At 37.7% G+C, this 72,089-nt stretch overlaps 5 protein-coding genes and 1 non-coding gene across 8 annotated transcripts; 4 read left to right on the top strand and 2 right to left on the bottom strand.

The window, feature by feature from the left end:
* Positions 1-19,921: 19,921 nt before the first annotated feature.
* On the bottom strand, positions 19,922-26,480 carry LOC122307825. 3 transcript variants are annotated; one of them, XM_043120928.1, is made up of 4 exons: positions 26,123-26,480; positions 25,459-25,617; positions 23,777-23,995; positions 19,922-20,299 (listed from the first exon to the last, which is right to left on the bottom strand). In XM_043120928.1, exons 1-4 carry the CDS (start codon positions 26,315-26,317, stop codon positions 19,958-19,960), a joined length of 915 nt encoding a protein of 304 aa, XP_042976862.1. In that variant the 5' UTR covers positions 26,318-26,480; the 3' UTR covers positions 19,922-19,957. The 3 variants fall into 3 exon arrangements, with proteins under 3 accessions (XP_042976862.1, XP_042976863.1, XP_042976864.1); XM_043120929.1 differs by having other exon boundaries at positions 23,777-23,935; XM_043120930.1 differs by lacking the exon at positions 19,922-20,299 and adding an exon at positions 23,401-23,692.
* Positions 26,481-39,046: 12,566 nt separating this feature from the next.
* Positions 39,047-39,119, bottom strand: TRNAV-UAC. The gene has a single exon. It is a non-coding gene; the product is annotated as a tRNA-Val (tRNA).
* A 5,430-nt stretch (positions 39,120-44,549) lies between these two features.
* LOC122308299 (tetraspanin-19) lies at positions 44,550-48,144 on the top strand. Its single transcript, XM_043121546.1, has 6 exons — positions 44,550-45,169; positions 45,871-45,970; positions 46,806-46,886; positions 46,996-47,100; positions 47,367-47,558; positions 47,782-48,144. The coding sequence occupies exons 1-6, from the start codon at positions 45,003-45,005 to the stop codon at positions 47,791-47,793; spliced, it is 657 nt and encodes a 218-aa protein (XP_042977480.1). The 5' UTR covers positions 44,550-45,002; the 3' UTR covers positions 47,794-48,144.
* A 7,829-nt stretch (positions 48,145-55,973) lies between these two features.
* LOC122306320 lies at positions 55,974-56,585 on the top strand. The gene has a single exon (XM_043118753.1). The coding sequence runs from the start codon at positions 55,974-55,976 to the stop codon at positions 56,583-56,585; it is 612 nt and encodes a 203-aa protein (XP_042974687.1).
* Positions 56,586-57,915: 1,330 nt separating this feature from the next.
* LOC122306319 lies at positions 57,916-58,500 on the top strand. The gene has a single exon (XM_043118752.1). It carries the CDS (start codon positions 57,916-57,918, stop codon positions 58,498-58,500), a length of 585 nt encoding a protein of 194 aa, XP_042974686.1.
* A 183-nt stretch (positions 58,501-58,683) lies between these two features.
* LOC122306318 lies at positions 58,684-61,354 on the top strand. Its single transcript, XM_043118751.1, has 5 exons — positions 58,684-58,906; positions 59,101-59,604; positions 59,665-60,488; positions 60,624-60,761; positions 60,998-61,354. Exons 1-5 carry the CDS (start codon positions 58,684-58,686, stop codon positions 61,352-61,354), a joined length of 2,046 nt encoding a protein of 681 aa, XP_042974685.1.
* The last annotated feature ends 10,735 nt before the right edge of the window (positions 61,355-72,089 follow it).

Raw genomic sequence — 72,089 nt, 5'->3', positions numbered from 1 at the left:
GAATGAGGCCCTTAAAGCAAAGAACGGCCCTTTAAGGAAAGATACAGTGCCCAACCAAGATGATATGGTTGAGATGGAAGCACATAGTGTTGAGACAAGCAAGCCCCCTCAGGAGAATGAGAAAATGAAGAAAATGCATCATAATTTGTGTAGTGTAATCGACAAATATGAGGAGATGGCCAAGAGGATAGAGACGTCTTCCTCGGTTGATCAAATGTTATCTAACACCAATTTGACATTCTGTACAGAAATCATGGCAGTACCATTACCGCCAAAGTTCAAAGTCCCTTCAATAGATTTTTATGATGGGTCTAAAGACCTAGTGGTGCATTTGGAAACTTTCAAAGCTCACATGACATTTCATGGGTTCCCCGGAGAGATCATGTGTCTAGCTTTCGCAATGACTTTGAAGGGATTGGCTTAAGGATAGTTTGGGACGTTATAGCTGGAGTACATAGACAGTTTTGAAGTGTTGGTTCGACAGTTCTTAACCTAATTTATGGCGAGTCGAAGGTGTAGAAGGCCGGTTGCGTACTTGTTGATGGTGAAGCAAAGAGAAGTAGAGAGTTTGAAAGCATATCTCGCGTGGTTCAATAAAGAAAGAATGACGGCTGGCAACCAAGATGAGAAGATCATGTTGGTTGCTCTCCTCAAGGGTATATGGTCGAGTCATCCTTTCATGGTCGAATTGGCAAGGATTATACGCAAATCATCTTAACAGCTTAATTAGAGACTTCGTTAACCCCGAAGATACGCAAATCATCTTAACAGCTCAATTAGAGAGAAAGAAGGAGCATATGTTGAAGGCAAGCCATAAAATAGATTGGGAATGAGGATAGAAGGCGAGGAGGGGCCAACATGAAGGAAGGTGGGACGCACATCTGGGACGACATAATGGTGGCAATTATTTACATTATTCTAGTGTGCATGGCCACGATAAGTAAAGGAAACTAGGTGTGGTGAGGATCATGGGTGACAGTCCCAAAAGTATTGCACGTATCATAATGCGAGCAAGCATAGAACTGAAGATTGCCATACCTTAAAACAAAAAATTGAGGATATGAGGGGTAATGGCGAGCTGGAGCGCATGGTCACCCAGAACGTTACTCCACCACGATGTTTAGGGGACCGAAAGTCAGAGTGTAAGCCCAAAGGAGCAAGAGCCCAAGAAAGAGGGGTTTCACCAAAAAGAAGAAGGAGGTCACAGGAAGTGAGAGATCGACGTCCTAGGTAGAACACAAATCGAAGAAATCTGCTCCTAAAAGAGATACAAAGTATTGCTAGAGGATATGTCGGAGGTGGCCCAACTTCTTCCAGGAAGAAGGCGTATGTTAGGTGTGCGAGATATGAAGAATGTACAATGTGGAAAGACCTATCAAGCAGCCTCGGATGCAAGTTTACCTATGAAATCTTTTGGCGATGAGGATTGTCAGGGAGTCGTCTACTTGCATGATGACGTGTTGGTAGTAACGATATTGGTGGTGAATTATACCACACGAAGAATATTGATCGACAATGGGAGTTCAGCAAATGACATGAACCTGTAGGAATTTCATTCCTTAAACCTACAATCAATTTGAAAACTCATCCAAGAAAACCAAAATCAAGCTAATGGAAAATCTAAACCTGTTGAAAAACTCATTTCAAGAACCTAGATTATAGGAAATCTAAACCCATGGAAGAACTTGTCTTAAGAACCTAGATTATAGGGCATAATGCCACAAATGTTGTGATTTGCCTTTGATAAATTCAAAAGTTCATTCAAGAACAAGGAGAGATAAACTCAACTCACAATGGAAAATATTCATTAAATTTCGTAAACTGTGTAAAATGTGGCTACAAGGGGTTTAAATACCCAATCCCCAATTAAAACCCTAGGCCAAATAAAGCCCTTTTTCCCAAAATGCCCTAGCCAAATTATACTTGCCCAATTTACCCTATATGGCTGGCGCCCTTATTTCTTCTAATAACTAAACTCTAGTTCATAAAATAACTTTTCCAAAATGCCCTTGGCTGAAAATACTAGGCCCTCCCAAAACCCTAATTTATTAAAATAAAACATATGTGGACCAAGCATCCTCAAACCCTATTATTCTAGACTACTTCCTATAACTAATAACATAAGCCATTTAAATTAATTAAACAAGTCCAAAACCTTCAATCCCATATACATAATAACAGCCCAAATAATAAACCCTAAGACATGTTGCCATCTTCCATAGCTTATATCAAATGGATCAACATTGATTCTTCTTCTTTTAAACTATCTTGGATGTTTGAGTCTTGCTAGTTTCATTCCAAGCAGATTGCATCAATCTTTACATTGCTTCATTGATCTTCTTAGCTTTGACCTTGTGATTGGCCCATCTGGAACTTGCAAAAGATCTTTAAGACTCGATCCACCTTGGTGTCCATCAGTAGGTGTCCTATTCTGGGACACTTTCGCCAAGATGGAAATTAGTGTAGATCAACTATGCCCAGCACTGACCACGTTGAGAGGATTCATTGAGGAAGCAGTATAACCTGTGAGATCCATTACATTGCCGATATCAGTAGTCACAAATCCTCACATCGCCACTACCATGACAGAGTTCTTGGTAATTGGTTAAGTGGAAATAATGTAGTCAATGAGTATTTGAATTAAGGCTTTTTGACCTAAGTTTCTCTTCAAATACTCATTTAATCAGCATTTTTGTACAAGGGACATTCTACAGTCAAGGAAAAGAATAAAGGGGCAAATCAGACTTTATACTCTTAAAACACCCACTACACCTCCACACCAACACTTAGAGCATTTTGGTTTCCTCCAGCACTCGAAATTTGATCCCTCACTCTATGCTTACAGATCCTACCCTCTAGAAGGAACCGGATGGAATTGAAGAGGAATCGGTTGGATGCAAAGAAAAGGATGGAAAGAGAGAGGATAAAAGGAAGAGAAAGCAGAAGGAGAAGGAGCAGTCTTTACGGAATGCGAAAAAGGATTATAGGGTTTTTGTTGTTTCTGGTTATTCCTTTCTTTTTTGCTGGAGTGAAGGATTTTGTTCTGTTTTATTTTTATACAGGAATCTTGAGATGAAGGGGGAGTAATTTTTCTAAACCCTAAGTCAAAGGAAACCATCGAGCAGTGTTTATTCTTCAAGGGTTTCAGTTTTTAGACTGTGTTTAATTGCATTTCTTTGAGTCTCTTCACCCCCGTATTCAATAAACTAAATGGTTTTGTTTCACTATGTTTAATCTATTGTAGATTGACAGCACATTAGATGCTTGAAGTATGGAAAATTTCATTGCTCTGAACTTGTTAGTTAAAGTTGGGTTGATAGGAAACTTACTGGATTTATCTTTTCAATTTCTTGGTTGGGCGTATATGAGATTTATCATCCAAATGTTCTAACCTAGACTAGTATGACATTTGAAGTAAATCCTAAGATAAGGAAATTCATAGACTACTCACTGCAAAAAGGTTGTCCAAGACTTAGGTTAATTTACATTTTATTTAGCAATTCACTATATTAATCAGCATTGAATCTGTGGTGGTCTGTTCTAGTATTAGTGTTTTTGGGTCTCTTTAGAAACTTGTGTTGATTTGTCAAACTCTAGTTAAATTTTAGAATCAGAGGAAGACAAAAAGGGTCAATCGGCCTCTCTAGTGATTGAACCTTTGTTATTTAAAAAGAGGAAGATTGAATCTCAGTCAAGGAACCACCCCTTAGTCAACTCAGTGGCTAAAGAGGTGTTCTCTAAGAGAAACATCACCTCCTATCTATTTGAAAAGTTCTGAACTTAAGTTGCCTTAATCCTTGTGAAATCGACCTTGGGAAATCCATTGCACACCAACATAACACCTCTTGCACTTGGGAGGTAATAAAATTGGAGAACCAGTAATAAAGACATGATTAGCATATAATGTCATCATTGGTCAACCCATGTTAAATGCTTTAAGGCCAATCATCTCAACTTATCATCTGAAAATGAAACTCCTGAAAAAAGGCAGGGGTCAGTGAGGTACACAGCGAGCAGGTGCTTATTCTTATGTTCAGGAGCTCAGGCAAGGAGAAAGGGAGGTGAAGGTAGTCGAGCCGCAAGAAGATGTAGATGTAGCTCCCCCGCCACCGCCAGAGATATTTATAACTGAGGCAAAAAGAAGAGACGAAGATGCCTTGAGGCAATGAGAAGCATATGAGCCCTTGGAACTTTTCAATTTAGATTTGGCCCATTTGGAAAGCTATTTAAAGATTGGAACCAAAATAACAAAAGAGGAAAGGCAGCAACTGACAGAGCTCCTCCTCGAGCATAAGTTGTCTTCGCATGGAGTCATAAGGATATGCCCGAAATTGGTGAGTACGTCATTGAGTACAGGCTGAGCATCAACCCAAGAGTGTAGTCAATCAAACAAAAGAAAATAAATTTTAGTACCAAGAAGTATGAGGCGATTGTAGAAGAGGTAGATCGACTATTAGTATCTAGGTTCATTAGAGAGACTCAGTACCTAGAGTGACTATCAAATGTGGTGTTGGTGAATAAGTTCAATGGAAAGTCCAACGTGTGGAGGGGTCATCCTCTCAACAAAGAGGATTAAAACTCCATTCTTTTCAAGGGTGTGGTTCCATTAATCCACTTACCAATTATAACTCATACAATGGACCCAAATAATTATAACCATAAGTATAAGATTATATACTTTTCTTAATTTCTCTCTTTCCAAAATTATTCATAACTTTCAAAATAAATTTTAAAATATTATTAATAATACATATAATATATATTATTTTGAAAATATTTCCAACATCATATAAAAATATATCACTTTGTAAATTTATTTTTATGAGATATCTTTGTAGTTATAACACTTCTTTTTTCACAATAAACCAAAATAAGACTCGAACCAAAAAAATTGAGGAAAAAGAAAGAAAAAGATGAAAATGGGGAAAGAAAGAAAAAGAAATGAATTCGACATGAGGACATCAAGAAGTTTATGGAAACGCTTAGAAAGTCTAGTTTTAAACTACGATTTAAATAACATACGTACATGTAAAGCTTGGATTATCCACATTTTGAGAGGCCCAAACAGTTTTGGACAGCTAGTCAGGCTCCTGGCCCACCTTTCCATAAGAACTCAGCCTGACCTTAGGGACTCAATCCATCTCTAATACTGATAAAATAATTATTTAAAAATTATAGTGGATAAGGATGGTTACCATTTGAATTAAATATCATATAAATTCCTCATGGTTTGAATTTTAAATGATAAATGAATGTTATAGATAATAATGGACATTTTATTGGTTCTATATAAACAGAGAATCTAGATATGTAATGGGCGTCTGATTTATTAATATTTAGAAAAGTTTTCTTATTTTAATCACTGACTTAGACATTAGAAGAGTTTCCGCGAACCCCCAAACTATTTTATTCTTTAGTTATAGGTGATCGCACGTCAATGGCGGTAAAACCCGTCCATAACAGTAAACTTATTTTTATGAGATATTTTTATAATTATAGTACTTCTTTTTACACAATAAACCAAAATAAAACTCGAACCAAAGAAAAGGAGGGGGAACGAAAGAAAAAGACGAGAACGGGTGAGAAAGAAAAAGAAATGAGTTCGACGTGAGACATCAAGAAAGTATAGAAAGTCTAGCTTCAATATACGACTTAAATAACACAAGTACGTGTAAAGCTTGGATTATCCACTTCCAGATAATGATGAGTAAATATACATTTCCAGATATTGATGAGTAAATGATAATCCTTAGCAGCCAAGCAAACGATAAAATCGTGGTATATTTAATTTTCCCAACCACTCCTTTCTCTTGAGAAGAAGACAAGAGTCTAGAAACTGTGATAGCTCTATATATACTTGTTCCTATTATTTATATTGTGCATAAAAATAGGGGGGAAAACTGTTGAACCCAAAGGGCATACAAGTCGGAAGCCACTTGCAAGTTGCAACCTCTGCTTACCATGTGGCACTTGATTTTCTCACTATCAATTGCCTCAAAAGTCCTTTGTTTATACTCTTTAAGCAACCTCCTGGATCCAAAGGAAAACCATTAAACTATGGCACCTTGTTTTCCTTGAGCTAAGATATTACAAAAGAGCTGACCTAAACTTTCAGCAACATCATCTCACACACTGGAGTACAAAGAAGAAGAATCGTGTCAATATGTGTGTTTGTTTCTGATCTATACTTTCTGTTTAACTTCAACAAAGAGTTGATTAAGGATCATGATTATCATGAATTCAACCATCATAAGTTGGACTCTCTTAAGCACTGACCCTTCAAAGAAAAAAAGAAATCAAGTGAGTTGGAGTTGGGTTTAGTTTGGATCAGTTTTAGGCAATTAGGGATGCTCTCTCCAGATCTAGATCCCAATAAACTGGATCCAGATCAAATTGTATCATGAACAATAAACTCTCACTAGTTTGCATGACTATATATAGAGATTCATTCATTCCTGGCTAGTCTTCTGCTTTCTGCATTCAAATGATTTGTGAAATTGGATGCCAAAACTAACAATTCGCAACCAGTTGTTTCCATCACAGAAGGAAAATATTATTTTTCACATTAATAAACACAATACAAACCAATAAGATCTAATAATTCACATCAGGCCAAAAATTGAAGTTCATAACCCAAATATATGTAGTATCGAAAAATAAAAACCCAAGCTCGACCCATTTAACAAAACACCCAGAATCTCCAGACTTCAAAACTAACCGAGAAAATAAAAGAAAAGCAAAGGAAAAAACATACCAAAACACAAAGCTAGAAAAAAAAAGGGAAGTAAGGGATGGACTTAGATCTTTACAATACAAGCATAGGAAATTGGGTATTGAACAACGGACTGAGAACAGCCATGAATACTAATCAGCCTTTCATATGCTTGACCCTGTTCCACCCTTTTTTGCATGAGTCCCCAACAATCTTCACCCCCTTCTTGAAATAGATCTTGAGCACCTTGGCCTTCTCCTTCACCTGCAGCTCGAATCCAGCCATCTCAAGTTTTCAACCGGGAGAGAGAGAGAGAGGGAGGGACAGAGAGAGAGAGAGAGAGAGAGTATTTATTAAGGATTTGTAAGGTTTTATTTCTAGCTCGGAAGCAGCTAGAAGAGAGGTACAAGTAGAACAGTCCAGTGGTTGTGTTGCGCTGGGAATCAAACTTCTAATACGGTAATCTCGTGGGATCCAACTCAGCATGACACGTGGCATAATCAAGCATCTGATTCGACGCTAATCCTGGGCTTTTGATGTTTTCTTGGTAATTAATTAGCTACGTTGATTGCGGGATTAGCACGGGCAGAGTGTCCACGTGTGGATGGGGGTTTCCGTCTGATGTTTTAATTTAAATTAATGGGTAGGACTCCTTTAACCCCACATGGACAACTGTAGCTTTTTCTTTATTTAGATTTTTTCTAATATATATGTTTTTTTTTTCTCTAATTATGAAGCCAACGTAACCACAGCTCATAGCAAAACGGTAATTGATTTCACCAGCTGGAATATACTTTAAATGGTCAAAAGGTGAGAGACTCTTTCCATATTTTGAGCTTGAGGTCATTAAAATGGTAAACAAATGAGTTTGAAAGTAAATTAAAGTTATGAGAGAGAGAGAGAGAGAGAGAGAGAGAGTTTTGAAGTTCAAATAAATATAATCCACAGCTAAATCTGGCTGTCAATTTTTAAGATATTGGGAGAACAATGTTTTTAGAGTTGTTATGAGGTGGACCATTTGGATTTCTTGCCAAGTTTCTAAAGCATTATTGAAAGTTGGTATATAAAAGTAGAAAATAAATGATTACAAAAGGAGTAATTGAGAAAGAAAGAGGAGAGATTTCTCCAGAAGAATGATGACATGAAGCAGACTCACCATGGCCATGTGAAAAAGATGATCCATGGACACCACTAGGGTTGTGTATTAAAGTGTCAAGTTATGAACCCAATTCTTCATGAATCGTTTGAACTCCATCGAGCTAAGCAACGACGGAGGCCTGATCCCAAAAACCGATTAAAAAAATTCCCAATAAATTATTTTGATTCTCAAAACATATAAAGTAACCTCTAACCCTTAAAATAAAATTTAAAAAAAAAAAAACAAAACAAAACAAAAGTTCCTCTCTGACTCCCTATAAATTTCAGAAAATATATTTTTCCAAATGAAACAACCTATTCCATTGAAGGACCCCATGTGGGTTGTAATGATCTGGTTTGTTTTTACCATACATATAATAAATATATATATATATATATATATGTATATATATATATATGTATACACACATATAGGGCTAACACACTGAAAGGGAATTAAGGCGTTGTGTTGGGGACAACAGAGGAAGAGGGGATGCTTTGTAAGGGTTTGTGTTGGACTTATGAGTCAAGGGCCCAGTTGCCAACTTTGTTTTATTTTAATAGTATTAGTAGTTGCTTCTTGTTTTATTCTGGTTGTAATCGGGGGGCCCATTATCTTGTTAAGGGCATTCTAGTATTTTCAATTCATTTTTGTTTTGCAAGCGGTATGGGTTTGGGTCTTGAGAAATGTTAAGAAGAGTTATGAATAGTAATAAAAAGTAGGTAAAAAGTAATAATAAAGTAATGAATAGTAATAAACAGTAGGTAAAAAGTAATGAATAGTAGTAAAAGTAGGTGAAAAGTAATAATAGTAGTGAGAAGTGTTGAGGAGAGTTGAGATACTCTCAGTACCCAAACCGTAGCGCTTTTACCAATTTGGAAATACTAATTTCGAAAAATCAAGATTGTTCTTACTCTTATTATTATTATTATTATTATTATTATTATTATTATTATTTTGTATCTGCGACTTGGGTTCTTAACAAATTGGCATTAGAGCTATCGATTCTGGTGGAAGAAGACAAACAGATATGGCAGAAGGGACCAAGTTTAAGGAAATTGGAGAAGTTGGTAACAAGACCTACAAGAACAAATGGTGGAGATTCCTCTACTTGAAACATTGAATGGAGTAAGTAATCAGCAAAGGCAAACCCACAATAAACAAAATGAGGAAGAAATACACATAGATTGTTCACAAAATTTTATGGGTAATGCAATTTTGTTCTATAAAGTTAGATTTTCCTAGATTTGAAGGTGAAAACCTAACTAGGTGAGTTTATAAGGTGAACCACTATGCACTAAACCCAATGCCGGATCAAAAGAAGATCTTGATGTCCTCTTTCTACATGGAGGGTGATGCCCTTATGTGGTTCTAGGATGCTAAGGAGGTTGGCAGCTTTAATACATTGGACTCCTTTATTCAAGCCTTGCAGATCCAGCTTGGTCGTGCCTCTTATGATGACCTCATGGAGGCTATTAAAATATTCAAACAAATCTCTACTGTGGCAGCCTACATGACACAAGTTTAGCTACTTTCTAATTGCCTAAGGGGGGTTTTAGAGGGTAATAAACTCAACTGTTTTTAAAGTGAGCTTAAAGATCAAATTAGACTTCCTATGAGGATGCTCAAGCCACAAAACTTAAACGTTGCCTTTGGGTTAGCAAAGATACAAGAGGAATACACTAACAGCACAAGTAGAGGGAATAAACTAATGAACTATTACAATACCTCTTCCTAGGGAAATATAATTGCGGGGGAGGTTCAGCCTCTTTCCCTTCTGGACCAAAGAAGGAACACCCAATCTCAAAGGGGGTAATGCTAGTGGTACTATACCTATTCATAAAGTGAGTGTAGATGAGATGAAGGAGAGAAGGGAGAAGGGTTTTTGTTATCATTGTGATAAAAAAATGTAACCCTGATCATAAGTGTAAAAAGGCTAGGTTGTTCATTACGGAAGGGATGGAGTTCTTTCAGAAAAGAGAGGAAGAGGAAGATATAGGTGTGGAACAAGAATTCGAAGAAGGGAAACTACTAGTGCATGGTCCAGTAGGAGAGGCCTGGAATTTCTTTACATGCCATTACTGGTTCTATCAATTCAAGAATTGAGTTGTCAGAAAAATTAAACGAGCATTCAGTGGTAATTCTGATTGACACAGGAAGTACCCACGACTTCCTTGATCCAACACTTCTTCAAAAGGGTCAGGTGTCAGTTAATGCTAGAGAGCAAATAGAAGTAAGAGTGGCGAATGAGGAAAAGTTAGAAGGGGCAGAATTAGGTGCAGTGCAAAATTCACCATAGATGTTTTCTTTTTACCCTTAGGAGGGTGTGATATAGTGTTTGGAATGCATTGGCTAAGAATAATAGGACCTATGCATTGACTATGACTTTCACCTTGGGTAAAAAATCTGCCACTCTCAAGGGATTAAGTCCTATACAGTCTGAATGGGTAGGAGAATGAGATTTATCACAATTAACTAAAGTAGAAAGGAGGGAAATATTATTGCAAATTATTGAAGTTTGGCCAGAACAGAAAGAGTCCTCTACCTCACCTGAATTAGAGGAGGTGCTGCACAAGTATAAAAGGGCTTTTGATGACCCAAAAGGGCTACCATCAAAGAGAAGTCATGATCACCATATCACCCTTAAGGAGAGTACTGGTTCCATTAGTGTGAGTCCTTATAGGTACCCATTTTATCATAAATTTGAAATTGAAAAAATTTTCCAAGAACTATTAGTTGTTGGCACCATTAGACTCAGTTAGTCCCCCTTTTCATTCCTTATGTTGTTGATCATGAAGGCTTACAGTAGTTGGCAAATGTGTGTGAAATACCGTGCACTTAACAAGGAGATAGTGAATGACAAATTCTCCATCACAGCTATCAATGAGTTGCTGAATGAGCTTCATGGGGCTACAATTTTCTCTAAAATAGACTTGAGGTAGGGTACCATAAGATATGTGTAAGGGAGAACAATATCCCAAAGACAGCTTTCAAAACCACTAAGGCCACTATGAATTTATGGTGATACCTTTTGGCTTGACCATTGCACCAGTTACCTTTCAAGGATTAATGAACGAAGTGTTCCAACCCTACTTTAGAAGGTTTGTCATCGTTTTCTTGGATGATATTATGGTCTAGAGTAAATCTAAGGAAGGACATCTAGTGCACCTAGCCTTGGTGCTGGAAATATTGGCTAAACACTCCTTATTTGCAAAAAGGAGTAAGTGTAAGTCTAGCTGCCCATAAATTGAATACTTGGGGCACTTGGGCTTGGCTAAGAGAGTTAAGGCAGACCCCTCTAAAATTATGTCCATGGTGGAGTGGCCCAAACTAAAATCTCTTAAATCCTTGAGAGGACTTTTAAGGCTAATAGGGTTATTATAGAAGTTTTACACAATATTATAGCTTATTGGCTGTCCCCCTTACTGCCCTATTGAGAAATAATTGTTTCCGATATGAGGCAACATCACAAGCCTTTGAAAAATTGAAGACAACCATGACTAAACCACTTGTCCTAGCCTTACCTAATTTTTCTAAACCTTTCTTCATCGAATGTGATGTCTCTGGGGTGGGAATAGGAGTTGTATCGATGTAAGAGGGCAAACCCTTAGTCTACCTAAGTCATGCACTAAAGGGAAAGACTTTATACTTGCTCACATATGAAAAGGAATTGATGGCCTTAGTATTTGCAGTTAAGAAATGAAGGTCTTATCTCCTAGGGAAGCCTTTCATCATAAGGACAAACCAACAAAATTTAAAATTTCTATTGGAGCAGAATATAGGATTATTAGCAAACACGGATTAGTAAGGTAATGGGATACAATTTTGTGATTGAATATAAAAAGGGGAGAGAAAATAAGGTCGTAGATGGACTATCCAAACAGCCTGAAACTAGTGAGAAAGGTTCACTAGTTGACATTAGAGTTATGGATCCGATGTGGTTACAACAACTCAGGGACTCATACCGGATTGATCCAGAGTTCTTGAAATTGTGCCAAGGGTTGCAACAAGGGTAGTTTTCTAGCAAGGCGTTTACCCTTGAAAATGGATTGTTACTTAAAATTAGAAGGATTTATTTGCCTAAAAAACCATCATTTAAGGCCCAAGTCCTTCATTACATTCATGATAGTCCTTATGGAGGACATGCCGAGTACCATAATCCTTACATAAGGCCAAGGCAGATCTTTTTTGGCCAAGCATAAAGAAAGATTTAAAAATCTACATTAAGAAGTGTGCTATGTGTCAAAGGTGCAAATCTGAAAATTTACATCCTGCAGGGCTACTACAGCCTCTACCTATTCCTTCTCGAAATTGGACAGATATTTCTATGATCTTCATTGAAGCACTGCCCTTGTTTAAAGGATTTTATGTAATCTTAGTGGTGGTGGATCGCCTAACCAAATATGCTCACTTCCTCCCCCTCTCCCCCCTACACAGCCTCTACTGTTGCTCACATTTTCATATCCCAAGTATTTAGGCTCCCGTTTGGAACTTGAACTGAACTAAGATTAATTCAGTTCAGTCTTATTTTAAGTTGAGTTTAACACCTGGCCAAACACTCAACTCTCAAATCATTTACCTCATCTCAACTCATAACATCTTTATACGTGAGACCCACAACTTTTTTCAACTCAACACCTCTTTACATGCAGGACTCACAATATTTTTTAATTTTTTATAAATACATCTAAACTCATCTTAACATCCAAACACATCTAAACTCATTTTAGGTGGGTCCCACAAAACTTACTCCACCATCTTAATTTACTACTATTCATAAAGAATTCAACTCATCTGAATTTAGCTCAACATTCAAGCGAGGCCTTAAGCTCCATGAGATGCCATCCACCATAGTGACGGACAGAGACGTAATCTTCACCAGCTCCTTCTGGAAGGAGTTATTCAAATTACAAGGAACCAAACTTGCATACAACTCGACATACACCCCACAGTCTGATGACCATACTGAAGTAGTAAATCATTACATACAACAACTTTTGAGGTGCTTTATGCAACTGAGACCTAAGGCATGGGTGAATTGGCTTCCTTTTTAGAGGGGGGAGGGTACTTGACCAATCTACACTCCACCAAAATCAACCCATTCGAGGCCTTATACAAGGTTCCTCTACCAACCCTGCTGTAGTATGTGTTTGGTACCACCCAAAATGCAGTAGTGGCCTCCCATCTCAGATCATGAGAAGAAATCCTAATTCTACTAAAGAAAAACTTGCTAGCAGCCCAAAAATCCATGAAACAACAATATAATAAGAATCACATCATGAGGGAATTTGAGATTGGGATTAAGTGTACCTCAAAATTCAAAAATACTAACAACAGAGTGTTGGTAGGCGACAAAGTTTCAAGCTTTGTACTCAGTATTATTGCCCTTTGACTATTTTGCAGCGGATTGGAGAGGTGGCATTCAAATTGGAGCTTCCCCTAACCTCAATGGTCCACCCTGTCTTCCATGTGTCACCCCTCAAGAAGCATGTGGGCCCTTTGGTGGTGCCATCACCATATCAACCACCCCTCAATGCACATAGTGATTTCTAAACATAGTTGGAACATATACCATAGAGCAGGATGATGCAATTCCAGAACCAACCATTGATCGAGCTCCTGGTTAAGTGGGACGACGCTCTTGAGGAGGACTACACCTGAGTTCCAGTGGAGTAGCTTTGTTGGCAGTTCCTAACCTTGTGGGCAAGGTCTTTTGAGAAGGGGGGCTATTGCTAAGGGCTAACATTGCAAGGGAAGTAAGGTGTTGTGTCGGAGACAACAGAGGAAAAGGAGATGCTTTATAGGACTGTTCAATCGAGTTCCAACCTGGAAATCCGGGTATATCCAAACCGGAACCCGGGTTTCAAATCCGGGCTGGAATCCAGACCAGGTTATCCCGGGTCAGACCACGGCCGAAACCCGGATGAATCCGGTTATTTAAAAACCCGAATTCCAAATTCCGAGTTAAACCCATGTTTTTTTTCCCCAGTCTGCAGCTTTTATAAATAAGGAATTAAGAGATACATGCTCCGATCTTTCAAATTTTACTCTCTTGAACAAATCAGGCTCACTCAAACTTTCTTAATTGGGTACAGGTTTTATGCTTAATTGGTATTAGTACTCCTTCATAAAACAGTGGAAGAATCCTTTTAAAATTGACTTTTTTTAAATGGTCTGAACCAAAGAAATGGGGAAATATTAATATTTTTCCACCACTTCAATGATTTTATCTTGTCAACCCTGTTTTAAATGAACGATTTCGAGTACCAACTCTTAAAAATAAAATCTAGCATACTAATTGATCAGAAAAGCTACATTTAAATGCAAACAAATCCCCAATAAAAAGAAAGAAAGATTGAAGTAAGAAAATTCAGCAGCACTATGGACTTCAATTATCTTCCCCATCAGTTTCAGCTTATATAGAATATACTCAGCAGCACTATGGAAAAAGAAAGATGCAATATGTGAGCAAATAAATAAATGGTATCTTAGCTATGCACACAAAATTAGTCCAACAAAGACCTATTTGAAAACTGAAAAATAAAAACAGATTCTGATACAGATTTTATACAGACAAGAAAACAGATGCAAGCAGTAGAAAGCACATTATACATGCAGTGTTCATTTCCAAAAATAGATCATATCATCCTCTGTTTTGATAAAATCCACTCGGCATATCCAAATACATAGCACATTGTTTTGAATTCAATTTCCCATAAAATATTGACATTTGTACATATCCAAATATCATCTTAAACCCTACAAAACCAACATCTTCAAATTAGTTATTTGCGTGTTGATTTCATCGAAGGCTACATCTTATATTATGCATATTTTGAGAAAATAGAAAAGCAAACTAATCCAGTTCTATCTAAACCCAAAGTCTTAAAGCTATCGATTCCAAACACCCTCTAAATAAGCAGCAGCATGACCTTCCTCTTTTGCTTTTTTCATAAACTTTTCATTCTCTCCTATACCATACTAAGCATTTTCATTGTGTAAAACCTGAGAAGCTTATGATTTAATATATCCAAAGACTTTAAAGAAACCCCAAAAAAGTCACAAATGACATTATCAGAAAAGAAAGCATAAAGCAATGAGTACCAAGGAGACTTCTGAGTTTATTAGACCATAAAGCAATGAGTTTCAAGCATAAAGCATACAACACCATGCTCATCTAGACCCACAAGCATAAAATCTCATTGACCCAAGCAACCAATCGAAATCATTTTAGTTTTCAAAATAAGCATTGCCTTCCATCCATGCAATGAATCAAGACTTGGTAACATCTAATAGAAAAATAATAATTTTTGATTTATTTAAAATAGATAATATTCATTTACCTATTCTTAAAACTAGAAAGGGTCTATTTTTTATAAGAAAGAATAGGTATTTATATAATTTGAACAGTCAAAATTAGCCCCAATACAAAGACATTCACATGTGGACACCACGACACCACCTTATAAAGAATTATGCATATAGACAAGTATCGAAGTCTCTGTTTGTAAGATGTGAACATAAACAACAAATTCATCAATGCAATCACCAGCTCCATTCCATGTGATCTTTAAAGAATATTTGAATCTTCTCTAAAACAATATTTGACCAAAATAGAGCATTTGAATCTATAAAGAAATAAGACTAGTACCTACTTTTTAATCTTACAGAGCAGCATTCCAAAAGCTAAACAAACCCAAATCGAAAAAAAGGACCCAAATCGAAAAAAAGGACCCAAATCGCAGAGAAAAAACCTTTCCATCAAAACAGAGGGATCATCTTCTTCCCAAATCTGCTTTCCTTTCCATCAAGTAATCATCGAGATAGTGAAAAACCCGTGAGACACGGTGATGCCTAGGGTTTCAAAGCTAGGTTTCATGTGAGAGAGAGAGAGAGAGAGAGAGAGAGAGAGAGAGAGAGAGAGAGAGGAAGAGGGAGAGTGAGAAAGGGGTGGTCAGGACTTGAGGGGGGAGACGGGCCACATGAGACACTACGGCGGCGGCTAGGGTTTCGAAGCTTCTTTCGCTTGAGAGAGAGAGAGAGAGAGAGAGAGAGAGAAGGGGGTTGGGACGGTCGACTGGGTGGGATATTTTGTTTTATACAAACCTAGTTGTACTGGGTATTGAATACGGAACCCGGGTTTCATACCCGGGTCCAGACCGGCTGTTCCGGTTATTATAATTGCAGGTTTCGGCCCAGATTTGACCCTGGCCGAAACCCATAACCGGAACCCGGTTATCCGGTTAAAACACCCCTAATGCTTTATGTTGGCTTGTGTAGGAATTATCGGTCATGGGCTCAGTTGCCAACTATGTTTTATTTTAATAGTATTAGTAGTTACTTGTCATTTTATTCTGGTTGTAATCGGGGGCCCATTATCTCGTTAAGGGCATTCTAGTCTTTTTATTTCATTTATGTTTTGCAAGAGGTTACTTATGGGTGTTGAGACTATATTGTTAGGGGGAATGAGATTCAGGCTTTTTGCCAATTTGGAGTTGCCAATTTCCTCGAAAAATCAGGATTGTTTTTACTCTTTCTATTTTTTTTTTTTTTTTTTTTTTTTTGCATCTGCAACTTGGGTTCTTAGCAAATTATATATATATATATGCATATATATTGTTGGGATAGAGTTGACTAAGTCAAACCCATTGAAAACCTATCACTAATAATAAAGAAAAAGATAAAATCAAAAAATAAGGTAAAGAATAGAGTAAAATGAAGAAGTTGACTCATACTTCTCAAAGAAAAGGTCGTCATAAGGTGAGTTTGAGTTAATCACTCTAAGGAAGCAAATAAACCTCTATAAAAAGAGGAGATCTCTACAAAGGAAGTGGGCTCTCGACGTCTTCTCTACGCATAGATTCCAACACACCCAGTGAATCCATAGGATCTCTTTCAACGGGCTCTCTACAACTTCTCAACGAGCATACTCCATCACGCATAGTGACTCCAAAGAATCTTCTCTCGATAGAGGTATTGTCGTCAACCTCCCAAAACCCTAAATTCTTTCATCATAATATGAGATATGTGAGGCTATGAGAGAATGTAGAATCACCCATTACAGCGGATATCACCCCCAAACAACCGGTGGATGTAGGCTTTTATGCCGAACCATGTAAAACTGGTGTCGCTCATTATTTATTTTTATTTACTTATTTATTATTTATTGTATGGATGAATGTGAAGAGTACCCTATCGATGCTCAAATAATCATCATGGCCCAGTATAATTCTCTTCTCCCTTTTGGTCTGTTATGAAAATTATGCATTAACAGTTGACGTCGTCTGTGGGATCGACTTATTCTCTACATCGAAAGGAGGAGGAGGAGGAGTCCTCAACCTTTAAAATTGTCTCTGAAGAAGCAGATAAGATCCCTCTCATTATTATTATTATTATTATTATTATTATTATTATTATTATTATTATTATTATTATTATTATTATTATTATTATTATTATTTTGGATTACATTGTTACAACAAAAAAAAAATTTGAGATACATGGTGTGCACTGTGCACGTGAGGGGAAGACACATGCACTTAAGGCACCCACCATGCATGCCATGCACAGTGGGCGTGACGGGTGCACATAACCATGCACTCAGGGGCTCACACTATCAAGCATGAGGGCCTATGCCCCCCCTTTGCCTAGCACAGGTCAGGGCTGGCTACCCTGCTGGACGTTTATTGGAACAATAGCTCTTTCTGTTGGCCCTTTGCTGCAGCATCGCACTATGCATGTTGTGCACCGTGTGAGCACGTCGCCAAGCACCCCAAAGGTCCAGCCACCATGTAGCTCACTAGCATCTTATGTCGCCAACAGAGTGATTCTTGACTACAACGGCACTCCTCACCACCATTCCTCACCCCAATAGCACACCGTGCGAGCACCGGGAGCACATAGTTGTGCACCTTGAAGGGGGCTCTCAACGACTTCTCTACGCATAGACTCCAACACGCCTAGTGAATCCACAAGATCTCTCTCAAGGGGCTCTCTACAACTTCTTGACAGGTAGACTCCATTATGCACAGTGATTCCAAAGAATTTTCTCTCAAGGAAGACATCATTTTCAACCTTCCGAAATCCTAAATTTCTCTATTATATTGTGAGATATGTGAGATATGTGAGATAATGAGATATTGTAAAATCACATATTATAGTGGATTATGCCCCCGAACAACCCATGGACGTAAGCTTTTATGCCAAACCACGTAAATATTTATGTCCCTCTTTATTTATTTTTATTTGCTTATTTATTTATTTATTTTATATATGGATGAACACAAAGAACACCATATCAACACTCGAATCATCCTCGGCCCAATCATCATCACGGGCTAGGGATGATTCTCTCCTTCCTTCTTGCCTGATGTGCAAATTTACAAATTAACATATATATATATATATATATATAATTTGTTAGTTTATCATACCAACATTATATGCATAGCGGAATACTGGTAATTATTTGAATCATTTTGTAATAGGATACATGCTACAATAAAAATTTCAAAGGAACGTGAATAAATTAGTGTATCTTGTTATTACTCCACAAAACAAACTTGTATTTTTCCTCCTTTGAGTTTAAGCCACCACGATAAAAATTAACAAAATTTAAGATTAGGCAAGAATAACGTTAGGATCTTCTTTCCAGGTCTAATTAAACAGTTGGATTTTGAGTTTGCGGGCACCCAAATATAACACTATTTGTAGAGTTGCTATGTTTGCTCACTAATTTAGCACAAAAACCCTAGGGTGGCCGAAAATTTCCCTTACCCTACAGATAAACACTTTTCATCTTATCTTTCATGTAGAATAATACCAAATCAAGGGCAAGTATTGGAGATTAAGCAAATGGCATATTTACCTAATAGGTTCCAAATTCTGGCCAACCCAAGTCCACCAATTGACTCGAAATGCTTATTACAATCTAATGCAATTAACTTAGGGAGGGACCAAAAAGAAAAACAAACAACTACTCCAAATAATCTTTCATCTCATGACATATTGTAAATTATCATCAAGGAAACTGCTCAATTGCCCCTTGGTTTTGTCCCCTCAATTTGATTGCTCATGCATTGTTTTTATTTCTTAATGGTTAAGGAATTGACTGATAGTGAATTTATATATTTTTTAAAATATTTAAAAAATGTTTGAAAGAAAATTAAAAAAAAAAAATGCAATTGCACTAGGAACATACACAGCGGTACATGCTGGACGGTAGAGTGGCATTGTCCTATCATTAATATGTCAAAACAAACACATTTGGCATGCGAGATCACAACTATCTGAAGATTAAGAACTAATTCCTATGAATAGTTGTAAGTTCTAGTTATTTAGTATGAGTTTAATATTAAATAACAGCTTAAGTTGTCCGTTCAAATTAAATACTTAATTTAATTTCTCAAAAATAAATAATTTTCTTTAATAAAAAAAAAGTCAAAATTCCAGATTCCTTTTGGGACATATTCCTAACCATTTTGAATTTTGCCATGATTTGGATTTTGAAGTCAAGTACACCTTTAGCAGGCACGCTGGTAAACATAAGAGAGCAGAAGACGGCTTAGACAAATGATCAGATTTGATGGTTTTAATATATATGAATGCATTCTATGCGGGCCGATTCGTAATTACCCCCAGGAAAATTCCATAGTGTTATGATCACTTTCACTCAGTTGCTTTTGGAGTGGTTGTCAGGTATCATAGAGGAAGACTTATGAATTGCAATGAACATAAGATCGTGCAAAATGCTGTTTTTAGGTTGAAATTCTAGTGGGGTTCAAGTGTGATCTTGGAATCCCATTTTTCAAAATCATGCACAAGGCAGTAGATCAGGACCAATCAGCTCCAACGTTCTTGAAGCTCTTGGGAACTTGGCTTCTTTCAAGCACAGTAGTGTCATAGATTATTCAGACACAAATATTGATTTTCTATCGAACTTCAAGCAGCATACTTCTTGTCATCCACTGCAAATTAACCTGGCTTAAGAAAAATTACTTCTTGTCATAGAAAAATTAACCTTTCTACTTTCATATCGGCTTGCAAGTAGAAAAACTCTTCTAGAGATCATCTGGCGAAACTCTATCAAAATGGATTAAATTTTATAATCATGACAGCAATGTTAACATGAGAGTCAAGGCATTGTACAGAGAATGTATGACAATGGAGGAACTTAAGTTTCCAGTCCAGCAATAAGAGCATCCTAGGACACACCCGATGATGGACAACTGTAAAAAGTTATCGCCAGAGAAGTGTGCAGCGCTAAAGATGACTGAACTTACGAAGATTGCTTTCTGCCATTTCATTCTTGATGAAATTGATGTCAAAAGAAAACCTCTATAAACAGTTTCTTCCAAAAGAGGTGTCACAATACAGTAAACAAGCACACAAGTTGCTCTTGAGATGTCACTGCTCAGGAGGATCTCCTTCACTATGGGGTTGTTAACAGCCTGCATGCGTATGGCATAAGAGTTGTAGCTTGATAAGGGAAAATAGAAAAGAAAAACTCCAAAATCAAAGCACCAAAATTTTCAAAACTAGGCCCCGCCAATAAACATATCCTGAAGACATTTATATACACTGTATTTAGAGATGTAGAAAAATATTAAAGACGAGGATAATGAAAAACTAGAATCAGAATCTGATAAGTCATGTAAGTCCCTTAAGCCAAAATTCCAAATACTGGGATAACGTTGGACATAACAAGCTATGCGGCATGCTGATAGGAAGGTGGGACGTAGTGGAAGAAGTTATGGCCACGTGAAGAATGAGGAGTACACTGGATGGACTGGGTCGTGGCTTAATGTGCAGAAGTGGAATGGATAGTTGAGAGTTTTACGTGTTTTACATTACTTTTATTTCCGTTAGTTTTATTCTGTTTTTATGTATTTGCATGCTCTGTTTTATACTCTGTTTTACGTGCTTTGTAGTTCAGTTATTAGTTAGCAAGCTTTCCTTTTATTTCGGTTTCCTTGTACATGGCTTGGCTTATTTAAAGCAGCGAAGGATATCAATTGGGGAGGTAATCAATTGTTTTCCAGAACATTGCGGTACTTTCTCACCTGAAGAGAAACCCATTTATTTATTTGCATATTACGTGAGTTTGGAACCTATCATTGGCATCAGAGCAGGTTTCCTATGGGCACTAACAAGGAGCGAATTGAGCACCTGGAGTTGGGACTCGGGACAGTTCAAGAAGGTCTACAGCGGATGGAGGAAGCTCTCCATCGTCTTTCGAGTGTGCTGATCACAAATCAGGAGAACCCCAACCACGGCAACCCTCATCGAGAAGGCAACGATGGAGGTCGGCAGATCGTCTCGTCCAAATCAGCCAAGCTCGAATTTCCACGCTTCTCTGGAGACAATCCAACAGAGTGGTTAAATCGGGTGGAACAATTCTTTGAATACCAGGGCACTGCAAAGAACCAAAAGATTCCAATGTCTGCTTACCATCTTGAAGGGGAGGCCAACCAGTGGTGGCAATGGCTTCGCAAGACACTACAGGAAGAAGGTCAAGTGATTTCATGGGAAATATTTGAAGAAGAATTATGGGCTCGCTTCGGACCATCAGGCTGCGAAAATTTTGATGAAGCCCTCTCAAGAATCAAGCAGCTGGGAACGTTGAGAGAATACCAATGGGAGTTTGAGAAGCTTGGTAACAAGGTACGTGGATGGACACAAAGAGCGTTGGTAGGGACGTTCATGGGCGGCTTAAAAGCTGAAATTGCTGATGGAATTCAAATGTTTACACCTCAGTCCCTCAAGGATGCCATTAACTTGGCACAGATGCGAGACGATCAACTTACACGGCAGCCGGAGTTCTTACTGTAACCCCCACCTACACGAGCAACTCTAACTCTTCCACCAGCAGCTAGTGTAGCTTCCGCAGCACCTGTTGTTCCAATCAGGCGCTTAACATGGGAGCAAATGCAAAGGAGAATGGCTCAAGGTCTCTGTTTCAACTGCAATGAACGATTCACGGCAAGACATAAATGCCAAAAAGCACAATTGTTGCTCTTGGAAGGATATGCGGGAGCTGGCAACGTGATACTAGAGGAAATCACTGATCAACAGGCATTGGAGGCTAACCAAGTTGGAGGTGCAGTGAAATAAATTTGGTCCAATGGAAGCATTGTTAGGCAGATGAGGCGACCTGGGAGCCTACAAGTAAGCTGCTGGACATGTTTCCAAGTGTGGACCTTGAGGACAAGGTCCACTTAATGGGGGAAGTATTGATAAGTCATGTAAGTCCCTTAAGCCAAAATTCCAAATACAGGGATAACGTTGGACGTAACAAACTATGCGGCATGCAAATAGGAAGGTGGGACGTAGTGGAAGAAGTTATGGCCACGTGAAGAATGAGGAGTACACTTGATGGACTGGGTCGTGGCTTAACGTGCAAAAGTGGAATGGATAGTTGAGAGTTTTACGTGTTTTATGTTACTTTTATTTCCGTTAGTTTTATTCTGTTTTTATGTATTTGCATGCTCTGTTTTATACTCTGTTTTACGTGCTTTGTAGTTCAATTATTAGTTAGCAAGCTTTCCTTTTATTTCGGTTTCCTTGTACATGGCTTGGCTTATTTAAAGCAGCCAAAGGATATCAATTGGGGAGGTAATCAATTGTTTTCCAGAACCTTGCGGTACTTTCTCACCCGAAGAGAAACCCATTTATTTATTTGCATATTACGGGAGTTTGGGACCTATCAGAATCCACATTAGAAACTTGTCGAATGGTATGAAGTTCCTTCTATGGCAATGAAGTATTGCATGCTTGCTTGCTTATGATAATGCCATGATGCACACCTATATTTATGACATATATAACTTACAAACACAAATTTTTGCTCCTATTGAGCCACCCATCGATTCTTACATTCAATAGCCATAAATTTGGCCATTTAAGTTTAGAATAATTTAAAAGGCCATATCAATAAATATTATACAATTTGGAATTTGAAAATCTGGAACACTGCATCCTTTTCCCTATACAACACTTTGCCTTCTTTCATTTATAGCTAATTTATTTCAATTAGTAATCAAAACGACTCCAAGTCATGTTATGAGTATAATTAAAATATAAAATAAAATAAAAAATTAACCTTTTTTCCAGTACATCACAAGGATACACGACTGGTTACTATATCATTTTCAAAACATGAAGCTTTTGTTAATATGAAGTTCTGGATCCCTCTCTTCCCTCAAACATATTTTGTGAGGTTTCTCATAATTAACATAGAAACAAATAAGTGAAAGAAAATAGAAGATCAAATAGCTCAACCAAAAATGTTGGAGATCAAACGTTAATATTGCACTCATTTAAAGGTTTCTATCCATTCCATAATGCTTCAAGGCATGCTAACTTAATCACAAAAGTTTTCATTTAATAAATTTAACCATTCTTGTGCATCATGCATGCTTAAGACTAGTTATTCAGCAATGACAGATGAAGTTCATTCTATTCCATTCCATTATCCAATTTTTTTTCAACCACCACAATATACTGATTCCAATTTCAAGTACATTAAACATACATATCAAAAAACTTCTAGTACACTAAACATGCATGTATTAGGTAAATGGAGAGTAAATCCTCAAATTTATTTTTGACATACTCCACTTAATTTTATTTTTGACACGCACAGCCCCTACGCCTATCCTTAAATGGCACAAATATACAGGTCCATTCATTTAAGATATAATCTTACTTTGCTTTCTGAAAACTCAACAACAAAAGGGAAAAAATTGTCTCAATTGTTGGTGTTGGATCAAAGTGTCAAATAAGAGTCTTCCATGATTTTCTTGTTTTGCTATGTAGGTATCCTTCTTGTATCATCCTGTATACTTAGATTGTGCATTTTCAACTCTTTAATGAAATTTATATCAAAGAAAAAAGAAAAGCAAAAGGAGAAACCTTATTGCACCAACCTTGGGTCCAATCAATCTGTCAGCTAGGATTGATGTAAGAAACACCAACAGAAATAGAAACCCAAATCCTAGTACTGATGCCAACAACCAGTTCCGCTCTCTTGATAATGTGTTGGCTCTAAGTAAGTTCAAAAAATTGTATCTAGGCTTAGCAGTCCACTGTAGAAGCAACAGAGTAGCAATGAGCTCTAGAATCTGAGCTATAAGAAGTGATATTGCCTGTAATGGTTAAGAAAGTTATAAAAAAAAAAAAAAAAAAAAAACGAAACATTATTGCTCAACTTTATGCTTCAAAAACTCAGACAAATTGAGAATTTGAACAAAGAAATTGTTACCTTCTAGCGAGATTGAGTGTGTAACTGGCCTACTGACAACAAAAAAACAAGATACTTTGCATTTTTTTTTAGATTGACTTATGTTGGAAACAAAACTGGTCTATAAAGGAAATAGACATAAAAGCTAAATTCGTTGGAGGCCAAACAAGAATATTTTCCAAAAAGCTATTTTTGGGGCCGGGACTGTAAGCGCTATACCCTTTATAAAGAAGGGACCAAGTTCACCGCAGCACAGAGGGAAAACAGTCTAAAAATGATTGCACTTCATTTCTAACGCTTTCTTTTCCATTCACTAATAAAACTCCTCACTTTTGGCAGTGTAGGATACCTGGATCTACTCAGCAGCCACTTGATTGTCCATGGTATTCAAGGACAAAACCATGTCATTTCAATAGGTTAAGGTCACTGAAAATATCTTCGAATTGCACAAGGCAGTCTCTTAGGATCTCCCAAGAGACGTCCTCTATGTTTTCCTAGTAAAATTGAATCCATAATTGCGCTTCACCTTCCAAGTGATTAGTGCAAGCATCACAATTTGTCATCTATCACATATCAAGTCTTATTAAGACTCCTCAACCTAAAAGACTTGGTTCCTTAACAATTCCAGCACTACCCAATATCATGAGATCCATGACACAAGCCTATCAAATCCCCAACTTCAGAGTCTTGATTTGATTTGTTCAAGGAAGTCACGTGACTGAATTAGGCCCATGATAAAGAGTTAAATATAATGCAAATAATTTTTTAAAACAGCGCAACATGATTTTCTATTATACTGCAACAATTTTTTTTTTTTAAAAAAAATAAAAAGAGTATCACATCATATTTAATATCTCCATGCTCATGGAAACAAGAGTAACTGGCTTCAAGTCCAAATCCTCGTTCTAAGTAGATAGTGAATATTATGGGAAAATCAATTATATGGTATATCTATCAAAATAAATAAACTATATGGTTTTATTAGCCTCACTTTATGGCCGATGTCTATCCAAACTATTTTCCCAAAATAAACGTATCAGATCCCCACAGACACACCCCCCCCCCCCCCCCCCCCCCCAAAAAAAATATATATATATATATACATAGATAAGGAAAGAAACTCAGACTAAGGTCAGATAGACTACTCCTACACCACTCTATAATGCGAGCGTTGATTATGGACAGCATCATTTTGATTACATCTTCTTGGGAAAAAAAAAAAAGGTGAAAAAATCATATAATATCAAAACAGAAAAGAAACAAGAAGAATAGGATAGATCTTTAATGATCAGGACAACATTCCTGCTTCATTACTCAAACAGAATGTGATAAATGCAATTATTGATCTTATAGATCCACTGCACTCACCTCAGTCTCTGGATCAAGAAGAGGTTCATGCAATATCGCAGCAACCACAGATAAGCCTCCGAAACTCAAAGGAATATGCAGACAAAACATGTAAAAGGCCATTGTGCTCCATATACTGCCTCTATCCCAAGGAATATCTCCTGCCAGCACTGAGAACCCCTATAATCCAGAATCACAAAAAACCCTATTCACGTATTTGAATCAACATACAGAGAACTCGAAAGGTATATAGTTAAAACTCGCTAATTATCTAACCAATACATTTCAATTACATTACGTTTCTAAAATAATCAAGAAAATCTAAACTTGTTCACATTTACAATAGAAAATAACCGAAATCGAATATGGAGGAAAGTAAGAAATGACCATAAATCCATTATGAAAACGAGAACCTTTTTTGGTATATTTTTTAAAACCCATTTGTAAGTAGACATTCCCCAAAATGTTTCCTTTGTTCACTGGAAGAGAACCTCTATGTAAACGTAATCGTAAAAGCCTATTATCTTAAACCTTCAAAAAGTCCTTTTTCACTAATTACTAGCAGGAAAAAAAGAAAAAAAGAAAAAAAAAAAAGGAAGAAGTCTCCACTAACAACAGAGAGAGTGAAAACAGACATGAATTAAGATTTGAAAACAAAAAAGTGTAGCAGCAGAAGTGAATCTACCTGAATAGAGGCTTCGTGGGCGTCTTCATTTTGCGCGCAAGAACGCTTGAAAGAAGCTTTCGAGCTTGGGTTAGATTTGAATACGGAGGAACGGAGGAGAGAATTTGGAGATAGAAAGGAATCTGGCAGTTTCCTAGATTCTGTGCTAAATTTGGGTGGTGTAAGATAAACAGAAGCGCACTGTAACAATATCATTTCCGATCAAGCTCTCCAGTCTCCTTCCCGACAAGAGCTAAACCTTTTATCTCCAAACGTCCCCACTGGTCTCACCGAGTCACCAGTGAGGTGAATCGGTGATGGAGCGAGCCACTTTTACCTTCTCCTTCTCGTCAAAACTAAAGTTTTGAATACCGCATCAAAGGCTGGAACTAAAATAAAATATTTCGATATTAATATTATTTTATAAATTTTATTATATATAAATAAAGTCACATATTAATTTAGGGGTGTTCTTCTGACCCGAGCCGACCCGGATTTTGCATTTCCGACCCTACCCGGAGATGCCACTTCCGAATTGAGCTTCCGCTTCCGATTTTCCGTAACCCGATTTGTCGAAATAAAATGGAATCCGATTGGGATCGGTTATTCCGATCATAATTAGAATAGTAGAAGCCAAAAAAGGTAAAGAATTACATAATTAGAATTGCTTGTAAAATTAGACCAACCAAAGAAAAAAGCACAAAATTGGAAAAGCAAGAACTTCAACCAAACTTGCAGGATCCGAAGAAAATATTCATGATTGGAGGGGTTGGTGTCAGCAGCTGTGCCAAAAATTCCTCACTTCAGCCAAACTCACAGAAGAAGGCCTCTGAGATAAATTGTCAATACTCATCGACCGTATATTACAGTACCAAAATTACCCAAAAAATTATAACAGTTTTTCCATCAAAACAATCGACAATTGAGAAATAAATGGAAATAACAGATCAAAACTTGCCTTTGAAGAACAACAACTTATTAACAGAAGCTCTCTCTCTCTCTCTCTCCCCCTTCTTGCTTTAGATCAGATATATAGAAAGAGGTGAAACCGAGACAAACAAATCCTTAGAGCAAGCGAGCTGCGGTCTGCGAGGGAGATGCGAGAGAAAACGAGCTGCGAGCTGGAGCCTGTGAGATAGAGAAACTTAAGCAAGTTGTGACGGGCCGACGGCGAGGGTGAGGTTAGAGAAAAGTGTCTACGAGCTGCGAGGGATGGTGGGAGAGGTCAGAGACTCCGATGGGGAAAAAAAAATTTATTAACATCACTTTAGGGGAAGTAGGTGATTTATTATTCGGTAATCGATTATTAACCGATCCGAACCAAAAAAATCTGGAACAAAGCGGAAGTCTTCCGTTTCCGTTCTTTCTCAATACGGGTCGGTTAAATCGGGTTGATTATTTCGGAAATTTCGGGTCGGGTCGGCTGACCGGTTAAAATGAACAGTCCTATATTAATTTACATATCATATTAATTTTTTCATATTTAAAATTTAAATTAATACTATTTTTAATAAGATTTACTTTTTAATCAATCAAAATAAATTAATACACATATTAATGCACAAGTATACTTGCAACTAAATTTTTCCTTATTTTATATACTGTTTTAAAATATTTAATATATAAATATATATATTGGAGGGCCTATTTAAACCGAGAGTCCATTCTATCATAAAAGCTCAAGATGAAAAAAGCCCATAGAAGAGGTTCTTGGCTGATTGAAGGGAATAAAAGAATCCAAAGTGTATCGAAATTGTATATGCACCACGCCATCTTTCACAAAAAGATAGAGATCTCATGTAATTACATGATCATTCAAGGTATTTAATTATTCAACGTGGTTCTCACATGCCAACTATAACACGTTCCGTAGCAAGTCGAGTGGTGGATACATTGTCATCATCTATGGAGGCACAATTAGCAACGGCGGAGGAGAGACTGAGGAAGGTGTTGGAAGCCATGGAAATCTTGTAGAAGGAAAACGACGACCTGCAGTGGAAGAACGCTGAATCTGGTGATACCGTTATGCCTGCTCACAATGAGTAGAGCGAGGTGGAGGCACAATGCAATACTGAGGCAAATATGGGGCGAACAGAGAAGGAAAAGATGCATGATGAATTGAAGGAACTGGCAAGAAAGCACGAGGAGATGGCGAAGAGGATGGGGGGATCTTCCTAAGTGGAATGCCTGCTACACCAGAAAAATCTGCCATATAGCCCACGGATTATGGCCATGCCGCTCCCACCAAAATTCAGAGTTCCTCAAACAGACATGTATGATGGATCCAAAGATCCAGTAAATCATTTGAAAAACTTCAAAGCCCACATCATGCTCCACGATTTTTCGAACGAGATTGCATGCCGGGGTTTCCCTTTGACCTTAAAGGGGATGGCAAAAGGATGCTCGGAACCCTTAAACCAAAGTCGATAGATAGCTTCGAAGAATTGGAAAAGCAGTTTCTAACTCAGTTTATGCCTAGCAGGAGGCGTCGGCACCCAACTGCCTACCTGCTAAAAGTCAAGCAAAAAGAGGACGAGAACTGAAGGCTTATTTTACCCGCTTCAACAAAGAGCGGTCGACAATGCATGACCAGGATGAAAAGATTATCCTTGCCACCCTTCTGGGAGGAGTATGGCCACGCAGTCCCTTTATGGCAGAGTTTTCCCGAAAGACTCCTTCCACCCTTAAGAAATTCATAGATAGGTCGAATGACTTTGTTAATGCAAATAATACACTGCAATCTTTGGTGGATCCTTGTAAGGAGGATAAGAAGATAGAGCGGAGGAGTGGACAGGTTGACATGAAGGCCAAGGCGAGTAGGTAAGAAAGAGCACGGGAAAGGCGGCCAGATCACCATCCTAGACTTATACATAGCAATTCAAATGTACGAGAAGAAGAGAATGAGAGGGAAGACCACCGCCCGCTCAAGACAGGTAGTCGCTACTGCAAATATCATCAGACAAGTTCACATTAGACTAAGGACTATACAACCATAAAGAAGAGAGTAGCTGAACTAGCAAGAACAAACGAATTGTAACGAATGGTGGCAGAGCGATCTAAACCAAGAAGGCACCAGGAATCTAGGCAGGAGACCAGACGGAGCAGTAGCCTAGAGCAAAGGCACCGAGTTGGTGGCCGCTAGAACGATGGAAACAGGGCACCCCTAAGAGGCGACAGGAACAGAGCACCCATAGGGGAAATAAGGACCATAGTGGAAGGTTTTGCTGGGGGCGGTGTTTCCACATCCAGTTGGAAGGCGTATGATTGAAAGGCGATATATGAATAAGTATTTGTAGCAGACAAAGATCTCAAGCAACAAAAGCTTAACAATGATTGGATGGTAATATCTTTCAGAGAGGCGGATAGAGAAGGAGTGTTGTACCCTTATGATGATGCTTTGGTGATCACCCCTGTGATAGCTAACTATACGACCAGGCGGGTGCTAGTGAATAATGAAAGTTCAGCTGATATACTATTTTGGGAGACGTTCACCAAGATGGGCATCAATGTTAGCAAGTTAAGGTTCTCCCCAACACCATTAAAGGGTTTCTTAAGAGGACACCATCCAGCCTGTAGGAGTTATCACCCTCCCGATGACAGCAAAGATTGGAACACAGACGACAACCACCATGATTGATTTCTTGGTGGTAAAAGCTCCATCTTCTTACAATGCCATATTGAGAAGACTAACACTCAACCATCTCAGGGCAGTGACGTCCACATACCACCTTAAGATGAAGTTCACAATCGATAGTGGGGTGGGGGAATCACAGAGCGAACAGGCTCTAGCCCGGGAGTGCTATGTGCAAGAGTTAAGAAAGGTCCAAAGTGAAGTTTGTGTTGTAACAAAGCAGAACAAAGCATCTGCACCACCCATTGCACCACTGTTTGAGGTGACTTTAGAAAAGAATGTGGAGGTCAGGGACGATTAGAGTCAGCAACATGCTAAAGTCAATGAACCATTAGAGCTCCTGATGTTATATGTGGACCTCCCAAGAACCACCACACACATTGGGACACAAGTCCCGCCGGTGGACAAGGAGGCCTTGAAGCAGCTGTTGATAGAACACAGAGATGTCTTTGTGTGGAGCCACGGAGAAATGCCTGGTATAGACAATGATGTCATTGATCACTACTTGGGTGTGGACCCTACGCACAAGGCAGTTCGCCAGAAAAGAAAATCGTTCAGTACGGAGAAGTACGCTGCCATTAGAGAGGAGGTAGAAAGGTTGCTCGCACCTGGTTTTATCAGGGAAGCCCACTATCCAAAATGGTTGTCCAACTTGGTTCTAGTGAAAAAGGCGAATGGAAAATAAAGAATGTGCGTAGACTTCACAGATCTGAATAAAACTTGCCCAAAAGATAGCTTCCCATTACCACGCATTAATGTTATCGTGGATGCAACGACAAGACACTGTATGTTGAGCTTCATGGATGAATACTTGGGTTACAACCAGATACGGATGCATGCAGCAGATGAGGAAAAAATCTCGTTCATAACATACCGAGGATTTTATTGCTACCAGGTCATGCCTTTTGGGTTGAAGAATGCAGGGGCAACCTACCTGAGGTTGGTAAATCGAATGTTTAAAGAACAAATCAGGAAATCTATGGAGGTTTACGTGGATGACTTGTTGATAAAAAGAAAAGAGCTCACCCTAATGATTTGTGAATGGTAAAATTAGGTTGAACCCAACAAAGTGTGCCTTTGGAGTTCAGTCAGGGATGTTCTTGGGTTTTATTGTGTTTGAGAGAGGAATTGAAGCCTCCCCAGAAAAGATAAAAGCCATACTCAACATCAAGCAGCCGAGAATTCTGAATGAAACTCAGCGACTGGTAGGCAGAGTGGCAACCCTAGGAAGATTTATAGCCAAGTTAACGAACAAGTGCCTCCCTTTTTTTCAAGTACTGCGGAAAGTGCATCCCATGAACAAAGAGTGTGATGAGGCATTTGAGAAGTTGAAGCAGTATCTAGCTAGTTTGCCCCTCCTAAAGCAGCTAGAGAAAGGTGATATGCTCTCTGCATATCTAGCAGTATCCCTACATACTGTATCCATCGTCCTGGTAAAAGAAGAAGGGATCACCCAACATCCCGTATACTACGTAAGTTGGGCTCTCAAAGGAGCAGAAGTAAAGTACCCTCGGATGAAAATGCTAGCCTTTACCTTATTAATGATGGCTAGAAAGCTTCGCCCGCACTTCCAAGCTCACACAATAAGGGTGCTTAAAGAAGCTCTATTAGCAAAAACCTTGAGGAAGCCAAATAATACATGAAGACTAATAGGATAGGCAATCGAGTTTAGCAAATTTGATCTAGAGTTTGAGCAAAGAAGGGTAGTTAAGGGTCAAGCATTGGCAGACTTTGTGGCAGAGTTCTCAGGTTTTCCCTACGAAGACACGGCAGCCCCATTGGGAAAGCCATGGGATTTTTTTATAGATGACTCATCCTGCCGAGCGGGCAGGGGCCTAGGAATACATATGTTAAGCCCTAATGGCCAGGAACGATATTACATGGCCACACTGGAATTCAAAGTGACAAACAACGAGGCTGAGTATGAAGCACTCATAGCGATACTTTCTATAGCCACCAAGATAGGGGCAACCGAGATAGAGGCAAAATTGGATTAGCAGGTAGTGGTTAATCAGGTGTTGGGCCTGTACGTTACAAAAAGTAAGAAATTGAAAAAATATCTAGCAAAAGTCTAGGAGGTGCGCAATCTCTTCTCATTCACTATAACTCAAATACCAAGGGAAGGCAACGAAATCACTGATAAATTGGCTCAAATAGCATCAAGAATGGAGGAGACACCCCTACCATGGCGAGTCAAAAGAAGAGTCACTGAGGTCCCCACCATTGGCGCAGAAGTAGGCATCTTGGGCTCCAACATCCCAGATTGGGCAAGCAGGGTGGTTGAGTACTTAAATGAAGGAAAGCTACCTAAAGCAAAGGAAGAGGCGAGGAGGATGAGAAGGAAAGTGGCAAGATTCCTACTCATAGATGGAGTCCTTTCTAAGAGGGGTTTCTTTGCCCCATTGTTGCGATGCATTTCCACACAAGAGGCGTAGTGTGTATTAGCAGAGATACACGAAAGAATATGTGGAAACCATTCTAGTGGAAATGCCTTGGCTAGGAAAGCAATTAGGGTAGGATACTACTGGCCCAACGCTTTAAGGGATGCTCGGGAGTTCACCAAGAAGTGTGTCAAGTGCCAGACCTATGTGCCGATAACGTATGCCCCCCCCCCCCCCCCCCCGGGGAGGAGTTAACATTTGTGATACGCCTTGGCCTTTTGCCCAGTGGGGCGTAGACCTGGTGAGACCTTTCCTACAGGGAAAAGGAGTGAAATTCATGATAGTTGCTGTAGATTACTTCATAAAGTGGGCAGTGGCAAGACCATTGGCAACCGTGACCAGCAAGGTCATAACAAGGTTCTTGTGGAAAAATATTGTTTGTGGATTCGGAATCTCGCAAAGCATAGTGACAGATAATGGACATGGATGCCACTTTGACTCTGACCACTACAAATAGCGGTGTGCTGAGTTGAAAATCAAGGCAAAGTACTCCTCACCAGGTCACCCAAAGCGAATGGGCAAGCAGAAGCAACATACAAAGCATTACTGTCAATCCTGAAGAAGAAGGTTGCAGAGAAGAAGGGAGATTGGGCGGATGAGTTGCCAGGGGTACTTTGGGCATATAGAACATCAGTAAAAACCCCAACAGGGGAATCCCCATTCACACTAGCCAGTCCCACCAGTCGAGGTAGGGCTTCCAAGTTACAGAACAAGCCACTTCTCTATCACCTAGAATCATAAAAAGATGGAGGAGTACCTTAACTTATTAGAAGAAGAAAGAGAGATAGTGGGAGCCAGAATGTTGCAGGAAAAAGGAAGAGTTGAGCAATACTTCAACAAGAGGGTAAGGCCCTGGACTTTTAAAATAGGGGATCTGGTTTTAAAGAAGGCCAGAGTGACTACCCAAAGTGAGGGAAAAATGGGGCCCCAATGGGAAGGTCCTTATCTTGTAATAGCCAACAACAGGCCTGGATCATACCGTTTGAAAGATAGCTAAGGCAAGGAGCTGCCACATCCTTGAAACACGGAGCACTTAAGGAAATTTTATCAGTAGCATTTATAGCATTGTCATTTCTATCAAATTCATTTAAGGTTCATATTCAGGTTGCGAAAAAATTTGCATTCGTTTGCCAATGCTTAAAAACTGATGTGCTCGACATTATTAGTAACTTTCCGGTAAAAGGTAAAGAACATTCGAAAGAAAGAGGGCGCAGAGGTCATCAGACCACATCACGTCTAAACATCAAAAGCAAGCCTAGCAGCTTGGGGTACCATGAAAAGGGGCGCAGAGGTCATCAGACCACACCACCTCTAAATACCAGAAACAAGCCTTAACAGCTTGTGGTGCCATGAAAAAGGGACGCGGTGGTCATCAGACCATGCCAACTCTAAATACCAAAAGCAAGTCTTAGTAGCTTGTGGTACTATGAAAAAGGGTCGCAGAGGTCATCAGACTATGCCACATCTAAACACCAGAAATAAGGCTTAGTAGCTTGTGGTACCATAAGAAAGGGGCGCGGAAGTCATCAGATCACGTGACCTCTAAACACCAAGAACAAGCCTTAGCAGTTTATGGTGCAATGAAAAAAGGTCACGGAGGTCATCAGACAATGCCATCTCTAAACACTAAAAACAAATCTTAGCAGCTTGTGGTGCCATAAAAAATGGGCATGGAGGTCATCAAACCATGCCACTCCTAAACACCAAAAAGTAAACCTTAGCAGCTTGTGGTACCATGAAGAGGAGTGTAGAGGTCATTAGACCATGCCATCTTTAAACACAAAAAACAAGCCTTAGCAGCTTGTGGTGTCGTGAAAAGGGAGTGCGGAGGTCCTTAAACCAGACCACCCCAAAACACCAAAAGCAAGTTTTAGCAGCTTATGGTGCCATGAAAAAAGGGCACGGAGGTCCTTAGACCATGCCATCCCTAAACACCAAAAGTAAGCCTTAGTAGCTTGTGGGGCCATAAAAAAAGGCATGGAGGTCCTTAGACCGTGCCACCCCTAAACAAAAAAAGCAAGCCTTGGTAGTTTACGGTGCCATGAAAAAGAGGCGCGGAGGTCCTTAGACTACGCCACCCCTAAACACCAAAAACAAGCATTGGCAGTTTGTGGTGCTATGAAAAAGCTTGTGGAGGTCACTACAAGTTAACCAAGAACAAACAAAAAAGACAAGACAGTCTAAACAAAAAAAAAAAAGAACAATCTAAACATAAACAAGAAGACCAAAGAACAAAGATGTGCAATAACAAAAGTAAAAAGATACTCATCGTTGTAAACAAAAGTCCATTAACAAAACAATATTACAACATGTAAGAAGTACCAAAATTTTGTCAATATTAAGACATGTGAAAAGTACAAGAACTTTCATAAAAAAAAAAATAGAAGGAGGCACGCCAAGAAGCTAAGGAGTGTCATCGGGAGGTGGAAGCATGCTATCACGCTCAAACATGTCAACTCGACAGTAGGCATTTTCCTTAGGAGAGAATAAACCCCGATCTAGAGTTTCGAGATTGGTGGTGGGGTCAGCTAGAAGGCGGTTCCTAAGCCTCAAAATGCCAGAACCATGGCCGTAAGCAAAGGCATGATCCCTGGAAGATAGAACATGAGTTAACTGGGCACGAAGCCGTGCGATCTCTACCTGAGCAGTAGCTAGCTCATCTGTATTTTCAGTCAGCCTTTGGCGTGTGGCAACAAGAGCCAAGTTTTCCTTCTTAGGATCCTCATCGAGGTCTCTATGGCTATCCTTGTACTGCTCGTGGTGTTTCCTGAGTTCTGCCAAGGACCCCTGTGCCTCTCAAAGATCAAGGGCGGTAAGGTGGGCCTTCTCCACGGAGGCCGCCAACTCCCGTGACAGCTCACTACGGCCTTCTTGTGAGCAAGCCAATTCTTCACGAGTGGAGTTTAGCTCCCCGTCGCGGACGAGAAGCTCAAAGTTTAGGCGGGTCTTCTCAACTTCAAAATTCTTCTGAGCCTCTGAAAGTTGGAGCTTGCCCTAGTCCCTTTCGAACTGAAGAAGGATAAGGGTAAAGTCGTTCCTGACTTTAGCCTCTTGGACAAGGCGAGCAACTTCACGGAGCTCAAGGACGTCCCCCTCACGCATTTCCAGGTCACCCTAAAACGAGTGGGAGTAACCTTCTGATTGCTCCAGCAGGATCTCCAGCTCTTTCTTCTTCTCAACCAGGGCTTCCAACTCAGCCCAATCAACTCGCCACTTTTCAAAAGCATGTTTGGCAACATAGCATAGCGTGCGTCGTTCCCTGACCTCCTCCTCAAGGCAGGCACAGTTTGCCACAATCCATGTTGCTAGATTGTTAATTCCCTACAAAAAGAAGGGGAAAAAATCCAAAGTAAGAAACGGTGTAAGCACAAAAAAGGAAGAAAAAAATTTGATTTGTACCTCAAAGAGCCAGTCCCTTAAATAATTGGTCATCTAAGCAATGGCCTCAGTTTGGACACCAGCAGTTGTAGAGGAGGCACTGCCACTAGTATCGCCCCCAACGATCTACCCAAGACTAAAAACCACCCCAAGTGAGGAAGCCTCCGTAAGCCTCAGAGGTGAAGCCACCACCTTTTCTAATAGACCTCCAAGGCGTGCTAGCAGAAGGGGGGACGGTGTGTAAGCCAGGTCGATCTCTATCAGGTGGGCATCTTTTTGCAGAAAATTACCCCACTCCTCCTCGAAAAAGAGTCAGTATCATCCCCAAAGGATGAGGCGTGGAGGAGAGGAAGAGAAAGTCCTTCACCACTGCCAACTGGCGAAGGAGTGCTTCCCTCAGAGACAGTGGTCGGTGGGGTCTCTAGGGCGGTTTGCTTTGCCCCGGCCTCACTGCTTGCATCCTATCGGCATGAGGGTGTGCACTCTACTGCATCGGCATGGTCACCCTCTTGGAGTGGGGAAGCTTTGTCTACCCCATTTGTGGACAAGGCACTGGCCACCTCTCCACAAACAACACCAGTTAAAGGGGGGTGGGCGAGCATGCAGGGTGGACATGACTCGGAGGGAAGCAGCCAAGTCAAAGAGGGCCAAGCTGGCTAAACCCTCAATGTCCCTCAGATTGGAGGAAGGCGGCTGAGTGGGGGACAAGCGGGGTGAAGGGAGAGCAACAGTAGCTGGCGAGGTGGATGGTTGGACCTGTTCACCCCTTGAGGGTGTGGCAGTCTCCTCTAACTGTGGCATAAAGAGCACAGTGGTGGCTGGCTGTGCAAGCAGACAAACTTGGTCACCCTCCAAAGGCACCAAAGCTCTTGTAGGGGATGGTGCTGAGGGCACAACTACGACTGGAGACGGGAGCATTTGGACCTAGGTGCCCTTTGAAGGCGTTGAAATTTTCTTGTGGGAGGCAAAATGGGAGAAGAATCTTCAAAACGGGTCCTTTTTCATTGGCTTTCATCCTCGTTCTTTTTCTTGCTCATTTTCTCCCTTTTCTCGATAGTCTCCTCCTTCTCAGATTGTCTCTTTTTCTCTTTCTTCCCTTGAGTAGCATGGTCACGCCTCTTACTCTTTTCAGAGAGTTTTGGTAGACGATGGGCAATAGTGATTGAAATCATAAATGAGCGCCCTTGAACATAGGATCCATTGGAAGACCTCAGGAACTGATCAATATAAAAAGGCGTCAACAAAAAGTTGGTCTAGAGATCATCAGGATGAGCTTTAGCCCAGGAATGGACATTTTCAATTTGGGCTAGTTCCCGGTGAGATAAAGGCTTCATGGTAGCTCACAAGCTCTTGTCATCAAGTTGAGGGTGTCAAATCACCCTAATTGGAAAATCTCTGAAAATGTCTTCTTGGGCGGGAAACTCACAGCCCTGAACGGTAATAAAAAAAAAAAAAAAAAAAAACTTGGATGTCCAAGCTTTGGCATTGGGAGTAACGAGTCTCGAACCGGGCCAATGCCTGCCCGTTATCCTTCTTGCTGAAGCTGACGACGTTGGCCTTGGTGGCAGCCCTCACATTATAAAAGGCCAAAAATTTACAGGCAGTCAAATCGGGATAGGGGTCACCGAGGGGCTCCAGGACCATGTGGAAGGCGATACAAGCACAGAGATACACCCTCAACGCAAAGGGATGTAGTTGAGCTGGTGCCAGATCAAGAAGGTCCAAGATATCACGAAGAGGGCGGTAAAAGGGGAGCCTCAACCCATGCGACAAGAGGTATACGGTTATGGAAACTTTACCAGCAAAGCCCTTGTCATCACAACATCTAGATGAGGGGACCTCCATCACAATCATTTTGGGGATACGATATTCATCTCGAATCCTTGGAAAATGCTTTTCTCGGAGGCCTGAGTGCCACCCCTATCCATCAAAGGTCATGCCTTTAGGGACTTAGAAGGGTTGTACAGAGCTTTCACCTTGGTTAGCCATGGAAACTAGATGAGAGAAAGGAAGCAAGAAAACGAAAGAAGACAAAGTAGGCAAGAAGCAAAAACAAGAAAGGAAGCAGAGAGAAAGAAAAGCTAGCAGAGGAAAAATTAAAAGAGACAAATAAGAGGTATTTAAAGAAGAGCAAATATGGAATGCCAATGGATGCAGACATCATGGCCTAGCACTAAAGCAGAAAAGTAACCGTCGCATGAAAACCTCTCCTCCCCTTATGCCATGACAGTAGGAAATCATAGGGGCTCCTCGATTTTTGAAAAAGTGAAACGATGCAGGAAAAGAATAGAAAGTTGGCGAGCACTTAAGGGTTGTGGATGGGCCAGACTTGTACCCACAGTTATTTGCTTTCCGTACGCCAAAGCTCATGGTAAACCATCAAAAGATATAAGGTTTGGAAGCAAATATGAGACCCATGGTGAGGTTCACTACATTTACAAAGCGGTAGGATTAATTAATATAAATTCCTTATGCCTAAGGGCGAAGAGAATTAGCGAGATAGCTGGAGGACTTATTTAAACAAGAGCCAATTCTATCATAAAAAGCCCAAAGTGGGAAAAGCCCATAGAAGAGGTCATTGGCTGATTGAAGGGAATAAGAGAGTCCAAAGTGCATTGAAATTGTACATGCACCACACCATCTTTCATGGAAATATAGAGACCTCATGCAGTTACATGATCATTCAAGGTATTGAGTGATGATCCACAATGATAAATTCTAAATAAGATAAGTATTATGTATGAGCCTATATATATCAGGTAACCCTTGATAGTAAAAGATCGAACTTTCTTCTTCATTCTGAATTCTTTGGTTGCATTTACTGACTTAAGCATCGGATTTTTTCTAAGTGGATTACACTAAAGCCTCTTAACAGTACATGGTCGAATGGTTGCAGAAGGGAAGTGGAACACGTCCTTAACATATATATATATATATATATTATATTCCAAAATAAGCCCATGGTCTTAAACAATGTCGTTTCACTCATTAAAGTAAAACAACGTCGTTTCAACATAGCTTAGATCCTACCATCAGCCGAGCGGTTCTTCACTGGTTCAGTCCAATTCCTGACTTCAGCGGTCGGTTCCTGTTGGTGGCGACCGATTTGAGTGGTTCCTGTACACCCTTACGTTTGAAAATGATAAAATTTAGGATGAAGGTAGTGATAACGTCATATTTAATCATATATTTGTAGAAGAGTCGCGCTACACCCATTGAAAGTGTAGCCTGAGAATGGGTCCCAATAAGGCCAAATGGCCTTATTTATTTATTTTTTTCATTCATTTTTTATACTCTTAAAAATTTTTAAAAAATTCATAACATTATTAAAAAATAATTCCTTAATTATTAAGTTAAGAAATGAAAATAAAAATTATATGGAAACCATTCTGAGGACTACTGAGAAGAGCCCATATTAACTTCCATATAGTGTCAAAAGGGCATAAGAATTAGGAACAGCTCTGCAGCAGATGAGGATAAATAAAAACAAGAAGATGTTGCTGCCCAGGATCGAACTGGGGACCTTCAGTGTGTAAGACTGACGTGATAACCACTACACCACAGCAACACATGCGATATATAGCGCACTTAACGATTTTTAATAATACTAATTAACAATGCCCCAAATAACTAAAGTGTTATGTCTCCTGCACATGGAACCAATAAACTCAATCGCCAAAACAAAAACGCTCCCATTTTTTATATTTTAAAAAGGAAGAATAAATCAACGAGATCTTTAAAGATATAATATTGAATATCTATACCCATCTTATATATATATATATATATGAAAGCTTTGAGATTTAGTTGGACACATTAAACTATTTTAGAAAAATTACTGCGCCGCCTGAAGTATTGGAGTTGTTCCATTGATGTGTTACCATCATGTAGTGCTATGTGATTTATTAAAAGAAAATTAAAATCATAAACATAAAAGGGTAGAGGAAATTTAGGATTTATTTTTATCATAATTTCGAACTCCATTTTATATTTTTAATAAGCCACGTGGTACCAAGTGATTGTGCAACATCAATGGGGCAACTTCAACAGTATACTCATGTGGAAAAGTAGCAAGACTCAAATAATCATCGCTATTAAGGTATATGGAAAATGTTATTCTTTATTTAAAAATAAATTTTATCATTTTTATTTATTCTAAGTTAAATTTATTGATATAATATATGTTGATTGATTGTTAAGTTAAAACCAAGGGACTGACTTTTCAAACTAGAAAAGAGTTTTTACATGTATCCATTGAATTGGGGAAGTGGGGTCTGGTGATTAAGAAAGCGGTTACCTCTAAGGAGGTTTCTCTCAAGGCTCTATCTGAAGTTCTTGAGGATGAAGTTTTATACGTTCACTCTTGAGTGGAAGGTGAAATATTGGCTTACAAATATTGAAAAGGAGGGCGTAGTAGTGTTTGATACTGATGTTCAACACACTTTAACAAAAGACCAATTCTGCCTTGTGGGAAAGATTATGACTGAAAGGAAAATCAATCATGAGAACTTTAAGATAACTATGCTCAAAGTATGGAAAGTTGGTAATGTTATTCGCATTGTTGAAATTGGAGTGAATCTGTTTCTTTTAGAATTCAATGAGCAAAATTTTCAGAGAGTATGGGATGGTCAACCCTGGCTATTTGATCAGAATCTACTTTGTCTAAAGTTTTTTTATGGTCATGAGTTAGTATCCAGTCACGCTTATTTCTGGGTGCAATTACATAACTTGCCTCTTGAGTGCTTGAATCATACAATGGGATCTCAAATTGGTAGAATGATTGGGAACATTATATAGGTGAAAGTTGATGAAAATGGCAATGGTTGGGCAAAATACATACGGGTTCTTGTTGAGATTGATCTTTCAAAACCACTTGCAAGAGGAACTATCTTATCCCTGAAAGATCATCATGTTTGTGACGCCTCCAAATCCCCACGCACGAACACGGGAAAATCAAGACGTCCAGATGATGACATCATGGGTCACCACCCTATCGACGTGCCAAGTGTGTGTAAAATCAATGAATGTGCACGAGAAATACACAGCGAAAAGCAAAATCAATAACTAAATACCAGAATTTTTCTTAATTTAATACAAAACTGTTCAAAAACATATATAATAAAATATTACAAGATCCAAATATAATTCAAAGCAGCAACAAGATATTAACTTCAACTCAGATCTCCGGCAGAGCCGCATCCTCGGGCTCAACCTCCTCCTCCTTCTCGATCTTTGCATCAAAATCTACGGTACCAAAAATGGTGCTACAAGTAAGCAAAATCCAAATACCACTAAATAAAAACATATTAAACCCAACAATATGCATGAAAGAATGCCATGCACATATCCCATAAAATCATAATTTTTCCACGCACGCCAAAAACCCATTTGGCAAAAAACATAACCATTAAAACCATTCCTCGCCATTATCCCAGATAATAGCCCAAAACCGCTACCACCATTTTCCCAAAAAATGGATCAAAAGCCTTAACACATCCTCGCCATTATCCCAGATAATGGCCCAAACCACCATTTTCCCATAAAATGGATCAAAAGCCTCGAAACCAAATCTCGCCATTTTCCCAGAAAATGACCCACATCCGAAAACCATAAAAACGATCCAATTATGCATGCACCATGATCTCCCCTAGGGATCATCCGTACACCCTGACTCTGTACCACACCGCAGGTAACGACTACGCGTGTGACACCTAAACGAGCGATGCCCAGACTCGTGCCCAGCGCGTCCCTGGCCAGGCCATCCTCTAGTCTCCGCCACTCTAAGGACCATGGAGTCGACACGACAGCGTTACTGTATCGTGCGATCCGGTCGTCATCCTGCGACAACCCAGGGGATGTCACTCAGTATTATCCACTCCCGAGTGACCAGAGGAGCTCCACCGAGATAATAACCCATCCTGGCTTGGGCTCGTGAGACTCACACACCCGAAAACCATTTACGCCAACAAAACATGATTTTCTCAAATAAATAAAATACACAAATATGCAATATGCAACGCACGCCTCATGGCACGAATAACCAACCAAAATCACAAACAAACATAACCAAGCACTCCGTCCTCAAACCATCCGACCCCCGAACTCCTCGGACTCAGTCCGGAATCAGCCAACCAACAACAATAATTTATTGTAAGAGCAAAATATATTTAAATCTAAAAGTAGAGTTTGAAAAATACTTACAGCGCTATATGGTATTTTTTGAAAGCTCGCGGCGTTGCAAACGGCGGAAGAAAAGCAACGTAACAGTATAATTTACACTGTGGTCGTGGGTAATAAATTACCCATTTTTGAACGGGGACAAAACAAGGCTCGGGATTGATAGGGAAAGGTCTTCAGATATTTATGAAGTTAAGGGAAACGAGTTTTGGCCGTGGGTGGTGGTGGAAATGGCGGTCGAAGGCCAAAAAAGGGCTGAACGGAGTTGAGCTCGTGGGAGCTACTCTGGCAACGGATCAATGTCGGAAATGGGTGGTTTAGATCAGTAAGAGGTAGGGAAAGAAGCTGTGAAGAGATGGTGGCCGGAGGTGGTGCGACGGCGCCGGAATCGATGAAAAACCGTATGGCTTGGAGGAGCTCGTGGTGGCTAACGGTGGCTCGGATGGAGGTGAAACTTGGTGGGGATGTTCAGCGGTGAGAGGGGAAGAAAACTAGGTGGGTGGTGTAGGCCACGCCACCGGCGAACAGCGGTTCTGGGCTGCGAAAGCAACCGGCGACAGGGGGAAAAACAGAGCAGGTGCAGTGACTTCCAGTGGCTCGTGGCGGCTAACGGCTAGTCCGATGACTCTGAAAATTGGTGGGGATGATTTCTGGTGGGAGGGAAAGAGAATGGTGGGGGTGGTGTATAACACATCCGCTGGACGGCTGCGCAATGGGCGGCCAAAGTGGCAGTGACGGTAAAAGGAAAAAGAAGGGGTAGCGTGCAGGAGAGGGGAAACGGGGAAGAAAGAAGAAGAAAAAGAAAGAAAAGAAAGAAAATAAGAAAAAGAAAAGGAGAAAGGGAAAAATAAAAAGAGAAAAGAAAAGAAATGAGGTCCAATCCTCACTTCGGAAACCAAAAATAAATCCGCCGAAAACGATATTAAAAACCGTAAAACGACTAAAATAAATTAAACATGATATCAAATAAATTAAAATCAATTTAAAATACATTAATTTAAAATAAATAAACCAACATATTAATTAAATTAAAAACAATCCTTCAGTGAAAATGTTTTTGTGCTATTTTAGTATGAGAGGCTACCACGGTTTTGTTTCTCTTGTGGTGTTATTATGCATGGAAATCTTGAGTGTTTGAACAAGGTTGAAGCCACCTTTACCATGCAATATGGAACATGGTTGCAGGCTACTTCTACTGATACAAAAGGAGGTGTAGGGAAATTCATTATTGGATTTTCAGGAAAAACTTCCAACCCTGGTGCTACAAAACATTTATCTCCTTCGTGTCTTTCTAGTAACTATAATGATAGTTATGTGGCAGTTGGGAGTGTGGATAATGCGTGGCACTATCAAAAGGAATTAGAAGGAACTGTGATTGGCTGCCTATAAGAAAATATAACTTCTTCAACTGTGACTACTACAATTTTCATAACTTCCAAGCCTAGTCCTGTTCTACAACATGATCTCCCATCTACTTCTATTGATGCAATATCTTCTGTTGAAGACCCATTAATGATGATGGATTTGGTACTAAGTTGCTGGAAGTCTCGGAACATAAGGATTTTTTGTGCCATCTCTTTCACTGCATCAATTGAAGAACAAAGTTAGAAATGCTAATACTAATGATGCTGTTATTCATTCTGGTGCTACCTTGACAACCAGGAAGAGGAAGTTTCTGCCTATTGTTAATCGTAGTAATGATGACAAAATGATGTTGAGAAGGAAGCAAAGAAATATGAAGATATTAGCGAAGGCTGGTCCCTAGTCCCGCCAAGAGAAATGAGGCTTTTAAGTTGGAACTGTCGAGGGCTTGGCAACCCTGAGACAGTTCATGACCTTAACCTTATGGTTAAGGATAAAAAGCCAAATATTGTATTTCTTATGGAAACTAAGTTACATAAAAATAAGATGGAACGTTTGATGCATCTTTTTGGATTTCCTAATATGTTTATTGTTGAAGGGTTGGGTCATGGTGGTGGGTTGGCTTTGTTATGGAAGGCTGATATTCTAGTAGAAATTCACAGTTATTCACAAATGCATATTAATTGTTGGGTTAATAACATCCCTCCAAAACCCCATGGATGCTCACATGCTTTTATGGCCATCCCATTACTGAAAAAAGAGTAGAAGGATATAACATTTTAAGGCATCTTAACTCTTTGAACCCTCAATTGTAGCTTTGTCTTGGTGATTTCAATGAGATTTTATTTCATAGTGACAAAGAGGGTGGTGCAACAAGGAGTGAAAACAGAGCTAAGGGAAGTTTACTTGGTTGAATAATTGAACAAATGATTCTTTTACAAAAGAAAATCTTGAAAAGTCCAATTGCCTATTTCTTTTATTTTACCTAATACAAACATTGGAAAATTAAAAACTATAAATTACAACATAACGAAATTTGAAAATATATTGAAAAACTAAAAGAAACATTTAGCACAGAGGCTGTAATGGCGCGTGAATGATATAGGCCCTACTTGGAGAATGCCTAACCGTCGATCTTGAATATACTGAAGTCGCTGGCTCCAAAAATGCCGTGTGTGGCGACAACAGAACCCTTCTATGTGTTGGCGCATGGAATACACAAGCTTACTTTGACCTGCAGATGTAGATCACGTGCTGCTCCTTTTGACAAATCTTTTTGCAGTATGAAAGATTGACGGCTTGGAAACCTTGCGGTAGGGCGCATGGTGGTCGATTGCCACCAGAAAACATCACAACACCAAGTCTCCATACTTTGACCGTAAAAACTAAAATAAAACAAAACACATACGAGAAATAAAAACACATGGGAAGAATGGCAACTAGAAGGAGGAAGGGAGGAACCGAAGCTCCCAACCCCCTCGGTTGGTTTTGGTTTGGGTGGGTTTATAGAGAGGCAGATGTTCTCTCTCTAGAAATGTTTAGAATTGAGTAATTTAGCCTTTACTTAGTTAAAAGCTTATACAGCAAATTATTTCTATTTCAAGTTAACATTAAAACATCCTGTCTCATTCTCTCATCCATGCGAGGGTGTGCTTCTTTTTATCCAAAAATTAATCCTTGAAATCCGGGAACCTTAAAATCCTCGAAACTAAACCATAAAACCTTGAACAACACTTCCTCCTTGGTGTCTGGTGACATTCGGACCACAAAATCTCCTCTGTCGGCGTATCTTCCACGCGCTTTTGAGACCTAGAAATCATCTTGGCCTTCCTGCAATTGTCCTTTCCCAATTCTTTCGCCTTCTGTTTTTTGCGATTAGTAGTGTTTTGGCTGCGTTGAGTTTGTGCGGAAAATGGCTAGAATAGTGAGGAGCTGTATGCAATCGATATTGAAACTGGTGAATTCATTGATAGGGATGGTTGGGATGGCGATGATTTTGTATGCCGTGTGGATGATAACAGTTTGGCAGAGGCATATGGGCGAGTTGCCTTTTGATGGATCCGACCACCCAGCTCCATGGTGATTTTTTCTTCCTTTTATTTTTTTTTTCTGGGTTTTGTTCGAGTTTTGTTATTTTTTGTAAGGTTATTGCATTTGGGGACTGTTTCGTTATTGAGAAAATGGGGGAAATGGCTAGAAAATCTAGTGTTTATCGATGGCTGTTTGGATGATCAAGAAATGTGGATTTGGGAATAGAGAACAATGGAAATTTAAAGGACTATTGTCTAATTATAGTCGAAGTGTGTTCCACTAGTTTGAACTCTCTCCCGGATCAAATACCTGTTTTATAGGGCTCAGAAGATTGGTGGTCCCTTTCTTGTCTTTTGATCTTGATGTGTTAATTAACCACCATTGTCTAATTGGTGCTGTCTTGAAGAATTCTTAAGAGTTGATTATGGTATGAATGAGGTCCTTGCTTCGCATGTGAACATATTAACAAAAATAGATGAATTTGTTTCCTTGGAGTACATGGATTAATTGGAAGGAAGTCTTCCCCCCCATCGAATAATTTTTCTTAGCTATTATAAGGATTTCGTTTTCCAACTTCTACCTATTGTTCTTTATAGATCACTTCGGACATTACCTATTGAAGTACATAGATTATTGAAGGAGTTTGCCTCTATTTTTTTTTAGGCCTGAGGAGGTATAGTTTAACATTTTTCATAGCTGCTTTCATTAAATTTATCTTTAGAGAAACTGCTTCTATCTGTGAATTGCAGGTTCATTTACACTTTCCTTGGCCTTGGGATCACTTTATGTGTGATAACATGCACAGGTCATATTGCTGCAGAGACTGCAAATGGATGTTGCCTTTATATAGTATCCTTTTTTAGAATAAATTGAATCGAGCAATAATGTTCCTGCTTTCATCTTCTTTCTAAAGTAATTATGGTGCTATAGTGCTTGAATTTACCTGTCTTATCTTTTTAACATGTGTTTAGATTATATTATCAACTGTTATATTATCAAAATATTTTGATTTGTTAGTTTTTGCCCCTTTATTGTATCCATTGGACTTGAACTCTTTCGTAAAATGTCACCATGTAAGTTGCAATGCAGTCATATCGGGAAAATGATAATTGTGTCCATGCTTGGTTTATTTCTAAAATTCAATCCATTAGCCTAAATTCTATTAGCCCATCTATTCTTTGAAAACCCATATATGATGCCATGATACCACCTTGATTCGTTTAGGGTCCTTACGATAAACTGATTATACCTTTTTCTTTTACTTTTATAATGTGTGTAGATATATCCAAAATTGATCTGCTATGTTGTTTACTTTTTTGGATCTTGGTTTGGAGTTGAATTGCGATTTCCCTGGTGGGTAATGCTCAACTTAGGCTAAGAATTCTATTAACTGGGGTTAATGTTTAGTAGTTTCAGCAAGGAAAAATATAATTTAAGAGCTAGTATTGATATTCAACAACTTAGCCATTTTGAATAGCTTGTCCTGAATCATTGTGTTATAACTTCTCGGGTTTAAGGTTTGTCATACTTTTTTATGTTTTCACTTTTAAAAAGAAAAGAAAATTGGGGGAGAGTGGGGTTGGAACTACTTAACAAAGTATGACATGTATAATGGTTAATGGATAGCTTATTAGTTATCAAAAAATAATGGTTAATGGATCATAGTTAACCTTAATGAAAGCAGTATATGCTGTTTGTCTTCTTGCTCCTCATGCTGGAGGCTGGAGTGACTGCTGATATATTTCTGAATCGTAACTGGGAGGAGGTATATGATGTGCACACTCGTTCTGTTATTTCTTATTTGATGACTGATTAGTTTAAAAGTGATTTTAAAGAATACGGTAATTATGCTTATTTCACTAACTTGTAACCAGGACTTTCCAGAGGATCCTAGTGGGAGGTTTGCTCAATTCAAAGATTTTGTGCGATCGAACTTTGAGATCTGCAAGGGGATAGGCTTGACCATTGTATCTGTCCAGGTCTCTCTCTCTCTCTCAGACTCTTGACTTATTTTCTCAAAATTGCCCAGTGCATTTCCTTGTCTTTGATGATTGCCAAAGTTCTATTGTTTTTCTTCTTAGAATTTAGTTGGGGATTCATTTATTTTGTACATTTCCTCCGTGCCTCTTAGGGTTATGCTTTTCCCAGTACTTAGACAAAAGAATTACCTAATTTCTTCAGTGTAGTATGATAAAGAACACTTTGGATCCTAATGAAGAAGTTTGCTTCTCATATTACATGGCAGGGACTCTCTCTATTATTGTCAATGGTTCTGAAAGCTCTTGGGCCACATCAATATTATGACAGCGATGATGATTATGCTCCTGATCATAGAGTTCCACTCCTTAATAATGCTGTTCAGCCACATCCTTATGTTGTTGGTGACCCCATCTATGGATCAAAAAATGATGCATGGAGAATAAGAGTTAACGACAAGGTAAATTGTAAAATGTAAACTGCTTTATCTGCTTTATCAAGTCTTCAATCAAAACTGTTGCTTTATACAAGAATTATACTATTCCCAGGTTCTATTTTTTTTTTTCCCCGCTTTATATATTCTTTTTGTTTGTACCGTATCGGTTCTTATTTGCTCAAGATGGCCGGTTTGTCGTTACTGTTTGTGATTTTATTTTCTTCTTGTGCTTCACTTTATTTATCAGACAAACAGGTAACATGATCCAAATCAGGATGAAGCTCACTTCTGGATCAATAGGAAGTACAGGGATGTAATAGGGCATATTATCTGATGCTCCTTAGTCCAGCTAATTGATGGGGGTTGAGATTGGAAAGCCATCAAGTGTACTTTCAGAGGTGTTGATGATGAAGTAAATGTTCATGTGTAATACTCTCCATTAAAGTTGTAGTTTAGAAGTCATGAGAATGACCATACCATATCACATATATTTCTATTTTTCTCGGCTTATAACACATGCTTGTCTTGCTAAAAAATAGCGCAATATGTTGTGAGATAATGAGATGGGCAGTTCAATAATTTAAGGAATAAGCTTCCAGTTACTTCTCCATTGCTATGTTATATTGCGTTCTGGTCTCATGTTGGTGTAGCAAATCATTTACTTGCTTTTCAACAGATCACCTAATGGAAAGCAGAATCCCATGAATCCATGATGAATATTGAAGGAAAAACAAAAGTTACCGCCAACGCACACAAAGACCTGCTGGAATCTCGGTACAATGATGGAATTACATTTGCTCCAGATCACTTTTACTACTATATGTATATTACACATTTGAAGGCGATAAAAGGAAAAGGTTTTGTGCGTGTTTGGCTGCTATGAAATTTCCTGATGGGTTTGCATCAAATACTTCTCAGCATGTTAGTATTAGTGATCGCAAAATGATAGGCATCAAAAGTCAGAGTGTCATGTTTTTTCACAATTACTTCTTCCAGTGGCCATTGGTGCATACTTGAGACAAAGACATACAATTTGACAGAACTAAGCACCTTTGCTAGGGAATTGGGGGCACAAACACTGTCCTTGGATGTGTTAAAGCTTTTTGAGGGTTAAATCGCCACCATTATTTGTTAGCTTGAGCTGATATTTTCCCCTGCTTAATTTTTTTTTTTTTAATGTAATGGTGCACCTAACCATTCAACCATTGCGGGGGGGATTACTTGCCGGTCCAATACAATATACGTGGATATATCCATTTGAGAGGTATTTAGGTAAATTCAAGTATCAAGTGAAAAATAAAGGTGGCCCAAAAACCTCCAATACTGAGGCTGTATTAATGTCAAATGTTTGACATTATGTTCCATGATGTTGAGACCACCTTCAATTGAGACGAACAAAAGAATGATGATGATGACACCTAAGAAATAGAAGGATTATTTGTCTTCTCACATAATGTGTTTTATCTATCTCATCGAGTATTGCAGTTAGTACGACTAATTGTGGCAAGGTATTCTCCCTGTCAAGGGCATGCACACCTTAAAATTTATTTGTGACTTTATTCTCGGACAACCAGTACCAATGAAAAAAAATTGTGGCATGGTATTCTCGGTAATTTGTCAACAACATAAACACATAGTAAATGGGTTTTTGCCACCGCTTTTGGTGATTGCACAGTAGCAAATATACTAATATGTTGTAGTGGCCCATGAATCTCCTTCGCAAAACAAGAAGGGAAAGGTAAAGAAACAGATTTAAAGGGATCAAAGTAGACTTTCTTGAGCTTCTTATTCATAATTCTAAACACACATAAACACATATATATACTAGTAAAGCACCTATGTGCAAGGCACATATGTCCGATTTTATGTGCCCGATTTCTACCTTTTTGGCCTTTCTCAATCTCGTCGGGGGGGATTTAAAAAACATGTTTTCATAACAATTACCAAATTTTTAATTTTCTTTTACACAAAAATGGAATCCATTGTGAAATAGATCAGCACAACTAATTATGAGGTGCAAACTCATGAAATCATGGTGGAAAGAAATGTGCTTTGCTTTGAGGAAAAACAAGGGCTGCGGTGATGGTGAATACATAGTGATGGAAAATCCGATTTATAATCTGGACAGAAATATGGAATTTGATCTAGCTAATAAGTCAGATGTCGAAATTATTTATAAGCTGGTCATGAGTCTTGGAAATCGATACTCATCATTCATTGCTGCATTATCTCATCGCTTGCAATCAAAGAGCGGTGAGGTTGAAGAATTTAATGAGAAGATTTTTGTACTCCAGGAATTTTATGCAAGAGAGGGAACATTTGGGAAGCAAAGAAAATGTTGAAATCTTTATTGAATTCTTCATTTTGCTTGTTAGCTCCTACGAATAGAGATGATATGACGATTTATGAAGAGAATGAGCATCTAAAAATAGAGACTAAGAATTTCAAATTCTTTTAAAGTGTATTAAATAAAATGTAGTTTTCGATTTTTTTCTTATAATCGTAAGTAATATGCCTCTTAATAGATGGGTGAAAAAATCTCTATGTACTGACATTTTCATAGTTAATAAGCAATTTACCTTATCCTAGATCTAATAAAATAGTATCGTATTTTCAAAAGTTTGCATAATCTCTCCACCTGAGCTTTGATTTCAATGGGTGGGGAAAAAATCAGTTCCTATAGTAAGACATGGATGACGAATCTCAAAAAATCCCAATTGAGTAAAAGACAACTGCGCATGAATCCATATCTAACAACATATCAATTGAGTGAATAAATGATATGAATATATATATAAATCACATTTAAAAAAAAAAGTTTATGATAAAAGTTTTTCAAACGCAGATCTTAGAGAGCAATATATAAAACATATATCTAAAGCATATGAGTTTTGCTATATACAAGCATAGTCGCGTACTAATCTGTGTACTAATACTGATTTATTCATACTTAAAATTTAAATTAACACTGTTTTTAATAAAATCTACTTTTTGACCAATCACATCATATTGGTACACAGATTAGTGCACAATTGTGCTTGCAACTATATTTTTCCAAAGCATATTAACAAAATATCATAGGAATTCTTCAAATGTAAGTTTTGAAGAACAGTATAAGTTTTTTCAAATTAAGAAAACGCTATTTGTGCAGTCTGAGGTCAATATAGATATATGTAACTCAGCTTATTATTTTGGTTACTGGATGCATAGATATGACGGTAAAATTCATGTGTTGCTTTGTTTAATTCATTTATATTTGTAGCAATGTGTATGACCCATTCTTTTTCTGACACATGTGTCATAATATTTTGCACGTAACATAAATGTTCCTGCATAAAATAAATATATAAATTTAAAAGATATTAACAAAAAATAATATTATATGAAATGAATGCAGTTATATAAATGGAATGTTTTTCCATCTAATTATGAGGACGTTAGATTTTATGCGATGAGTTTAAAAAGTGTTTTGATGCTTTCTATTACAAATGTTATATGATAAGATATTGTATTAAATAATTTTATTAACTCGCCAGTGTGATTCATGAAATTAATTGTTGTACAACCCATTGCCTCTTATGCAATTGCTCCAAATAAAACAGTTGCCAATCGTCCTGTATTATCATCTATCTAAATATAGGCTCGTCAATTAGACCAAATAAAAATAAACTTCTCAATTTTAATGATCTATTAAAATGAGAAAAATGTTATATTAGAAGTTACAAATTAAAATATAAAGGAAACATATATACCGTGACTGTGCGATGCTCATATATTTGCATTGATAACATAAGAATTTATCTGATGGTCATATCATGTTCCTTTGTTGCATCAAATACAGGATATGTAGAAAAATATCTGATAGAGATCAACTACAAATATTTTCCTTGAATCCAAAAATCTGGTTTCTATATGAAAAATGGAAACAAACATGTGTGCAAAGTGGATACAATATTTAAGAAATTATCAAAAGAAGTTGTATTAAAAAAGGAAGTAGATAGCGTATTATATTTATATATTTATATATAAAATATAATAATAAAATGGCTAAAGTAGAATGTCACTATCATAGGTTGTAAATTCTTTAAGAAAATAGCAACATCATTAATCTTTATTATAGATCGAATACTAACACTTGGGGCTGATGAAGATGCTAATGGTACAGGTACTCTCTTTTCAACAGTTTCTTCAAATAGTGATTCACTAAGTGTTGCCCTTAAAATTTATATATAAATTAGTAAGAATAGAAGAAAGTAAATAAAACATAACATATATATTTCTATATATGTTAATAAGAGATAGATTATCATTGTCACAAGGATGTTATAATAGGAATAAAAGGTTCAACAATAAAAACACTTTTTGGTCTTGATGAAAGAGAGAGTCTTGCATTGGGATGATATATTAGTAATGTCAAAAATATGGAATATATAAGAAATAAAGTGAATGTTATTTAATAAAAATACTATTATAAGAATCAACTTTTAAACGTGTGGCAAGAATAAATAGTTTAGCTCCAATAATATTTGAAATTGTTTGACACTCATTATAAACAAATCGATCCCACATCGTAAGGCGAACAGGTATAAGGCTATAAAATTAAGAAAATAATATGTAAGAATATAATATTGAGATGTAATACATGAAATATATTCAAATAAAGCGTTAAAAATAGTCTATAATAGTTTTACCTTTGATCAATTATATATGTATATATATATATATATATATTTCTTGAATCAACGTAGGCTTATGTGCTATAATTATCTCTTTAGGTGGGTCAATGTGTATAGCAACAACCAAGAGATCTAAAAAAAATGTAAGAAATGTGTTAGCTATAAAAGAAAGAAATTATGAAAGAAAATGATATGCTGAAGTGGAAATAACCTATTTCAGCATTTGTGACTTTGTAATTGTGTAAGTCAGTGAAGGGAATAAGATTGTATTCAGGTGGCTGCAAAGCTTCATCATCATCTAGTATATCTTCAATAATTGTTTTAAAATTTAAAATTCATTGGTATTGATATTCTTCAGTTCTATATTTTGGATCTAACAGTTTCACATATGTGTTGCTGATGTAGTAAGATCGAAATATGTGTAGTGTATCATCAAGCAAATTTATTTCTTTGCCAAATATGACTGCTTGCAGCCGATTGCCCTATAAAGCATAATATATAATGTTTAAAATATATTGTAAAGCAATGTTTTGAGATTAAAGAACTATAATAATTCAGAAATAGAATGAAGATAAGGACGTTTTATAAGGTATATATTAAATTTATAAATACAATTTATACATGAATAGAAAATAAAAATTTTATTTTTAGAAATTTTAAATACATGACATCTAATACCTTGGGATCAATTAATGTTGACTTTTGATAATTTTTTGTTGAATCCTGTGCAGTATGTTTTGGTGATTTTTCACATACAATCAATTTTATCTTTCAATTCCTTGTACTGTGAGTAATATCTCCGATTGATTTATAGATAGTCCGCATCCTGATGAGTACCTCTACATAGAATAAAAGAATATATTAATGGAAAAAATTAATATTTTTTGAAATAATTAAAATAAGAAATAATAGAATACAATAATAACATTATATAAAAATAGAAGAAAAATAGACATAATTAATAGAGATATATTATAAGTATATTACCTATGTAAGCTCATGTCAAATGTGCCATTTCTAATAAGTCTCTATACACAATATATTTTGTGTAGCTTTCTTTAGATTGATCATTCAATATTGGCCTTATGAGAACTTTTAATGAGCTACCATTTTTTGCTCTTGATAAGGCCACATATACTTGGCCATGACAAAATGCAAGCTGAGGCAGATATATTCCAACAAAATCTAGTGTTTGTCCTTGTGATTTGTTTATTGTCATTGCGAAACTTAGTATGATAAGAAGTTGTGTTCTTTTAAATGGAAATCCACTATTTTCATCTGTATTTGGTAGGAGTAGAATCCTTGGTATGAAAAATCCCTTCCCACTGTAGTGATCGATTACAATTTCTACATCAATGATATTGCAATTGAAATTGCGATAAATCAGATGTGTTCCATTACATAAGCCTTTAGAAGGATCAATGTTTCGAAGCAACATGATGGGACAATTTTTTTTTAAGCAATAATTCATGAGGTGGAAGTCCATTCGGTGTCAATGTATTTAGGAAGTCTTCCATACTACCTTATTCAAATGAATCTACTGTTTCATCGAATCTATAATAACGTATAATTTCACTAGGAAATCTTTTGATCAGTATAGCATTAATTTGATCACATAAACATTTCTTAGTGTTAATATAGCTCGATTGCTCATCTATAAAAGGTTATCTAAATAAATGTACATATCTCTAAAAACACCATCAATCAAATTTTCCAAAGACTCAAGATCATTGCTATAAGGAATGAGCATTTCATTGAAAATTTTTATATTTTCTTCAATAGTAATTGGTGATGTTCAATTGCCAACTTGTAACAAGTAATATGAGAAATCTAGATCTAATCTTGCTCACATATTTTCCTTTAAGGTGATTTTTTTCATCATAGACCAGAGATAAAGAGGCAGCTAAGCTGACACTAATTTGTTCTTGTCTTATGCCTTTAGGAACAACTAGAAGAACTTGATGGAAATCCCCACCAAATACTACAATTTTTCCACCAAATGGTAATTCTGAATCATTTATATCTCATAACATTTTATCAAATGTTTCAATAAATTCTTTTTTAGACATAGGTGCTTCATCTCATACAATTAATTTTGAAAGACGTAGTAATCTGGCGAGACCTCCCTATTTGCTGATATTGCATATGGTATTTTTTTCGACATTTAATGGAATTTTGAACCGTGAATGAGTTGTTCAACCTTCAGGTAAAATAGATGCAGCAACACCAGATGATGCAATTGCGAGTGTTATTAAATGTTCATATCTGACTTTAGCAAGAAGTGTCTTATATAGGAATGTCTTTTCAGTACCACCAGGGCCATCAATAAAAAAACATAGCAGCCTCATTGGAAAAAAACTTTTTGTAAGATTTCATTATATGCTTATAGTTGTTCAGACTTAAGAGTCCTGGATGCTAAAACATTATCTTCTAGAATTGTAGCTGCTAATTCATCATTAATTTTTTTACACTAAGATTTCTTTTAATCAAAAGAGACATTAGAATCTAGAAGATGGAAGACGTTAATATATTTTCCCATTGATTCAAGTGTAGATGAAACACTTTGTAAGACCTTTTTTCTTACATCTGTTGTATTTGCATTAGATGTTTGGAAATCAATTGCCATGTCTTTTTCAAAACGTTTCCAAATTTTCCTTAAGTTTGTAGGATTATAATATACAAAGATTGTTACAAATAAATGTCTCAAACTATATGGCAGTTGATACAAAAATGCCTCTTATAAACAATATTGAAGGCCATGATCTTTCCTTAACAACCTATGCAAAGTAGCTGCCTCACAAAATGTTAGTGCAATGATACCATCAACTTTCCTGATATGATCAAATGATAGCGGGCCTCTGATGTGATTAAATAATATTTGTAAATAATATCTTTTAATTTCAAATGGATTTACTGTAACAATCCACCCTATTATAGTCTTTTTCTTTCTGGAAGTCCATATTTTGTGTTGTTGGTTCCAAACAAAAGCTTCCGGAAATTCTTTGTACAACACTTTATGGGCATTTGTATCTACTTCATTTGTTGCAAAAAATTCAGTTAACATTGACTTTATCGAGAAATCTGAATTGACAACATTGGTCAAGTTTTCATGTGCACGAAAGGTTACCATGTGTTGATTTTTAAGATGTAGATGTAAATTGTAGACTGCTGGATACATTTCATTAAGAGTAAAACCATATATCCTCCACATGATTTCAGATGGAGTAATCCATCTTGCTGATTGGAATTGTCAGATTTCATCGATATCTTCAGTACCATCTTTATAAATTAAATTGAAAGCGAAACAATCGTGACCCTTATAAATGTATTTGTAAAGATATTTGATCACCTTAATTGTGGAGTAAATTTCAACATTGATATGACAATCATATTTCGAAATTAGATAGAGGTTATGTGGAAAAATCCAACAATTATCCAAAATTTTGCCTCAGTAGATATTCCAATATCACAGCGTTTATATTGTGGGAAGCAATAATTTCCTACAATAGTATCGGTTATGAAACTTTTTGGGTACTAATTTCTGCTGGTTCCATCCCTTTTCATGCATACATGGGTAGGATTTAATATTCCACAAGGATTATACATCATATGTCTAACAAATGATTTATATAAATGCAGGTTGTTGTCTTTATCAAATATTTCTCAAGATATCTAGTCTTCTCTCTGAGTTTTCCTAGTCGCTAGGTGAACCCAGAGGTGGAGTTGGAGTACTCGTTTGTGAGGTTGCTGAGTGAGTGTTATCATGGATGAGTTGGAACATCGTTGGAATAATCTACGGTTGTCAGAGGAGGAAGAAGTGGTCCTGGATTTCCCCTTCGGGGAGGCTGAGGATGTGCAAAGAAAGGGTCAACGGAATCTCATTGGGAGGATTTGTCTGGAACGTGTGGTAGGGAAGGAGATAGTCAGTAACGCCATGGGTAAAATTTGGAAGATAAGCAAGAGAGCAAAATTTCAAGAAGTAGCAAAGAATACATTTGTGTTAACCTTTACTACTCATGCAGATAAAGACAGAATCTTGGAGGGAAGACCATGGCTGTTTGATAATGGCCTTTTTGCTCTTCGACCCGATGATAGTACCATACAACCCTCACAGATCATGTTCGAGTCTGAAGCCTTCTGGGTTCAGATTCACAACTTGTCGTTGGGACAAATGACAAGGGATTATGGACTGCTTATTGGGGCATTAGTAGGACGAGTGCTTGAAGTTGATACTGCAGAAGATGGTATCGGCTGGGGAAAGTTCCTGCGGGTGAAGCTAGAAGTTTCTTTACACAAACCGATTGCTCGTGGACGGTTTGTTAACTCTTATGGCAAGAAGTTATGGGTGCAATTTCAGTATGAAAAACTCCCTTGAATTTGCTTTAAATGTGGATGTTTGAGTTATGTAGATGCAGCCTGTCAAAAAAAAGGTTAAGAGGTGGAGCTTGAAGGGGAGACAGCCATGCAGTTTGGTGCATGGCTTCGTGCTGACTCTGGGTTCAGACGGAGATCATCTTTTGCCTCTAGCAGTGACAGTGTAGGGGAAAAGGTGGTACACAAGGTGGCAGTTCATCGTGAGGAGGGTTCTATGGGCAGTACCGAAGCTGGAGAATGGTTGCTGGTGCCAGAGGAAAAATCGGCACAAAACATGAAGGAAGGTGGCAGTTGCGATAACAGTGAGATTGGAGGTTTGAATGATAAGATAGAAAATGTTAAGATTTTAAATGTGGGAGTTCAAGATAATGAAAGGGAGAGAGAATAGGAGAAATTAGCTGCAAACTCTATGGAGTTTCAAAATCCATCGGTGCTGGCTGTAGATGTTATTGCTGTAACAGAAAAGGGTGATAGAGGTGAGGTGGTGGGTTTGAATGGGCCTATGAGGAAATGTGGGCTGTCAGTTGGGCCTACTTATGTGAATGAGGCTTTTGAGCAGGGACTTGAGTAGAGTGTGACATCGATGGCCACATGCACTCGCTCTATCTCAAGGAAGAATAAGGTGACTCCTAAGGGAGTTGATGTGCATCCTACTACTGCTAAAGGAATTCACAAGTGGAAGAGAAGAGCACGGTCTCAGGGGAAATCTACCTCATGTTTAGATAACTTGTTTGGACAGAAAAGGCTGGTTGATGAGGATGATGAGGTTTTAGCTGAATTGGGGGTTTCAAAGAAAGGGAAGGGTGATGCTTACCTTCTTAAAGAATTGGTGGAGGCTGGGTCCCAACCCCACCAATCGTTATGAAAATTTTAAACTGGAACTGTCGGGGGCTTGGGAACCCCCGAACAGTTCAAATTCTTGGCCTTCTAACAAAGGCAAAAGGTCCCGAGGTGGTGTTCTTAATGGAAACAAAGTTGTGGTTAAAACATGCTCAAATGGTGGCAAGGAAACTTAACTATGAAGGGTGTTTTGTAGTTGAGGCTATTGGTAGAAGTGGTGGCCTTCTGCTGTTATGGAAGCAGGATGTCAAAGTAGAACTACTGAATTACTCCTAAAGACATATTAATGTCTTTATTACTGATGAACCAGGGGGATCTCGATGGCTTCTCACCTGTTTTTATAGGAGTCCTGAGGTTAGTCAGAGAAAGGGTGGTTTTGAATTATTGAATTCCTTCAAACCTATTGAATTGGGGTGGTGTGTCATTGGGGACTATAATAAAATTCTTACTAATGATGAAAATGTTGGAGGAAGAGTAAGGAGTGAGGGCAGATGGACTTGTTTAGACAGGTTCTAATCAAAGGTTCTCTATTTGATTTGGGATGGAGAGGTGACAAATACACATGGTCAAATCGTCATGAAGATGCCTCCTTTACTAAAGAGAGGCTTGATAGAGTATTAGCTAATCAACAATGGATGGAGGGTTTTGCTAATTATCAGGTGGATATTCTAACTGCTATATGTTCAGACCATAAACTTGTTTTACTTTCTTGCTTGTATGCACATAGCGAGCAGAACTTTGCACCTCACAGTTTTAAGTATGAAGCCAGTTGGAGTCGAGAAGAAGGATGCAGCACTATAGTGGCTACTGAATGGCAGAAGCAGATGGGGGGTGTGAACAAATTAGCAAGTATACAGACCAAGTTAGAAGCATGCAGTAAGAAACTGAGGCAATGGAGTAGACATATTGACCAGGACAGATCAAAGGCAATTAAGGAGAAAACAAGGCTCATCAATCAATTGCAAAGAGATGAGGGACCTAGCTACATACAAAGTCAGAAACAATTGCACAAGGAGTTAGAATTTCTGTTGGAACAAGAAGACCTCAAATGGAAACAAAGAGCTAAAAGGCACTGACTTGAGAAAGGGGATAGGAATACAAAATTCTATCATGCGTGTGTTAATCAAAGAAGGAAGAGGAACACTATAAAACAGATCAGAGGTGAAGATGAGGTGATACTGACAAAGAGTAATGACATTGCACATGGTTTTTGGCTGCATTTCTCAACAGTGTTTCTTTCGACTTCTCCCACAAGAGAGATGATTGATCAAGTTATTAGTGGGGTAGAGCAAAGAATAGCAGATGATATGCTACTAAGCTTGAACAGGGAATTTCTAAGGGAGGAAGTTGACGTGGCTTTGAAGCAAATGTCACCTTTTAAGGCACCTGGTCCTGATGGTTTTAGTGCTAGTTTCTACCAAGATCATTGGGAGATTGTTGGAGCTGAAGTGTCTCAAGCTGTTCTTGACTTACTAAGCAATGGCATTCTGCCTTCTCGTCTTAATCACACACACATTGCTCTATTTCCTAAGGTAACTTCTCCTATTTCTTTGCATGATTTCAAACCTACAAGCTTGTGTAACGTTATCTACAAGCTGATTTCTAAAGTCTTAGCAAACAGATTGAAAGGGGTGCTCTCTAAGATTATTTACTAGAACAAAGTGCTTTTTTACCAGGAAGACTTATTACTGATAACATTATGGTTGCATATGAGATGTTACATACTATGCAATCAAGGCAAAAGAGTAAGGTGGGCAGTATGGCTATGAAATTAGATATGTTTAAGGTTTATGATAGGGTGGAGTGGGACTATTTGGAGGCTATGTCACTCAAGCTGGGGTTTGGTGAAAGATGGACTGGCTTACTTATGGCTTGTGTCAAATCAGTGAGCTACTCAGTCAAAGTTAATAGAGCTGCAGGGGACATCTTTTATCCTTCAAGAGGGCTACGACAAGGTGATCCATTATCACCATATTTGTTTCTTATATGTGTTGAGGGACTGAGTTCCTTATTACAGCAAGCAGATAGAAATGGTGTCCTAAGAGGGGTAGCTACTTCTAAAGGAGGTTTAAGGATTAACTACCTTCTATTTGCTGATGATTGTGTCATTTTTTGCAAAACAAAGCAAGAAGAATGGCTCGATGTGGAGCAAATATTGTGGAAGTATGAATGTGCATCTGGTCAGTTTCTTAATAAATAGAAAACTTCATTATTATTCAACAGTAACACAAATCTGGCAGCTAAAGCTTTAATTACCCAGTCTACTAATGGAGTGGTTTGTGGGAATTACAACAAGTACTGGGGCTTACCAACTGTGATTGGAAGGTCTAAATATAATACTTTTCGTGGAATTAAAGAGAAGATATGGAGAAGAATCTGTAGTTGGAAATTTGTCCTTTTGTCTACAGCAGGGAAAGAGATTTTAATCAAAAGTGTGCTACAAGCAATTCCCGCCTATACTATGAGTGTGTTTAAATTGCCTTGTATGTTGTTGAAAGAGATAGAGGCAATGTTTTCTCGGTTCTGGTGGGACCATAATAAAGCTGGGAAGGATATCCATTGGAGGAGTTGGGAAAAGTTAGGCCTAGTGAAAGGCAAGGGAGGCTTGGGGTTCAGAAACTTAGTAAGCTTTAATAAAGCTTTGTTAGCAAAGCAAGTTTGGAGGCTTATGCAGGAACCCACCTCTCTAGTTTCTCAAGTTTTCAAGCATAAATCTTTTCCTCATTGTCATCTATCAGAGTCTAAGATTGGATCCTCTCCTTCTCACATTTGGAGGAGTTTATGGTCTGCTCTGGATCTAGTAAAGGCAGGTTCTATTTGGAGAGTTGGGAATGGGGAGAACATCCGAGTTTGGCATGATAGGTGGTTGCCTAGACCTACAACTTATATGGTACAAACTCCTATCAATATGTTAGATTCTGAAGCTAGAGTGATAGAATTAATTAATGTGGAGAATCGAGTATGGAATAAAGATTTGATAGAGGTTGTGTTTAATAAAGAAGATGCTGAGTTGATTTCTAGTCTACCTGTCAGTATTAGAGGAGTAACTAATAAGCTTATGTGGGTGAATTCTTGTAATAGGAGGTTTTCTGTTAAGAGTGCTTATTTCTTGGATTCTGATATGAGAATACACTCTCATGGGTAGCCTTCCAATGATGGGGTTTGGGATGGTCAATGGAAGAAAGTTTGGCATTTGTAGGTTCCTGGGAAGGCGAAGCAGTTTATATGGAGGGCTCTCAATGATATCTTACCTACGAAGGGTACACTAGCCAGAAAAAAGATTGTGAATGAGGGGTTTTGCCCTGTCTGTACCAAAGAGGTGGAGAATGTTTTGCATGTTCTTTGCTCTTGTCCTGCTACAACAAGAACAAAGAACATGCATACAATATATGAAGATTTTTCTGTCCTATGGAGGGATTTGTCCATAAGACTCGATGATGACTAGTTGAATAGATTGCTGCAGTGCTATATCAATTATGGAAAAGAAGGAATAGGTGGGTTTTTTTTATCAAAAATTCCAAAGTCCATCTATGCTATAAAATTGCTACAAATGATCTTGAAGTGTTCAAGCAGGTGGGTCAGATGCAGAAGCAGCAAATTAATGAGACAGAAGTTCAGCTGCAAGCACGGGTCAGGGTGTTATGGGAACCAGCTGTTGAAACTTTTTACAAGTTCAACTTTGATGCAGCTTATATACAAAATGACAGAACTATGGGAATTGGTGGAGTGTTGAGAGACCATAGGGGTGATGCAGAGATGGTGTTATCTGCTCCTAAGGCACATGTTCCTTCTACTTTTCATGCAGAATGTTATGCACTTATTTGGGTCATGCAATTGTGTCATGAGTTGAGGATCTCTAATGTGATCTTTGAGGGTGATGCAATGCAGGTGACTGATAGTATTAATAGTAATTGTGTAGATTGTTCATGAAAGGGACAACTGATTGAAGATATTCAGTTCCTACTAGCAAGGCCGGCTAACTAGAGGGTAATGTTTGTAAAGAGAGGGAAATCAAGCAGCTCATGCTATTGCACAATATGCCAAGTTTTTAAATTCAGAAGTAGTCTGGATGGAAGAGGGACCATGGGAGATTATGTCTATTGTTTTGAGAGATAAAGATTGTATTGTTTCTTGATGATTAATGAATTTTCAGTTTCAAAAGAAAAAAATATTTCTCAAGATATGATATCATCAAGAGATTCAGAAGCATACATCTTACAGTCTCTTTGTAATACAATTAAGAAATGAGCATGTGGGAGACCTCTTTTTTGGTGTTCAATTACATAAACATATACTGAAACTTTCTCAAATATTTTCCGCTTGAACAAATCATCTTTTAGCTTTTCCAAGTTTGCTTTGCAAATGTGGACAATCAAGTCGGGACGATTTTGTGCATCTTCTTGTGGCCCTAACTCATCTAAAATTTATTTCCAACTTGGATTACAAGTTATAGTCAAGAAAATATCAGGTTTCACAAAATGTTGAATCATAGTCATTGCTTCCATATATCTTTTACGCATATCCCTTAGACCTCTAATAAAAGATGAAGACAAAATAATACGTTTATCAACTTTGGAAACATTAGTTTGTCCAATTGAATTTTCATTTTAAATCCAAAGAGCTGCAACCTGTGAAACTGATGGAGCATTATAGACACGTTGATCTAAACCAACATCTAATCTAATATGAATTTTGTATTTCTCCTAATTGGGTAGATCACCAAGAGTCTGAAAGAAAATAGAGTATGGATTAACATGAAGTATATCCATAAGTTTTCCAATAACAAACGAATTCAATCTCCCAGAATCATAAACACTATTCTCTATTTCATGTTCAGTGTCAAAGAAATAGAACTGTAAATTAGAGGGATGTCTATCAAGAAAAAGTAAATCATGAATGTAATGATATATTTGTCCTTGAACTTGAAATGTGTAAATTTCTCTATTTTTTCTACATAGATCTTGATCGAATGTAACACCGAATGATGTAAAAGCAAATTTGTTATTATATGTGCGCACATAGGTACGAAAGTGAATAGCTTCAACTGAATTTGAAGTAAATAGCTGATAAAGTTTATTTGGAACATTATTACTAATCAATGAAACTATCCCATCAGCACAATAGAAATGTAACAATCTCGCCCTGGTAAGGGTGGAATCGCTACGTACATACATGTCCTTCTTTCTTTCTTTTCTTTCTTTGTCTTCTCATTTGTTTTTTTTTTTAATATACGATCAACATTAACATGACACTCGTGTACCCTAATTTTCTAATTTAATAAAGGGAACACCTAATAAACATTCTATTTAACATTCCTCCATAAACAGACTCCCAGAGTCTATCATACGTTCATGAAACATAATTGATCTAGTTAGGAAGAGACTCCATCTCTATCATAAGTATAAGAAGACACTAAGTCAATATATAAAGGTCTACCGTCACCCCACCATAGCGGTTATACCATACTTAAATATACATGGTTTAAAGTCAAACCCGACAAAACGTTCCGACAAGGGACTCATACCAATATAAAAGCATAACATCCATAACCATAACCCATCATTCATGTAAGGTCGAACCAACAAGGTAGACGCTAAACATCTGCCTCTCCCTCTGCAGTACTGCCCTGCTCCCCAGCCTTTTCATCATTACCCGGACATTTAAAATATAAACACAAAGTGAGTTTAATACTCAGTAAGCATTATACCATGCCGTTAACGTACTAATTATCTATTCTTTTTCTTTTGAAAACATGCATACATAGACATTTAAACAGTACTTTCATGCATAACATTTAGACAATACTTTCATGCATAACATTTAAGAGTTTAGTCATGCTTTCATGCACATACTTACTTCATACTTTCATGCGTACGTTTAAATCATACTTTCATGCATATATATACATCATATTTTCATGCATATGTTTAAATCATACTTTCATACATACATTTACATCATACTTTCATGCATACCTTTACTTTCATTTTTCATTTTCATTTGCCTGGTACACACTATTACGTCCCGTGTGTTAGGATTAGTGGTCTTTTGGACCTGATTTCGCCCGTGGCCACAGGTTAGGAATCCCCTTCCATCAGGGTGCAGCACTGGGTGCATCGCTAGTACTACTTACCCGGCATTGCAATCTGCTTAGTCCTTTGGTACCATCATTCATTTATCAGTCATGGCCATTACGTAGTTTCATATATTAAAACATTCATTTTGCTTTCAATCATTTCTTTTTTCAATCAGTCCTTTACTTTTCAGTCCTTTTCATTTAACAGTTCATTCAAGGAAAAACGTCCTTTAAAAGAATAAGCTTAAACATAATTTTTCATACAGTTATGTACCTTCATGCCTTAACATTCTTTTCATTCTTTGCAGTTAAATATTTTCATTATCTTTTCTTAGTTCGATGCATATGCATTTAATTTGAAAAAAAGAAGATTTCATGTCATGATTACATATAAGTAGGGCATTAATACTTTCAGAGAGCATGTATGAAAATCTCATCACTTAGCATTTATGTACATGCATTACCTTATACACATACAAACACTTATAATCGATAGGGTGCTTGACTCGTGGTCGAATGTACTTCCAAGTGTAGAAGTGTCAAGTTGTATCAAGGATAAGTCCAGAATCGTATTCCACAGGGACAATGGGTTATCAAAGCGTATAAGAGATTTGTGAATAACAAATGAATCAAGTATGAGAGATGAAAATAAAATTCAAATGCAATGCAAAAAGATAATCGAAGTTGAAATTAGAGTTTCTAAAAAAAAAACAAATTAACGAACACTTGAGTTGGGTATGAGACTCTCTTTATTTTAGATTCTAGATAATTTTCTCGATTAACAACCCAATCAAGGCATTGATAATCGGAAGATAAAAAGATAAGCTCAAGTTTTGCAATATTTTCCTAAGGGATTTTCTACTTTACTAGCCGAACACACATTAACAAACAACTGAGAGAAGCCTTGATAATTTTCAAGCTTTTGTTGTGCCTTACGTTAACAACAAAACAAGAGCAAGAGCCACAATCTATTTTCAATTTAAATCTAACTAGTAACGTAGTGAAATCAATATTCAACAACAAAATATTGCATTAAACTAGATTCTCAAAATAAATTAAGTCTCACTCCACAACCCAAGTTTTAAAAATTAGTTACACATGATATTTCTAACAATAAAAATAAATCTAAGTTGAGTTATGATAAAATATGAGAACAAGAGAAATCTAAAATAAATAAAAAAAGAGCCGAGAGCCACCACAAAAGTAAACTGCAGAAAATGAAAAAAAGAAAGGAAAAACAAATGCTGCCTGGTTCTCAAACGTAAAATGGAAAGGAAACTAAAAGCTAAACTCCCAAATCATGAAATCGAAAAGTAAACAAAAAAATAAAAGACACCGAACCGGTTCTGCTCTGGAAACAAATAAGGAAACAACAGAAAAATAAATGAAGAAGAAAGGAAGAGAGCTGTCGACCTAAGGTCTGCTACTCTCCAGCCGACCTACGTCTAAACTAACAAACGAAAAAAAAAAACAAGAGTGAATAAAACCAACACCAGCCGTCTCTCTAAATGAGAAGAAAGGAAATAAATTTCAAGACTACCTACTGCTATGAATGAAAAACTCAAACAGAAAGCAAGAAAAACTTCCAAAAACTAAGCTGCTCAGCTGTAGCCGAATGAAAAACCAAAGAAACAATAACTCCCCTAGCTTCTAAACGAGAAGAAAATAAGTAAAAAAATTGCTCTTTCTCTGCTGCTGCCACTAAATAAATAACTCATCTCCTGCACGTCCAGCTAACTGGAAAAGAAAAAAAATAAGATAAAACTCTGCTGCTCCAACTGCTGCTGCACGTTCGAGTGCTTCCATGTGATCTTTTTCTGCATGTGTAACTGTTCTGCTTGTGTGAGTCCGGCTGTGTCACTTTTCTGCATGTGTGAGCTGGTGTGAGTGGCTGCTGTCCGAGTGTTTACTGGTCTGCATGTTTACTTTTTGAATGAGTGCTGTCCGAAGGCTGGTCTGCTGCATGTGTAAGTTCTGTTCTGTAACGTGCAGGTTGTGTGTTGTCCATGTGAGTTTGGTCTGCATGTGTGCATGTGTGAATCCGGTCTGCATGTTTACTCCATGTGTGAATGGGTGTGAGTGCTGTCCGAAGGCTGGTCTGCATGTGTGCATTTTTCTGCAACGTGCTGTGTCCATTTCTTCTCCTGCTGTAGCCTTCTTTCTTCTGCTGCTCAACATGATATGCTCCAGCATGAGTGTGTGCTGTCATTTTATTATACAATTCACAGCAAATGTGCAGCTCATGTTGCACGTGTATTGCATGTGTGTTGCATGTCTTGCAATGGTCAGCACGTGTACATTCACACTTGAATGATATATTTGCTGTGTATTGCCCAAACTACCCCTATTATGAGAGGAATAAAAATGAAATATTTATTGTCATGTGAAACAATTGTATTATAAATCTTTTTAAGCACAAAAATACCAGAATTTATCAATTGACTCAAGTATTGTGATCTATTGCATAATTAAGTACTTAAATCATTTTTTATTAAACAAGTTATTCACTTAAGTAACTTAATCATGCAGTTTTAGTGCTTCATCACACTCCCCAACTAGTTTTTTGCTAGACTCTAGCAAATAAAGTGAATGAATTCATGCGAAGGTGAGATGTCCAACTACAATTTCAAAAGAAGTTCGAGGATCACATGCCATGAAATAGACTTGATGAGTTTAAGAACACTGGAGATAGATTAATCTGAATTTTGTATCAACTAAGAGATTTATACACAATTTAGTTAATCAACCAAGCGAATTATATGTAACAAAGCTTGCTTTCTTTCAAGTGCATGGAAATGGGGTTAGAATTCCAAGATCGACTACCAAGAGACATTAACAGTTTCAATCACAACAACCAATCTGCAAAAACCACATGGTCTTACTCTAATTCAAAACCATTGTAGTGGCGGCTTTCGCGCTATTATTATTATTATTATTATTTTGTAAGGACCCCGGTAGTAGGCAGCCTTTTCCACTACACAGATGTAATTTATGTTTTTAGATTTCCTAGTGGGGGAATCGGACCTATGAATGTGCGCCTACCCACACTTTCACAAGTCAGCCCTTACCACTAGTCTACCTAAAGGATTTTTTTTTTTTTTGGATCCCTGGCTTGTCCCTTTTCTCATTTAATTCATTTCAGATTTCTTCCTAAGCCATTAGGATATGGTTCATTAGAGTCTCAAACAATTGAAGTGTAAATCAACCAACAATGACTCAATGTAGTCTTTCTAGGCCTTCCGGGTATGTGTTGTGTGTGTTTTAGCAAAATTTTTAACATCTTTCCCTTGGTTTAACAACTAAATAAATTGGATAAGTCTCTCTTTTGACATATACTCATATTTGCACTACATTCCACATGTTCTATGACCTCAACAATTTTTTTTTTTTGGAATCACTTTCCAGTGTGTAAACTTCAAGAATGAGGGATTTAATCTGCTTTCAACTCATTACTAACATTCCCCCAAAGTGGACCAAAATATGTCTAAGGCATGCAAACAGAGAAATAAATTCTCTTCCACTCCCAACTAGATTATAGTATTGCCCTCAATGATGCAAGAGAAACGAAAGAATTTATACAAAGAGAGCAGTTAAGGGGCAAAACAACTAAAAGAAGAACCGAAAATTCAAAGAAAAACTGAAGGAAAGAGGAAAAGGAAGTACCTGGATAGCTTTGAAAGGAATGCAGCCAAAATAAAAAATAAAAACTGAAAAACAAAAGAAAATAATGAAAAGAAATGGATAGATCAAGAACCATCAATTAGGATCAAGCAAATGTAGAGTACATTCCTCAGGTGCAAAGTTAGAAATAAAAGCCTTGAACCTTTGACCATTAACCTTAAAAATATTACCATTGAGAGGATTCATTATCTCTATAGCACCATGAGGAAAAACAGTTTGTACCACAAAAGGCCCACTCCATCGAGACCTTAACTTACCAGGGAACAAGTGTAACCGAGAATTGTACAATAACACTTTTTGATTAGACTCAAAAGTCTTACGTTGGATGTGTCTGTCATGGAAGTTCTTCATTCTTTCTTTGGACAACTTAGAGTTGTTGTAGGCATCCATCCTCAACTCATCCAACTCAGACAACTACAATTTTCTCACACAACCAGCTTTATCAATATTAAAATTGCATTGCTTAATGGCCCAATACGCTCTATGTTCCAACTCTACAGGCAAATGGCAAGCCTTACCATACACTAGTCTATATGGAGACATGCCCAAAATGGTTTTAAAGGCTGTTCTATAAGCCCACAAGGCATCAGACAATCTCAAAGACTAATCCTTCCTGTTTGGGTTAACTGTTTTTTCAAGAATGTTTTTAATCTCCCTATTTGCTAGTTCAGCTTGTCCATTGGTTTGAGGATGATAGGGAGTAGAGATTTTGTGATGGATACCATACTTCTTCATTAAGGCCGAGAACTGCTTGTTACAAAAGTGGGTGCCATTATCACTGATTATGGCTTTAGGCATACCAAACCTTTCAAAAATGTTTTCTTTCAAAAATTTTAAAACAACTTGATGATCATTAGATTTGCAAGGGACTGCCTCAACCCACTTAGAAACATAGTCAACAGCAAGCAAAATGTATAAATAGCCATAAAAAGAAGGAAATGGTCCCATAAAATCTATCCCCCAACAATCAAAAATTTCAATCACTAGTATGGGTTGCATAGGCATCATATTTCTCCTAGTGATTCCTCCTAATTTCTGACAAAGTTCACAAGTTTTACAAAAACTAAAGGCATCCTTGAACATGGTTGGCCAATAAAATCTGCTTTGAAGAATTTTGGCCACTGTTTTGTGGGCTGAAAAATGCCCACCAGAAGCTTCCGTATGGCAAAAATTTAAGACACCAGAAATTTTATCATTGGGCACACACTTCCTAATGATTTGATCTGAACAATACTTGAAAAGGTAAGGATCATCATAAAAGAACGATCTCACCCCATGCATGAATTTTCGTATATCTTGAGCGCTCCAATGAGGTGGTGTTTGTCCTGTCACCAAGAAATTAACTATATCAGCAAACCAAGGAAAATTTTCAACTAACATAAGATGTTCATCAGGAAAAGAATCAAGAACAGGTGTCGGTTTTTCAGTTTAAGCAACTGTGAGCCTAGACAAATGGTCGGCTACCACATTCTCTACTCCTTTCTTGTCCTTGATGATAATATTGAACTCCTGGAGTAAAAGTATCTATCTAATCAACCTTGGTTTTACATCTTTCTTTGTCCATAAATACTTGAGAGCTGCATGGTCAGTAAAGATGACTATAGGAGAACCAAGAATATATGCATGAAACTTCTCTAAAGCAAATACCACAACAAGTAATTCTTTTTCAGTAGTAGAATAATTTTTTTGAGCAAAATTCAAAGTTTTACTTGCATAGTAAATGACATAAGGAAGTTTGTTCCTACGCTGTCCAAGAACAGCTCCTATAGCAAAATCACTTGCATCACACATGATTTCAAAAGAAAGTGACCAATCAGGAGGTTGAAGAATAGGAGCAGTGGTTAGCAAAGTTTTAAGCCGACAAAAAGCTTCTTGACACTCGGGTGTCCAATCAAATTTTACATCATTCATCAATAGCTTACATAGAGGCTTAGAAGTAGAGCTAAAGTCTTTGATAAATCTCCTATAAAAACCCGCATGCCCAAGAAAAGATCTAATGTCTTTTATTGACTTAGGTGTAGGAGGTTGACCGGTGCAAAACTGCAAGTGCACAGTATCGTAGTTTTATAGTAAAGTAATAAGAAGAGTATCGTCCTCAGGGATTGGTACCTTACGTTTGCCAAATACCAAAATTATACTAAACTTGATTTTATCTAGATGAATCACTAAGATTGTTGTAGTTGCAATTTAAACTAGATCAACTCAAAGAAAAATATGCAAAGGAAATAACACTGACGTTCGAAGATCAAATTAATGGGAAGAAAACTTCTAGGAAATCGATTTCACCTACTTCTTCACTATGTTTTTCTCATCCAGCTAATTTAATTTAAATCTCTTTTGTCTATTAGCAAATCTCTAATTCATCCAAAAGCCTCTTTCGATAGTCAATTGGAATTGACTCTTGGTTATCAATTCACACAAGAATATGCAAATTCAATAATCAAGAATGCAATAAGACCAATGATTTAATTACTACATAGGTTCATACAAGTCTTTCGATCTCTATACTTACCTATGCTAAAATATCCAAGATCTACCCTATGATTCCCTCTTTCGATAGCAAATCACAAGATTACTTATCATCTAATCAATGGCCAGTTAATTAGAAGCAATAAATTCAGAATAAATCAGATAAACAAAGAGAGAATTGCATTAAATTAGCATAGACAATCAAGCATAGTTCGGAAATAGGTTACATCGTTTTCCTAGAATGAAGAAAGTTTAGCTCATGCTAGAAATGGAATTCAACATAAACGAATTCACCATAATTGTTCTGAGAAGATGGGAAGAAAATAAACACTGAAAAATCCTCCTTGCAGCCTCAACTCGTCGTCAAAAGCTCAAGGGAACGATTCAATGCTTTTCTCTCGTCCGTGCTCGTGTATGATTCCAACGTACGTGCAATAATTGGAATTCCCTCTCCAAAAATAGATGATTTGAATCCCTCTAGCTATGTTTTTCTCTCCCAAGAAGTGTTCTTCAGTCAAAACTCGCGGCCCTAGAGTGAAAAATTGCTTTTATATGGTGTCACGGTGGAAAACCTAAAATCTGTCAAAATACGATGTTCGCTCGAGCGGGGTGTCGAGCGCACATCAAGCGTTCGACTCTGTCTGATTTCGCTCGAGCATCCTATCGAGCGCACGTCGAGCGTTCGACTCTGCCTGATTTTGTTCGAGCGGCCAATATCTCCGCTCGAGCGATCTTTGTTTTTCAGCAACCCGCTTGAGCTCCCTGTTGAGCGGCAGTCGAGCGTTTGAATCTGCCTGAATTCGCTCGAGCGGCCAAAAACCTCCGCTCGAGCGAACTTGTAAAATCTGCACTATGAAATTTTTGCAAGTCATCAAATACCCCCAAACTTACAACTTTATTTGTCCTCAAACAAAAAGAAAAACAAATGATAGTTTAGGCAATATCGACTCGATCCGAAAGAAAAGAATTATCACTCACCAAGCTTTTATGAATTTAGATTTCATCTCTAGTATCTTACTCTTTTAACATCAAAGATGGCAGGAAAATCAATAAAAAATTTTACAATTTGTCAAGCAAGAGTTAGGCGTTTACTTCAACCTAAAGCTAAGACCTTGAGTGTGTGTGTGATATAGTCAATTTAACCTCAAACCACCTGCAAACTCAGATAAAAGTAGAACAACCAAAATCAGAAGAATTCTCTTAAAACTTAACCCCATAAGTCCAATTTTCAGAAATCCTCTCCACTAATGTAGTCAACACCAAAATCAGAGATCAAAAGGTCTTTAATAAGGTTGTAATGATAGGCCACAGGGTGAGGGTTAAGAAAGAACTGGATATGGGAAATTAAATCAAACTGGAAAAATACTTAGTGAAAAGAACATTAAAAGAGAAACTCACATGATTCAAATCATAGCTCTTTCTTGGCAATATGCTCATACTTGTGGCATTATTATTGCTGTAATCACTGATGTAATACCAACACTTCCCTTAACAAAATCTGAGGTAATTCACACTCCGCTTAGCGACTTCTTTTTTTTTTTTTTTTTTCCTTTTTTTTCTCTTTTCTTCTTCTTCTTCTTCTTCTTCTTCTTCTTCTTCTTCTTTTTTTTTTTTTTTTTTCAGTCACTTCCTTTCTTCTTCTTTGATCAATCAAAGCAAAGATAATACGGTTCATCATGAAACCAATTTTTCTCTTTTAAATGTAACTTTCCACCAAAGTATTTTCTCAAACTATCAAAGATAGATTCATTGTTTTTCAGGCTTAGAGCTGGCATGGTTTATGTAGTTCAAAGAATAAATAAAGGCTCATGAAGGCTCAAGGGGGTTGACTATAGAAACACACCATGTAATGATGGCATGACATTTAGAACGGCTGGGAAAGCTTTTTGGTTATGCCAAAGAAATGCCTAGATCATTTCTCTGATATTTGGTCTCAACTAGGATTTCGCCTCAAGGACCCATCAACGGATTCTAGAGCAAAGCAAAATCGAACCTCCCTCTTTCAATTAATTCAACTTCTTCTCTTCATAAGCAAAATGGAATAAGAGAAAAACGACTATGTGCTCAATTGTGTTCAAAGTCAAAGATTTAAACCAAAGTACCCACAAAACTTCACTTGACATAAAAGAAATTTTTGAAAATTTTTCTCAAAACCATCTTCAATCACAAATTTCAGAGTCATAAAGAATTCAATCTTACTCCAATGCATGCTTGGTAAGAGAATCAAACATCCCATCAACAACCCAAGATTTAGAAAACAAGAGGATCAAATGATTATAGGAGTTTACACCCCCAAACTTAAACTAAACAATGTCCTCATTGTGATGCAAAAGTAAAAAAAAAGATTGAAGAAATAAAGGAACTTCCCTGGTTTTATGGTGAACCTTCCGAGGTTTTAAAATTTTCCAACTCTTTATTCTTGCTAAATAAACCTGCATC

Source organism: Carya illinoinensis, chromosome 4, assembly GCF_018687715.1.
Source record: "Carya illinoinensis cultivar Pawnee chromosome 4, C.illinoinensisPawnee_v1, whole genome shotgun sequence".
Classification (NCBI taxonomy): Eukaryota; Viridiplantae; Streptophyta; class Magnoliopsida; order Fagales; family Juglandaceae; genus Carya; species Carya illinoinensis.
This window is presented reverse-complemented; position numbering and strand designations above follow the sequence as displayed.

Coding starts and splice junctions, on each gene's coding strand:
- LOC122307825 (XM_043120928.1), bottom strand. CDS start 26,317: ATGATATTGTTACAGTGCGCTTCTGTTTATCTTACACCACCCAAATTT. Junction 23,996..25,458: donor TTCTTGATCCAGAGACTGAG/GTGAGTGCAGTG, acceptor TAACCATTACAG/GCAATATCACTTCTTATAGC. Junction 20,300..23,776: donor ACAGATTGATTGGACCCAAG/GTTGGTGCAATA, acceptor ATACGCATGCAG/GCTGTTAACAACCCCATAGT.
- LOC122308299 (XM_043121546.1), top strand. CDS start 45,003: ATGGCTAGAATAGTGAGGAGCTGTATGCAATCGATATTGAAACTGGTG. Junction 45,170..45,870: donor TCCGACCACCCAGCTCCATG/GTGATTTTTTCT, acceptor TGTGAATTGCAG/GTTCATTTACACTTTCCTTG. Junction 45,971..46,805: donor ATGGATGTTGCCTTTATATA/GTATCCTTTTTT, acceptor TAATGAAAGCAG/TATATGCTGTTTGTCTTCTT.
- LOC122306320 (XM_043118753.1), top strand. CDS start 55,974: ATGGATGAGTTGGAACATCGTTGGAATAATCTACGGTTGTCAGAGGAG.
- LOC122306319 (XM_043118752.1), top strand. CDS start 57,916: ATGGACTTGTTTAGACAGGTTCTAATCAAAGGTTCTCTATTTGATTTG.
- LOC122306318 (XM_043118751.1), top strand. CDS start 58,684: ATGATTGATCAAGTTATTAGTGGGGTAGAGCAAAGAATAGCAGATGAT. Junction 58,907..59,100: donor TCTTGACTTACTAAGCAATG/GCATTCTGCCTT, acceptor CTTTTTTACCAG/GAAGACTTATTACTGATAAC. Junction 59,605..59,664: donor GAAGTATGAATGTGCATCTG/GTCAGTTTCTTA, acceptor CAAATCTGGCAG/CTAAAGCTTTAATTACCCAG.